This window comes from Syngnathus floridae, chromosome 1, assembly GCF_059516105.1.
Source record: "Syngnathus floridae isolate MCC-2025c chromosome 1, RoL_Sflo_1.0, whole genome shotgun sequence".
NCBI classification, from domain to species: domain Eukaryota; kingdom Metazoa; phylum Chordata; class Actinopteri; order Syngnathiformes; family Syngnathidae; genus Syngnathus; species Syngnathus floridae.
In genome coordinates, this window is record NC_142413.1 from 18,730,515 (window position 1) to 18,802,603 (window position 72,089).

The following is a 72,089-nucleotide window of genomic DNA, read 5'->3' on the forward strand; positions in this document are numbered from 1 at the left end:
TTTTGGCATGTGCCTTCCCTTGAATGATGGCCATTCAGTGGTGAACAAACAAGACATTTGTCTGCATCACCTAAGGGAAGACACAGTGGAAATATGCGTTTGGAGCTTATCCTTTGCAATTCTCATTTTACAAGTGACTCATACAATCCAAACTTTGTTGCAAGAATTTGAGCATGCTACATACACAAGAGAAATATTGGGCTACCTAAATACACCTACAGGAATAAAACAGTGAACACTTCACAATATTTGTAAGATTGAGTTTGTAATTTTCTGTGGTGTAAGATGTGTGTCAGAAAAGCTCCGGAATAGGCGTCACCCAAGATGTATTTTAATCCGAAGCAAAAATCTGAGTTTTCACCTTCAATGTAGGCCAACAATCAACAAGCATGTCTGCAAAGGGAGGCAGAAGTTGTCGCGCAACAGCTCATGGCTGCTTAACCAAGACAACCTGCGCGCTAAAAATGCCCTGAGCATCCGACAGTTCCTGGCCAAGAAGAGCAAGCTCCCGGGGTTCTGTATGATATTTTTATGCCTCTTTCCCATATGATCAAGAAAGTCATCAAGGGGACCGGTTTTGAAGACGTGGATGTCATCAAGATGGCCATGGATCCAGGAAATATCCTCCCTGGCGTGCAGGACCTTGTGGCATGGGGTGGCTGGATAAGTGTGTTATTTCAAAGGAGGAAATTTGTGGTTTGGGTATGAAATATGCCTTTTGTGATACCAGGCCTGGACTGACAACTGAACAATGTCGTATTCACTGCAGTCTATTTTAAGTTTTGATCAAATTTAAAGTTGAGCAATTCAACAAAATATAGAATAGTTTTGCTAATGTGAAAATTTGTTTCAACAAAGAAGTGTGGTCCCCCTAACGTAAAGATATAAAACAACTCAGCAAATAGTTTAGGAGTAAACAACATGCCTGCATTATTGTACTAACAAACATTGTTCCCATAAATGTCAAAAATTTACATTTTAAAGTCATTCTAATGCAAATGACTATTTTAACACCCCTCCCCCGAAAAAAAATAAAAGGTTTGCTTTTTAATTACTATATCTCGTGAGATTATTCAAGTCACCATGATGATCTCAGCAGACATGCAAGAATGTCATATTAAGTGAGAGTGGCAAAAGGCACAATTAACTTCATCAGTAAAAATGTGTCCTGGTTTTACCACAAAGGTACTGACATCCCAATTTGAGCAGCAGACACAGCTGCATTTCCATTGTATCGGTTTACAGTCATGGAGTTTCACAGCAGTGGCAAGTAGAGCAAAGACACATTGTACCAACAGATGTTGCAGACGCTCAACGGAGGTGCAGCGACCGTGCCACGAAAGCATGGAGCACATACAGATACAAGCGCTAGAGTCAGAATCTACATGCAAAGTAAAGTGTCGACAGTGCTGGAAAGTTCCCAATAAGGTTGTGTATTTGATGTTTTCTCTTGTGCTTTGGAATGCCTACTGGCAAACCTGGGGCAACTCCCACAGAGCTGCACTAAAACACTAAAAATCATATCTGTATTTATTGGATACACTAAAATGAGTGATTCTCAAAGTGTGGTATGCATACCATTAATATTATGTGGGTTCCTCCTACTGTGGTGATATGTGAAATAATTGCGGGATTAAATGTTCAAACTAAAAAAGCCAAATTAAAAAGCCGACAAGCGCCATATAAAAGACAAACAAACAGAGCCATGCCTGTAGCAGAATCCCAATCATGACATTTATTGTCGCTAGAGTTCCTAACCCTGCAAATTCAAACAACCATGAAAGAAAACTCATGAAAATTAAACATTTATTTGCAGGGATTAACAAATGCCATATGTTTAGGAATAAGGTTTCTCTGCAGCTATGACTGATGACGGACTCTCTGCAATCAATCTGACTTGTTTGTCACCCTTTGTTTTTTTTTCTATGTTTGTTTTTTATCTATTATATAGTATTGTTTGGCATTGTTTGGTTTCGCAATGAAAGGATCTCCATGACCTCTTTGAAAGACCTCTTAGATTGACCTTATTATACATTATCATAGAATGCTCCAAATGAACAATTATGACCCTTGAACCATATATAAGATTAACAACAAAAACAACAAAAAGAAAAATACATAATTTTAGTTAATTCAGGAAAAAAAATCACGATAACAAAATCTGCATTGAACTGTTGGATTTCTCTTGTACTTTTCAGCTACAAAAGATTTTAACTTAATATTCTATAGTTTGTTTTCAAACATTTATTTAAGTCCAATTTTTTTGTAAGTGTCTTGTTTGTGGAATACATTAAAATTGAGTCGTCATTTAATTATTTTTTTATATTACGCATGCACGCACACACACACACACACACACACACACATGCACACACACACATACACACACACACATGCACACAAACACACACACACAGAGTGACAGGATGTCTGTCAACTGTGTGCTCATAATGACATCCTATCCCCTCGTGTTCTCTGGCATCACAGTTGAGGGAGCGAAAAGAGCGATCCCTCCAAACGCTCTCTAAGATTAAGGCTTTGTGTTTTACATGTGTTATCGTGGCTTCCCTTCGTTATCCCCCTCACTTTTGTGTCAGCCTCCCCCCTCTAATTAGGATCGTGTCCCTTTCATTCCTTCGTCTCTGCCTTTCTTCCACCTGTGAGAGCGACAAGAAGAGGAGCGCGTGGAGAGAAGAAATGGGAGAGGAAGAAGAAGAAGGAAGTAACGGGTAGAGGAAAGATGAAAAGCCCGCCACACCGAGCTGGTGGCGGAGCGTTGGGGAATGCGGTGTCTGAGGAGACGATGAAGGCGCTTGTCACATCGCATCACAGGCGCACACACACACTGAGGCGCGCACAACCTGTGGTGCAGCAGAGCCACAGAGGCCCGCTGAGACCAGCTTTGAAACGAAGAAAGCACAAAGGGAATGAAAAAGAAGAAAGAAGAACAAGCAAAAAGCATCCGCTGTGTTGGATGCTTCATTTTGACCTATATTTGTCCTGACACATTAATCAAACAGTTGCTGAGGAGCCCAACAAATCTGTTACGGCAGGGCGTCGGAGAAAGTATCCAAACAGATCCCACCTAACAGCACAAGTGGTTGCGTGTGCTTCACTTCGGAATTGCAAATTTTCCAAACAGATAAAATAATTATTTAGGCTTTTTTTTTTTTTTTTTTTACTAGAAATGTGAATTGCTCGAACAACTCTCACCTCGTGCTCTCTTGGCCTCTTTCTTTCCTGGCTCCCAGCTTCACCCCCCTCCTTCCTCCCATGATGCCCGATGCCTGCAGCCAAGTTCAGAACTGGCTGTCCCCTGGCCCACAATGTGGCTTCCTTAGATGTGTATCTGAAAGGTGGGGGCAGGCTCGCGCTGCTTCTCTGAGTGCGGTCAAGTTGTGTTTACATCTGTCTGGCCCTGGAGCCTGGAACCTGGCGCTTTGCGCCAGTGCATCCTGGATAACACCCAGAAGACTGCAGAAGAACCTGGGGATCGACTCTTACTCATGGCACAAACTTACCTACGCATGAATAGCCCACAGTTTGACGCAGCCGTATGTCACTTTGCATAACCCTCTCCAGTATTGTGACTGTCTTAAATTAAACACAATGATAAATTTCCATAGGAAGTAACAGATGAAAAGAATCTATTCGAGGGCCAAAAAAATGCCATCATAAAACCTCTATTGTACATAAAGGCAAGATTAAATTATTATTTCAACATTCTTGACTGGCAGCGCTTGTTTTTTCTCAAAATCGTTCATAGGTGTGGATGTGAGATTGAATGCTTATTAGTCTTTTATGTCTGTCGGTTGACTGGCAACAAGTCGAGCGTGTAGACGTGTACGCTCAAAGTCATCTGAGATGGGCTCCAGCTCACCCGCAACTTTAATGAGGATAAGCGGTATAGAAAATCGATGGATGGATGGGCTTATCTGATCCTATTGTCAGTTTTTGACCTCCGGATTTTCTTTGCAAATCTCACACCACTTTGAAAAGCCACTTGTTTTTTTTTTCTTGTATTGGCCGAAACAACGCGCTCTTTCCCAGCCTTGCCAGTCTTCTCGTGTGAGGGCAACTAAGGAGATTTTCCTGCATGTTAGCAAAACTGCAGATTGTTTCTTTTTCTGATTGAATGCCTACAGTTGGGATTTATTTGTCTGAGATGTGTTAAACATTCACTAATCCACCAGAAGCAGCAAAGAGGAGAGAGAATTGAATCGCGGCGCTTGCTGTATATGACAAACAGTGTGATCTGCCTTTTGTTTTTAGGAACTGATGAATATGCATGTGGTCCCACGAGTGACAGAGTTTGGGGTGGGGGAGCTCAGAGGAGCATGTTAAACAATGGAGTTACATCTCTGACACACATCCACCGCAAGGCTGGGATTAAAGTCAGCACAGTGAGCCATGCGGAGAGGAAGAGGGGAAATGGATAGAGATGGAGAGCGGAGCGATAAGGAACGCATTGGCTGCTTATCTATTGAAGAACGGAAGCCTCGGGGAGGCGCGAGATGAGCAGGCAGGCAAGGGTGGCAAAAAGATGGGGAGGAGGGGGATATTCGTCAATCTGATGTATTTAATTTCTTTTGCTGTTAGTGAATCATCAAGGGGATGATCCAAGAGCGGATCAAAAGATGGAGTTGGGGAAGGAGCGAAAAGCAGATTAATGTATCGGAACAAAGGAGCAGTCCCTCCAAGATGATCGCGACGCTTCTCCCTGCACCCCCACCTCCTCACTCTATGCCTAGCGTATTTTTTTTCCCTCACTCTTTATATATCTTTAAGATGTACAGAAAGACAAACACCAGGCAAAATGTCCGCACTGCTGCGCCTTGTAAACAAATTCAGTGGGTACACGCTTGACTTGAGGGGACTGATTCTTTAGACAAATCCAAAATGTACCCGCATTTTTATGTGCTCCATCGCTGTTCTGTCATGCGGATCCCCACGGGACTGCAGGCAGACCACTTGTTTAGTCTGAACTAGCCCTTTTCACTGAATCCTCTGGAATTTTATATGAAAAGTTCCCACAGATCACAGCAATGGATGTGCAATGGACAGATTCAGCTGGAACTGACCAAACAAGTGGTACCCAACTCTGGACTGTTTAGTGTATAGCCATAGCATAGTTCCCCTTGAGTAGCACTGACATGCACCGCTGTCTGGTTTGTTTGGATTGACTATTGCTGTTGGCACACAGCTGTTCCTCGCAGAAGTTTTAGTGGCTACAAGTTGACCTCAGGTTCACTGTAAGGTCACCTCATCCTCACTGATTCCCTCCAGACGGAATCCGCTCCATATGTGCTTCACGTGTGTGTGTGTATGGGCAAATGTGTGATGATAGTGAGATTTTAATTTGTCCATGGCTTCCCTCCCCCGAGTTACACCAGAACCCGCAGAAGTCTGTAATGTCGTCCAAGCTCACGGGTGGTTGACAGTCAATATTGACATTGGTCTGAGTGTCTCTGTAGAATTGGGCAATAAACCTACCTACCTACCCTCTCTCTGTCTCTTTATTCATTTCACACACACGCACACGCGCACACACACGCACACACACACACACACACAACCACACACACACACTCTCACCAGCAGAGGCTTGACCGAAGTGACCCCTCTTTGGGTATTTTCTCATCCTCCTGCTGGTTAAGGAATCTGTTCCCAGTTCTGCAAGCCAACATGCAGTGATGGATAGATGTGAGATATTGTCACTGATACTTGAGTTTGAGGGTGCATCGTTAATCGCTCTTTGCCAGATGACTAGTGCGCATATACGTATCAAAGGTTCAATTCTGACAGTTTGCGCGTCTGGAAAGAGACAAAGAGCATCACATGTTTGTGCGTGTACCGGTCGATGCGTGCACCTCCGTGTAGTTGCCTTCGTGCGTTTGTCAGCACAAACACCTAGCATTGAAGGAGACAGGCTGCCTCCTGACAGTTATTCGCTAGTTTTAGTCCCTCTGCGCTCTGTCTATCTTTCTGCCCCTTTTCCTCTCCCCAAATTACCTCAAAATTTCTCAACCATTGAGGAAAGGCTTCCAAGCTTTTTCCTCGATTGTCTTTCGGATGGGTTTCTCTTTCTAAGATGTTAAAGTCCTGTGTTGTACGCTATTTTCTGTGCATTGGCGAGGGGAGTGAGGTAATATTCAAGCAGCATCATTAAATTCAAATACTACACCATACTGTATGGATGAAGAGAGGTTTCTGTGACTATATTGTTTGTAGACCTGATGCAGGGGTACATGAAAGGGAATTAACTGATCCTTATATTTTTGAAAATGTTCTCATGCAAAAAGAAGAATTAAATCTAGACGAGACATTATAAAAGTGGCAGCAATTCACTATCAATCTGTTAAGTCAGTGCTACTTTTTACACCAGCACATGGTATGGTCACAGGTTGATATGTTGTTGTTGTTTTCCAGCACGTAGTACGTACGTGTTATTATATTTTGAGTTAAAATTAAGATGTAAAAATAGTAATAAAAACAAAAGACCATTTTAAAACACAACAAAAACAACGGACATCCATCTGTTTCCATGTATTCTGTATTTTTTTCTTTCCCACTTTTCATACATGCCTTACTTATATAGTAGAGTGGGTCAACTTTATCAGATTGCTCTGTGAGATCATATCATCCTGTCGGGCATCATAATCCCAAAATCTAAATATACCCCTTGATCTCAAACGCTATTGTGGAGACAGCGGTGTCTCCAATGATCATAAATGATATGTAGGGGGCAGCATCGATTTTAATCACCGCTCTACAGTCTTCACAGACTGAACATTCAGTAAACATGCCAAATCCGCATGCAGCAGCTGCAAACAACAACCACAGCATTGGATGCCTATTTCAAGGAGCGCCAGTATTCCTTTCCATCGCTTTGCTTCTTTTTGGTTTCAAGAAGTCCCTATGTAGATCAAAGATTAAAAAGACAGTGTCCGTTTCTTGACAGGGATATGTGGACCAAATGCTGCATGTGACACATACTAATTTCAATTCTAAGATAAATTGCAATATAGATGGAAATGTGGGTTGTCTTTGTACGTGTGTACAAATGCAGAAACTATGGAAGGACGAAAAAGAGGGTGACTTTCAACCAAAATATCCATACATATACAGAGTATATGAACATGCACTTGCACAAAAAAAAAACCTAGTTAAAATTCTTACACAGGATGCAAAACAGTCGCATGTTTCTATTTGGGTCACAGTCTCGAGCCCTGCATTTACACTTCTAACAAGACAGTTATTCTTAAAAAAAAAAAATCAAAAAGCAAGAAGTTAGTTTATGTTGATGCAGTACAGCTAAAATATGAATTACAAATATAAATTTGACAGAGATTTTTTTAGTTTCTTTTTTTTCCCCAAGAACAGGACTAATCTCTTATTCATTCATTTCAACAAAAGATAAAAATGATGATGTTATACTTGAACATTATGAGCTCCAGGACAGTAACATAGACAGTAAGATGAAACATTTTACTTTTATTTGTTGTAAGATGAAACATTTTACTTTTTTTTGTTTACAAACAAACATCTTTGTTGGAAACATATCATTCTGCATTTGAGTCAGACAAACTAAATGCAGATGGAAAAGTGATGGTTGCATAAAACAAAGCTTAACTTTGGTCTGGAAAAAAAACTTGCCCACGCAGACTTTTGACGTCACATATGTTGAATGACTCGAAACGGAATCCCAGTTCCCGTGGGTGTAATGGGGTCAGAGTGTTTTTCTTTTTAGTCAATTGTGAGATAGATTAGTAATGCATGTGTTGTGTACAGGACAAATACATACACTAGCTTTTGCTGTTCACATTTTATAACTCCATCCCCATCTTACGCCAGACGCACCTGCACTCAATATGAGTCCTCTGCCCTCTCTACCACATCACTCACATGCAGGCAAACACACACACACAACCTACTCTTGTGTTCTTGAGCAGTCCTTTGCCAGAGCACCACTGTGTGTCATGCTTCCACCAGCAGGCATTACACATGAGCACCCCCTCCTACACCGAGTTTTTTCTCTTTCATTCAAGCAGGAGTTTCAATTACAACAGGATATCCTGTACATTTATGTTTCCCTCACTTGTGAAGCAGATGTGCTCAATTGGCTCAAAAAGTAAAGCTGAGGGCTGGAAATGCTGTCAGAGTAACACTGGAAAAGGGTACCAGATCTCATTACTGCACCTCACATCAGTTGTCAGTATCTTTGGTGAAAAGTCATACAAAAATATTCCAGGTAATTATATCAGCTTCAGCATCACAATTATTTTACCAGTCATATCAAATTTGGTCCAGATGTAGTATATAAGTATCTATAAATATTATCAGAGGTGGGCACCAAATTCTGCCGGTCCGTCCCTGTCCTCCATTTTTCATCCACAACTCAGGCACCCTTGTCCATCTTGTCCTCTCATGTTAAAATCACAGAAATCCGCCATCCATCATCAGTCCGTGTAACTAAGGAAAAAAGAAATTGACTTTTACGTTTTGATCCTGTCCCTTGAGTTAAAGATAATGGTAATCAATCCTGCTCAATTTAAAGACTCTAATGTGAGAAAGTATGATGTACAAAATGCTGCTGAACAATTTGTTTTTGTTCCTGCAGCAATGAGAGAAGTCCATTATTTTTGCATTCAAGCTTCATGGAACCAAAAGCACTCACTGTATAGAAAAAGAATGCAACTAATGATAGAGCCTTTTGCCATTCACCTTTCATCAATTAATCCTAATTGTGTTGATTTGTCTCCTGTTGACTTTTTAAATTTGCCATTTGCCAACAGTTTAGAATTCTCTCATCTGATACAAAGGGAAATAAAGATGTTGAATTATTATTATGAATTCAGCAAATAATATCTGATTTAGTGGCTGTTTACACCTGACTCCACTGTCCTTACCAAGTAATCCTGTTCGATGAGCTGGCTTTTTTTCATCTGTCTGTCGACACTGATCCAAGTCTTTATATTTCCTCTTTTCGCTTCGTGTTAACTCCCATGTCTCTTCGCTTCCGCTCTGCTGCATCTCCAAGGTGACGGCTGGCTTGGCCTACTGTGAGTGATGCCTGAAGGCTAGCGGACTTATGGGTCCGCTGTCCTCAGAGGTTTGCGGCCAGAGGTTGTCCTTCCATATTGATTCTGACCAAACCAAGACTTTGTGTTTTTTTCATGAGTTCTGTCTGGATAAGTTAGCCTGTGGTGACTTGCTCTCCATTCCGATCAGAAATCCCCAAAGCCAAGAAAGGAGGACACAAACACAGCTGTTCATAGAAAGAGAACTTCTAAGGCATTCCTGGGGAATAAAATCAAAACCTGTCTCACACAGTGTAACCCCAAATATCACAAACAGTATGCGAACAGACACCCCACCTACTGAACAGTTCAAATATGCTGGAATGTGCCGGAAAAGCACCCAGTAAGCCCTAGTGTGTTTGTAACCCTATAAATAAAGGTGGTGGTGGGACATGTGGCTGGCCATAATTATACAGGGCCTGTTCAAGCCTGGGGGCGCTGTCTGTGCTGTGTGTGTTGTCCAATGCAATTCCAAAAACATACTAAGCTGGGATGGGGTCAGGAACATTTGACGTTACAAGCTGTTACGTAACTAAATAGTATGTGTGTTTGATGCAGATCCGAACTTCTACTAGATCCAGTGAAAAACTGCAATTTCAAAAGATCATATTGAGCTATTACTCAAGCAGACGTGTAAATGTAGAAGATGCTCGCCGTCAGACCTGATCAATGTACTGGCTCTGTTTTTAGTCCCTTTCGCTATGTGTATTTTGATCGCTGTGGAGTGCGTGTTCACATGCTAAATCTCCATCTGGCTACTGCGAAATGAAGTTCACAGCATTGGAGTTGAGATGTAAACACACATTCACACAGTGTTCTCTTTCTCGCTAAGCTGCGGAGACAGACATTTACCAAACTGTGCTGTATGTCGCATGTCTGTACCAGCCAAGAATGGTTCAATGGTGTGTGTCTGTGTGTACGTGCCGGTGTGTGTATGTTTGCGGGCATGTGTGTTCGTGCGAGCATAGCCAAGATTTTCTTTCTTACACATGAGGCATAACTGCTCTAAGCAGCCAAAATAACGCTGCAAATTCTATACTCAGCCGCATGGCACAATTTGTTCCGAAAGCTGCTGCCTTGCTGCACATATACCAGCCAGACAGACAACTCAAAGCAGCTCATCCTATTAGCGTCAGTAGGCCAACTGCCATAAGAAGAAACACATCGGAGTTTTAATACCTTGTTTTCACACAAGCAAGTATTTTGTTCCAATTTATGAAAGCCAAATGGCAAAAGCATGTTTGAGACAGACAACCTTTTTGGTGTAAACACAAGTCTTCAAGTCGGTGTTATTGCAACCATCATCGCTGGTCCCCCACCCTTCTCGTTCGTCCTCCCCGTGTGGATTGGCATAGGCGGCCAGGGGTCAGTGCAGTGTAACCCGTAACATACACAGACTTTTTAGAATTGCTTTCTGGATTCTTCAAAGTGTTCAAACACAACTTTTTTTTCATCATGCCAAAAACTACTTGTACAGTAAAACCTCTGAGGACAATGGTAGATTGCTAAAATTCGGACAACATTCACAATAGAGAATAATGAATATGAAAATCATCCGTTGCAAGGTCAAAAGGTTGCTCAGTAGATGTTGCATAAGTGAACTTTCGTTATTCGCCTGCTAGCCCAGTCCGTGATTCCGTCACTCCATTGAGACATTTCTTTTTTTCACGAAGGTCAGTGGTGTGCTGGAGTCTCTCCCAGATGACTTTGGGCACCCTGAACTGGTTGGCAGCCAGTTGAACCCACAACCTCTGCACTGTGAGGCGGACGTGCTAACTAGTCGATCGCCGTGCCGCACAATGCTCATGTTTAAAATGTAATCTACAGTAGACCTGCATACTGACTCCAGCAATTAAATCATTATTTAGATGTATTCAATGTGCACAACTTGAACCATCACCCTCCAGTTCCAAAGCCCAAGTCGTTACAGATGAGCAAAAGTCACCTTCTTGTAACACACCTCAGTCCTGTTGCACACTTGTGTTAGAATTTCTACTGGGCACAGGACATTTTATCTTAGAGGTACCCACTGCTTAACTGTGATCATGTATTTCAAGCCAACACGATAAAAGCTTGCCCGCTGCTGCTACATGTGCCACACTTACATCTCCATATTTTAAAATCTTTCTATGCACCACTGGGCCTCATTAAAAATTCAGGAGAAACAAATGAAACACTCTCTTACAAGCTTCAACCAATAGGCTTTTACAAGCTTCCCAGGCTGCATTCGATTAACAAGCTGGTCTAAAATGTTCCAGACAGGAGGTACTACAACTTTGAAAGAATGCTCAAGTTAAACACGTTCCCTATGCTGGTGTAGAATGCAAGATACTGTATATACTCATTTAGTTTATTGCTTGTAGAAATTGAATTGGTGCCACAGATGTAATCATATTCAGAATTTAAGAAGGCTGCATGGCCATGGAGACAGATGAGTGACGGATGAGGATTGTGTGGCGCTTTTGATGAACAGCGGGTCTTCATCACATGCTGGAGGTGTCTCCAACAGTTAGCATCATCTCCACTTACTCCAACCAAGGGACACTGGCTCTCGTCATCTGGGAAATGTGGAAAGATATGAGCCTCATTCTTGGTATCGCTTTGTGAATTACATAACAGCATGATATCAAGAGTTGTGACTTGTTTATCCATGTCGATCCTTATGATTCAGGATGACAACCTCTAGGTGTCACTAGAGATGTTCATAGACCAGCTTGGTTCTTCAGGAAGTGCAATGTTTTTGCTCAAGTGACAAGTGGTCTCCCGAGCTGCACGGTTGCCGTGGAGATATTTCCCAGGTGCACCGGTCACATTCACACACTTGTGTCTCTCGGGCGTCAACTCCGTTTGTTCACATGCCTAGATACTGGCATGTGCTCACCGCTCCCCACTAAACAGCTCAACCACCAAAATATAGCTTAGACAACCATCATTAGCACCAGGTCTCCATGCAGCGCAGGTGTCAGTCCCCACGCTGCACAAAGCACACCCAGCACTTCCACAGGTGTTCCGCCACTGCATCTTCCTCCCACCCACAGTGCGTCCGCTAATGAGAGTGAAAATGAGAACAATGGGGAGAGAAGCTCATGTGGGCTTCGTTGATCTTGTTAATTGCGTCCATGGACGCACTCGGCTCCCTTTGAAGTGTGTCTGAAGAGGCTGACAATTAAAGCACATCATGTACGTGCTGCAAGGCAAGCAGCCATCGGAGAGAAGTCAAGCTACTGTAGCCTGTGTCTATATGTGCGTGTGTACGATGATGATGCCAAGGTCTTGTAAGGTGGTTAAAAGCATGACAAGCGTTGTCCTGCCGATGACACAAAAAATGCCTCAACAGCTGTGCAGAGGTGGTGAAGGTACTCACACTCTGCACTCAAGAAGAAATACAGATACTTGTGTTGATAAAGAATCTCTGTTTTTCTCTCTCTCTCTCTCTCTCTCTCTCTCTCTCTCTCTCTCTCTCTCTCTCTCTCTCTCTCTCTCTCTCTCTCTCTCTCTCTCTCTCTCTCTCTTTATATATATATATATATATATATACATATATGTATATTTCCATCTATCTATCTATCTATCTATCTATCTATCTATCTATCTATCTATCTATCTATCTATCTATCTATCTATCTATCTATCTATCTATCTATCTATCTATCTATCTATCTATCTATCTATCTATCTATCTATCTATCTATCTATCTATCTATCTATCTATCTATCTATCTATCTATCTATCTATCTATCTATCTCTCTTTGTGTATATAAATCCAGTGCCAGCATTGTTTTTCTGCGGGTAGAGTAAAGCCCTCCATTGTGGGCTTCCAGTTCATTTTTTATACAGTTTTTAACTCTACCTTGTTCTACCTCTTGTTGATTTTAGGTGTAATTCCACTTTAAACTACTAGATGGTGGCACACTAATTTGTTTGACACTAAATTTGACTAAAGAAGAATGAAAACAAGGGATTTTTCAGCTCATGCTTGTTTTAGCAGGGGTTTAATAGTTTTCTTTTTAATCCTGCTTTTTATACATACAGTCTGTCTGTCTGTCTGTCTGTCTGTCTGTCTGTCTGTCTGTCTGTCTGTCTCATTCAAGCACCCAGACATCAAACCACTCATCCTTTATCTCATCAATGTATTCAATTTTCAATGAATATTGACACAGTAGGATACTGTATGTATTGTATTTAGTTTTCTTTACACGTACAAAGCTGTACCTGCTCTGAAAAGCAAAACCTTTCATTAGTCCCCCGTTCTTTTGGGGGGGGGGTATAAATCAGATAATGTTACAGTAGCAGGCAGCTGTGCTTTGTGACAGACACATATACAGCAAGAGAAGCCCGCACATCCCACTCCCACGTCTGAATACAACTGAGTGGCAGAGATGAAATGCACCACTCGGGGCTAACTACAGCTGTAAGATAAATACTGAACCGCATACTGCTTTGGTGGCAGACAGGGATTTGTCTGTGTGTGATAAAGTACAAGTATTCACACTTTCACACACTCGTCTTAAACTTAGAGTTATGACAAAGGATGTGACTGACGAGGGAACCATATAAGAGGCTGAACGCTCCCCTCACTGCTACATTTTCTCCTTTGTACCAATAAAACTGTGGCAGTCTGCCTGGCCAGTTTTTCAGTTGTTATTTACAATCAGCTAAACGAGACACTCAGTGGGAACATAAACTAAGAGGAATGCCATTCATAGCCAAGAAATAAACGCTGAAACCATCAATATATATAATCAACAAGTGGGCAGCACTTCAGTTAAATGTCCGTAAAATTATTCTTATGGCAAGCATATATAAACAACCGAAGCGCTAAAAAACATAATTGCTCCATCAACTCAGCAGGCGCTTGTGAGCCATTCTTTACTGTCTCACTGAAGGAAAAAGCAAAGTAGTGCAAGAGAACATAAATACCGTGGGAATGGCTGATATTATAATCGTAAAACAAATAAAAGCAGCAAAGTGTTAAACGGTGCAAATGTGTGCAAACACACCTCGGAGGAGGTCACTGAACAAGAATGATTGCACTAAGGCATCTTGCCAAAGTGCAGACAAACGAGACAGACGCAGGAGGAGCAACAGGAGGCGGAAGAGGAGGAAGGAAAGTCCTTACATAGCCGACAGGAAGAGCTGTGTCAGGACAGGAAGCTCCTTGTTTGGGCATGAAGGTTTCCTGGCAGACTAGCAGACTGACATTTCCTCTGCTGCTTGGCTTCTGGAGAAGGGATCACATGAAGGCTTGAGGGAGGCTGCAGGGCGGTGAGCCCACAGTCGGGCCGGGCCCGCTCTCTGGTTTCAGCTCCCTCCCTCCCTACTTCTACACTTCTCTGTGTGTGTCTGTGAGTAGATGACTGCTGAAAAACACTTACCCGGCCAACATTCAAGATCTTCGCACTCCTTTACACACACATTGTTCTGACATGTGGATAAGTTCTGCTGCACTCAAAACAGTTCGGGGATTTATTCTGACTTCGGGGGGATTGGAATTATGGTTGTGTGTCTTTCTACTTTGGAATGAATTACCGGATGGTTTGCCACAGCATTTTGTCTAAACGATGAATACTTGAACTGATGCAGAATGATGGTTACTCTTCTTTGAAGTAAAAACTTGAAATGTTGGCTTGTTGGTACCCTACTATTATGAAAGCAATCCCCACAATTCTCAGATAAACAACTTAAAAAGGACACACGAAAGAAGAGTACCGCTTTGCTACGTCCGGCACATCTGTGCAGGCCCCAATGAAATCTCAAGACGACCAAGGCATTCTGGAACAAACTTTGGCCTATCTTTTGTATCCAAGACTGTTTCTAAAAATGTTCTGTTGCAGCACCAACAATTTTCATTAATTCATTTCAATCAATAATTTATCCATAGTTACTGTTTTTAGTTATTACAGGAACCAACGTGGTACAAAGATTAGCTCTGCTATTCAGATTTTCTTGTTTCTCTTGCTTTTTATGTTTGCTAAACTTATTCCTAAAGATGGATGAAACAATTCCGTGGCTTTGCGGGCATTTCATTGGTGTGTGGCCTGCCAACACGTGTGACAATGAGAGTGTGTTTGAAAGGTCATCAGGAAAAAAAATCCAACTGAAAAGAAGATGGAGCTTCATTTCTCATCACTGCCTTCATTTCATGCTGACAGTCTTGTGGTATGAATCTTTTAAGACTAGCAACGATCACACTCGCCGCTTTGTCATGCAGAGCTATCTCTTTTTGTATTCTGAGCCAGTGCAGAAATATGAAGATAGAGTTGTCTCGTTTAGCTAGACATTAAGCCCCTCCACAAAGATTCATCGTCCATTATATCGATGGAAACAGACCTCTCTGTAAACTGGCTGATTGGAAGACGACATGCCAACGACACGTGTTTAGTGATAGTCAACTTAACATCGAAGCGGAGTAGTAAATTCGACTAGTCTGTTGTATTCAACCCCCACAGATACATGTCTTTGCTAAAACATGTGAGTGTTCAAGCATGTTGAGACTCCCCAATGTAGAATAAATCGATTCCAAAGGGCCCTATGCACTAACTGGTGCTTGAGCAACAATAATTATCAGGTACATTGGGAGAAAACCAGCAAACCTAACTATATTCAATGGGGTAAAAAATTAATCTTCATTTTTTTTCTGCTGGAGAGAAAGCAAAAGACAATCAGCTCCCTTTCAACTGCAGCTTTTAGCCCAGTTTTCTGGCTAGAACATCAGCAAAAGGTTTAGGGTCATTACTCGAAATGGAGGACTCTATGAAGCAGCAGTGTACTATGCAAAATGTGTACGTACACACAGCAGCATGTTCACTCACACACTAGTGTTGTGTGAGGAACATTGTGTGTGTGCGTGCGTGAAAGCACATACGTAGGTCAAACATCTGGCCTTCAGTGTGTGAATTACACTTAACTGCAGTGCGATTTCAGTCACAAAAAAAAAAAAAACGCTCGCATGAGCTACATGCACTCTTTGCATTGTAACACCATTAATGGCAGCTTCACATACATTAGAGGATGAAAATGATTGGGAGGTAAGAGGTTGGGATCTCGCAAGGGTAATTTCACGGAGGTATTTATATCCAAACAATTGAGGCTTTGATAGCCCAGTGAGTTCACACAAGAACTGAATGGAAATGAATAGAGCAGTTTGCAATAGAGTTTGTTTTTGAATAACTTCAGCTTTTCTCATAGTACGAATAAAGAGGTACACGCTGATGTTTTTCTAAATTCTGGAGAGCTATTAAGCACCCACTCATGCTTACAGCATATTGTATGTGCATGGTAACAGACTCGTGAATTGGGATATGCTGAGATGTTATAGTATCTCACAAAAGTACACCCAGCACATTTTGTATGTATATATATATATATATATATATATATATATATATATATATATATATATATATATATATATATATATATATATATATATATATATATATATATATATACATATATACTATATATATACATATATACTATATAATTGTTTATATATACTATATAATTGTTTAATTTGAAGAAATTCAAATTGAAGAAATTACTCAATATAAACTAATGTAGTTTGTTTTTATCATGTACACCTACATGTCGATTTTGCTTGCTTCGATCCTACGTGACCTTTTGTCTAACTTGGTTTAGACGAAGTACGAAGCTAAATGACTAGCGCGTAAACCTTAGCGATACGGATTCAATGAATTTCCGTGACCAATTCAAAAGCGTTAGATAAGAAGTCGGGCTGTTTGATCTTTATGACTGCTTTATCACAGTGTTATGGATAGCTAAGATTGTAATTGATTCGGAAAGGGGGAAGTTGACGGTAGCACCTAATCCACACAGTCACTCACAAGTCAAAGAGCGTGGTCGGACACAGTAGTACAATAAGGGGCTGCTTTATTCTCGCTTGCATCCAATTTGCATCGCATCAAAATGATTTATTCAATCCGCCTGATATTGTCATCTGCGTATTGCTTCTCTTTTAATAAAATATCAACAGACTTCGATGTATGTGGGTGACGGACGGCAAACAGACCCCTTTGGCTGCACAACAATATGCTTGACCTAAATTAACATAACAATGGACCCTTTGCCTCTCTAAAAACATGCCTTCCTAAAAAAAACAAAAAAACAAGACTTTCTATACAACGCGCTTTCAGGGTTAACACAATTCCCAAATTCTGAACCCCTAAGCCTGCATTAGGTGTATAACTGTAAATTTACTGTCCCCTCAAAATAGCCATGCCTAAACCAACAACAACAAAAGTGAGTATACTTCTCACTGAACTTGGGCCCAATTATACATTTTCCAAAACTGATGTCACTTTTCTAGTTATTATTACAGGGTTGCAAATCTGAATAGCGTGCAGGTGTGTTAAAAAAGAAGCTTTATCACTCTCACACTCTCTCATACTTGTCGCTGCAAGTTCAATAGAGGACATTAAGTCATCTGAGAAAAAATGCTGCTCACTTTTGATTTAATAAGGTGAATGTTATATACAGTAGTTAATGAGTTAATGAATGTTGATAGTTAAGGATAGTGATTGACAGATAAGAATGTGATTGTTCCGGTATACTATCCACGGAAGAGCATAGCACATACTGCATCGAGTCAGTTGTGATACACGTTATGTTATGATGTGAAGTTTTAACCAGCATTTCTCAGTGCCTGATGCCTTTGCGGAAACTGAATTCAGCAGCATTTGCACTATTTCTGAAGAAAGTTAGTTTGGGGGTGGAGGGAAGAGGTTGGTCACTCAGCTAAAATGTCCCCCGCTCACAGTTGGGTTACAGCAGCGGTCAAGGCTCATGACTTCAGTGTGGCACTAATAACCCGTCAAGAGTTTCATATTAGCAAGCCTAAGAGTCTACATGCAATACACGCTGGGAAAAACCGACAGATGCTGACATGCCACTCCATGTGGTCGTGACGGCTAAATGAGGATGTGACAGGGATGTGGCTCAGTCCATGCACGTAGCTAACTGCTGACTAGCCAATTGGAAGGCATTACAACAGAAATAGATCGATTTGAAGTCTCACAACATGGAATTCAGATCACTCTCCTGTGAGGTTATGAGTGTTATATGTGTGTGTGTCATGCGCTGGAAAAGTAGTTTCAACTATGGTCACACTACCACAAAATTATCAAGCCAACTTGGGTTGCCTATGACACATTTGATGATACAGGAGGTCCTTAGTTTACTATGGAGTTTCACTCCAATGACAGCAATATAACCCAAACTTGCATGACATTTGGTAATTCTATCAACACCAACATATCCTATAGTAAAATTAGTTTAAGTAAATATTTGCATGTATATTTACTTTTACAAATATTAATTTTATGTTGGTACCATGAAAAAGAGGAGCCCCTGTAAAAAAAATAACTATAAAAATACAATAAAAACATTTCATACACAATTACAAACAATAAATATAAAATACGCATGTACGTATGTCATATTTTACTTTATTCGTATATATGTATGATTTCTCTGTTCTTGTGGTGTGTTTTGCCAAAACTAGAACTTAGAACTAGAAACTTTTTGTCTCAATAGTCTTCATTACATCTTCACTGCTGCGTGCACTGTCAGACATATTGTATAGACTGGCCAGTGACCACATCTGCTGTCTTTTCAGTCAGCATTCACACAGTCCTTGAGCAATGTTGTTTAAATGAGTATGTTAAATGGTGTGAGTACACTGGATTGACTCTGGGTTGTCTGGAGCAAAACCTCCCATGATAAATGTAACTGGTAATGATAATGAAAACAACAGGTTTTTTTAACATCCAAAAAGAGAAAATGTCCCAGCAAAAGAGGATATGGTATCCCTACAATGCTGAAAAGACACAAGCAGTTCTTAGCGGGGGCCCACTTGCTCCCGAGGTGCAGCACACTGATGACATCAGCTGGTGTGAAAGTAGCCATTAGTTCCACCTCATCACTGTGGGACAAATATAGAAGCAGACATGGAAGACATCTGTACTAAGGAGGCGGATGAGGAAACCTGGCCAGATGATAATACACATTTACAGTTTCCCTCCTTCTCCCTCATTCTCACATCTCCCACTCGCTGGCGAGCCTACTGTCACCCTTGAGACTGGTGGCACCATATGGCTGCAGCATATTGGCACGTGTGACATACATGGTGCATCCACACGCACATGTATACCAAAACGTGGCCCTCTATCCGCATGGCAATTTCCCACTTTTTTCTGTGCCTCCATCTTTTAATGAGGCTAAGCAGCCGCTGGATGACAAGCTGCTCTTTTGTAAAACCTCAAGTTTCAATATGAAAGCGCATCAGCACCAGCACACGGCGCACACGCTCTCATTGAAATCCCAAACTATAAAACACTGACACAAAGGATTATTCTTCCTACCTCTGTTGTCCCCATTCTGTTATCTTTGGCCCAGAACCGACGATATTGTATTTTGTTTCCAGCTGTGTGACTGAACCTTCTTTTCATGGCAGAATATATTTCATTTTTAGTATTAGTGCACTTTATGTGATATTGCATGGACATAAAACGTGAAGAACAATATGGATATACTTTAATGGTGCTGATCATCTGGCCGGTCAATGCAGGGCACATATGTATGTTAGTGGAGTGTGTGGACCGTGTGTCCAAACTACTGCTTGAGGGCTGTCTGTGGCCCACTGTACACATTATATGTCAGATAGTTTATTCTAATTGTACCATGTTTATTTCGCAGAGTAAGAGCTAGATTCAGACCAGGTCTTGTGTGCCCTTGTTTCACCGTGCACAGGAGCTGCTTTGAGCGGAGACAAGGAGGCTTTCCTCCGACAGTACCAAAAACATTTGACCATCAATCTGGTGTCTGATGTTTGTGTTATTACTTTTGGCTACAAAATGTTATCTTGATTGATAGTTTAAAAGTTCTAAACAAGTCAATCCACACACCAGGTAGGCCAACTTCTTTGCTCAGTCCCGGTAGCTATTAGAAGCTGGCTGTGGTGTTTACCTGTTGCTTCTACAGAAAGTAATGATATTGTCCCACATTGTAACATTGGAAGCGTACTGTCACATACACTCAGATCGCATTCTTAAACACAGTAACACGAAGCAGTTCTAGTTTGTTTTTTGTTTTTTTTGCTGTTTATTGTTTGGTATTTTCGTCTCACACACATGCACACCGTCATATGAGGGAATTGAACTCAAGGTGCCTGCACACAAGACAGAAAAAGTATTTATTAGATTATTTAGATGTGTATAGATTATTTAGATCGATATATATATTTTAAAGCTTCATAAATACACTGTGCACCAACAAAGAGTACATGCACGTGAGGTCCACTTTTATTTTTGTCCACTTGGGTGTCTTTAACTTTAGTGATGTAATTATATGAAAATTACCCATATATAGTATTGCTGCATATAAACTATAATTGCTCAGCATGTTTTATCTACACTTGTTTATGCAATTGTTTTTAGTTTTTTATTATAAATAAATTAAAGTGAAGAATGTCAGTGGCCCTTGCATCCTTTCATTTTTCTCTAAGAGCACCTTGGAATAAAATGTTTGGACACAGCGGATGTAGACAACAAACAGGTCTCTGTCACATCTTGATGTAACACAGTTAGACAGTGAGGTGGTTCGTCATCAGTTTAATTTTAATGTGAAGTAATTGCACTCCAGCCTTTTTAATTTCTCTACATCAGTAGCAATACATGTAATGATAAGCAAAGTTCCTAAAACACACACACGCACACACACGCACGCACACATACACGCACCCATGCACACATGCATGCACACACACACACACACACACACACGCAAACACACACACACACACACACACACACACACGATGTGCTGTACTACTATGACAACTAGCACCACTGCTTTACTCACAGTCCTGTTATATTCACCTCCGTGTAGTTTTGACAGGAAATATACTGTAGTTTTATTCCATGTAGACTGTAGGTTTTTTACTTTTATTTAAATAATGAATGAAAAATATACAGTAAAGAGTAGGCTTGTACTGTATATATGTATGAATACAAATTTACTTGCGTGGAATTGATTTGAACTTTTTACATGATCAAATATGGTTCTTTGTCCTCTAAAGGCCTACTTGTGTAACTGAATCAGCATTATAGGTAAAGCTACTTTTTTCACCCAACCAGATTAGCTGTGGCATGAGCGAACTTTCACCCCTGTCTTATATCAGTTGTCAGTTCCTGAATTCAGGGTACCTAATGGTGTGTCTATGCGAACACCCCCAGAGGGCTTTGCAGGTACTCTATAACAGTCAGACTTCCAGGGAGAAAGAGAAACAACTTGAGCCCTCTTACTAGCCTCGACACATAAAGTCTCATGAATGCTTGTTTGCATTTCATAGCGACCCAGGTGCTTTTTGAAAAGCTGTAGTGCACTTGATGGCGTGTTGAAAGGGTGTCATATTTGGAGGTACTTAAGCATGCAGTGTTTTGTTGTCTGTTCAAAGTCATGTACTTCAAATAAGCATAGCTTATTAAGTCGAGCTAAAGTTGCCAGGACACCTGTAGATGGTTGTGGATGTGATATGTCAAACGTCTCTTTTGTGTGCCACAAATAATATCAAAGAATCTCAGTCAATTGTGGCACACTCTCATCCCTAGTGTTTTTTTTAACATGCAAATGTAAACGCTTCACACATTTTAACTCTGTGGGTTGTGCAAATTCATTTTCTGGGTGTATTTCTGGACGTGAAAGTGGAGCATCTGTTGTTTCAGGTCAGTGATGCTGAATTTAATTGACAACATGAAGATTGCATATACATTTGTTGGTACATTTGCTGGGAGCTGAACTGTCATTGAACTGCTACGGTTGAGCTCATATTTATAGAACCATCTCAATAAATTACAATTTTGTGAAAAACCGTCATTAAGTTAACCTTCATTGTCATGCATTTAGCTAGCTGTTACTGTTGGCTACATGCTTTTTAAGCCTTCTGCTGCTGAAATGACTTTTGATATTTAATTAATTGTATTGCTCAAACAGCCAGACAGGTTCCATGCCACAAGAACATCAATGTCCTGTTCGATGGCGACTAACACATTTTTCCTATTTTCCACGACTGACATTCTTTGGTGGTGGTGGTGGTATCACTAAAAGCTTAAGAAAAAGCAAAACACACTTGGACTGAAAGATCACGTGAGTCACAGTTTTGTGTGACATACTATAATTTGCTCGGCTACATTTACACACAGTGAACAGGTAAATGTTGCAATCTTCCTAAAATGTGACTGAAGGGGATAGTAATCAAGTATTTTAAATATAACCTACTTCTCCCAAATGGAACAACAGGTGTCGGATTTAAGAGGCAGAACAGGAGAAAGCGCAAGACGCCTGTCTTGACATTCCCTACTGGCAAGAAAATAAATGAAACATCCATTGAGGAAGTGCAAGGCTCATGACACGAGGCCAACAAAGCATATTGAAAAAAGATTACAGAGTCGTCCTTGAGATAAAACAGGATTGCAGCGTCCCACTGTACAGCACCTTGTCTCTGTAAAAGCGACCTGCCCATGTTTCAACTCCACGCAGGGGCCCAAGACAATGTTAGTGTCAGGGCCGTTCCAGCTAACCTCGCTCCCCGATGGCCCGAGATATGTCAAAGAGGGCCGGCAGAAGAGAACGGATGGCCGCTGGCCCCTGAGCCCCTCACTCACTCTCTAACTTGCTCACATTAAAGCGCGCTCTAATCACTGCGGGGACTTGGCCAATGATGTGCTTATCAAACGGCATATTTCAAAAAGGCATCTTAAAAGGCCTGAGGGCCAAGAGGCAATAAGAGCACATTTGTATGTGGATGAAAGGGAAAAGTGTAGACAGACCTTGCATCAGAATATGGAGAAGGGGGGATCATTAGCATCTTATGCGCTAGCAGGGAGGAGGAGTGGAAAAGAAGAGGGAGAGGGGTGTTACTGGGATGGGATAGGATGGGACGGCTAAGAGAGAGACTGATACTTTTACTCCCCACTCTTCCTTTTTTTGTATTACACAGTTCCCAAAAAGAATAAAAGAACAAATACATTTTTGAACAAAGGCATCGCTCTTGATGTGGAAGCCCATCGGGGCGCGAGGTGGCTCCGCTGTGGCTTACAAAAACGAACTGATCCACGACGCAACTTTCTCCCCGAATAGAACAGGCTCAGCGTGAGGAAGAGCCACCAATCGGGACGATCACAATGATGGCCAACACGCTTCTCTCACATACTTGATGTATTGGCCGTCCATCCTCCGAGGGGTTCACTAATGGACCGTGACACATCAGGCCCCCGGCTGCAACGCGTACCAGTTGAAATGTTTGTCTCTTCACATGAAAAAGGCTGAAAGGAAACTCTGCCTGTTGTTTCCACAAAGAACGGCCCACTGCTAAAGCGCGGCAGAATGGCGAGGACCAAAATAATTCCACAATGAAGGAAGCGACACATTTCTGCATTTTAAGCAAATCACATAATGACGATTCAGATCTGTTTATGAATGCTGCATCCTATCAAAGGGCCAATCAGATATAGACTCAAACACATTGTGTATCATCTTCTATCAGGCAACACATATCTACTCAAATTAGTGATATGATATTTATGTTATTTTGTTCCTGTGTGCATCGATCCCTCTCAAGTTGAAGCATAACTGACGTTTGACCAATATTTCAGGGAAGATATGCACTTTTGACTTGCTGTAACCTTACAAATGTTGACCCCGCCACAATTCGACGACCGTGATGTGAGGCCGACAAGGACTGCTTGCCATTTGCCGAGGGTAGTATTATGGTGACCCCAAACAGTCAAAAGGCTCATTACAAAGCGCAAAAATCCTAACAGTCTAAATGTGTGTGTCTGGGTCTCAATAATGTACACACTAAAAAGACACACACATGCTGATACAAACCCACGGAACATTTCAGATCCAAGATTAAGAGACGAATTATTGTAATTGTTTTCTATTTACATCAACAGTGTCATCAACTTATGTTCCTGCTAGGAATTTGGTTGTGTTTGCATTTGTGACTAGTTTAGGTTGATGTCACAACACGAAATTTCTCCAACGTATGAGATGAACAAAAGAGTAAGGTTCTCTTGTCCTTGGGTTTCCATTGAGGTAGACCAAGGGGAAATAGAAAAGAAGCGACGGGATGTAGCCAGCTCCATCCATGAGACAACAAAGACAGCCTGTGAAAATATAACATTTTCATTTTCATAGTCACTTTAAAATAACCTCATTTACAGCCTAAAATATTTTCTAACAGCATGAGGATTTTTGTTTTAAATTATATTGCTGGAGGGCGATACCGTGCAGAATGTATGCAACAATTTGGGGCCATCCAGTGTAATTCTTTGAAATCTTAAATGAAAAAGAGTTTTACATAGACTGAAGAATATCTTGGAGAGTAAGTTGGAGGAATCAAGATAAAATTCTCAGTGTTTATAACCACGGGAGTCATGCATTAGTCTTATCGCTGATTGGGGACCAGAGAACTGTGATCATGCTGAGCAAATGTATCCTTTGATTCAAGCAACATAATCCCATGCTGTGTGCGTAAAATACTAAATGAATGTAATGCAACTTGGACATGTTTGGAAAACAAATAGGTGAAATGAATAAATCACTGAACGAATAAATGTATATATATATATATATATATATTCACATTTTTATTTATATTTAAATTCTGGGATATCTTTTACACCAAATATCCCATTGGCAGTTAAGCGCATTCATTGTGTTCAGAAGCCAGGAACAGTCACTTGTTTCAACAAACACAAATACAAAATAAAGAAAACCACAAAATAATGAACTGCATGTATCGAACATACAAAAGAATCCCATGCCTACTCAGTAGGTAACGTCAACATTCCGGCTCTTGAAGATGTGGATATTTACACTTATAAAAATAGACTTTAAAATGTTCTCTTTTTTTTTGCTTACATTCTAATTAAATGAAGCAGTGCCCTCATCCCCTTTTCTTCCCTTCGAGTGTGACTTACATTCTGTAAAAAAAATATTCCCTCAGTCCTTAAGGCGAGAATCAGCGCATCCTCTCTCGCACACGCAGCCGATTCACAACATCAGCAAGGCTTCGCAAAAGGCACCAAATGACAGGAGCGTTTGTCCTTTTCGTTGTGGGGTTTTTTCTGGGGGTGAGACGAAATGCTCTTTTCTTTTTCTTTTCTCTACTCAACGATATGTCACACGTGAGAAAGATAGAAAAGGAGTACCAGTGGATGATATTTACAAACAGAAACTAACATCACTTCTACTCATGCTTGAATATGTGTTTTTTTTTTGTATACTTTTCCAAATAAAACATATCACAGCAGCATCACTACATAATAGAGAAAAATATGTAGAAAATGTGGCCCTGCTCACTTGAAATAATACAATGCAAATATGCAAATCGTTGTTCACATCAATAATATCAAAGAATGATAAGAACAAAACATGACACATGTACAATATACATATGGTAGCTTATGTATATCAGTCATTGTCTCTTGTAACTGTAAGCATGCCTACGAGGGCAGACGTGTTTGAGCACCTCAGCTGCTGGCAATCTTCCCTTTTTCTCTGTTTTGTTTTGTGTGTACCTGATAGTAAAGAGCCAACAATGCTGGAGCTCACTCCTTTTTTTCCAGTCCTTTATGCATTTGAAGTGCTGCATTTGTCTGGCAGAGAGGGGGAAAAGCCTTGCCCAGTCCTTGAGATGTGTCCTTTTCACTCATATAAACCTCTTGTATAAACTTCAGGATGGACCCGACCCAAGACCGCACAAAGAGCAGTCACAAAAGTGCTTCCTTTCTTATTTTGATTTGGGGGTAACAACAGTCTCTGTAGTCTTTCGAGTGTCCCTTCAAATGATTTAATGCAAGGCGACCTTAGCAGATCTCGATTGTCCTCGGGGAGAGAGTGGTCTGCAGGTCCGATAATGGGGTTGGCACAGGGGAGCTGTAGAGGTTGGAGGCGACTGAAGAAGGGAAGGGAGAAGCTACCTGGGACTGGAAGGTGCTGGACATGGACACTGAAGGGTAGGTGGTGGCGATAGAGGGAGACGGGTAGGATGTGTGAGCTGGAGAGGAGTAGCAGGAGGTGACGGGGGACGGGTAAGAAGACACAGGGGAGGGGTATGAAGCGATGGGCGAAGGGTAGCTCGAGGCAGGCGAGGCGGCTGACACAGGGGCTGGCACCGGCACCGCCCCGGCTTTTTCTGCCTTCTTGTCCTTCTGCCGCAGGTGGATCTTTGTGTGCCTCTTCCTCTCGTCGCTGCGAGCAAACTTGCGTCCGCAGATATCGCAGGCGAAGGGCTTCTCGCCCGTGTGCGTGCGGATGTGCGTCGTCAGGTGGTCGCTGCGGCTGAAGTTGCGCATGCAGATGCGGCACTGGAAGGGCTTCTGGCCAGTGTGGATGCGAATGTGACGCGTCAGCTCGTCAGAGCGAGAAAAGCGTCTGTCGCAGGTCTCCACCGGGCAGGCGTAGGGCCTCTCGTGCGGAGGGGTCTTGCTTGGGCGGGTGGGGTACTTGCGCATGCGGCTGGGCTTGATCAGCTGAGACTGGTAGACACTCTTTAGATCTTGGGAGCCCGTCTGGGTGGCAAAAGCTTTGATGGTAGACAGAGGCGTGAGAGAGGGCTGGCTTGATTGACTCTGAAATGGCTTTTGGTCAGGGGGCACCAGGCTGATTTCTCCCTGCTGTTGTGGGAACAGGTAGTCGGGAATCATGGGCACGGGAAAGCTGGTGCTGCAGCTTTTACTATTCGGGTATGCAGGGGGAGGGTACTGCGCGCCTCCGTTGGAACTGGGGAAGGCTTGGCCCTGGTCCGGAAAGATGTCGGAGCTGGGATTGGAATAGGTTGGGGCGGCCGAATAGATGGGGTTAGGCTCGTTGTGGTGGACGGATGACGTGAGGCTGGAGCTCTGCGAGGAGGACGAGGTAGAAGAAGGTGAAGAGGAAGAAGTTGCGGCAGATGAAGATGAGGAGGATGAGTTTTGCGAGTTGGCAGACGAAGCGCTCGAGCTCGCAGGAATGTTGCCCATCAGACCAGTGAACAGGCCCAAAATAGGCTCCGCCCAGAGGCTGTTGCTGCAGGTTGTGGCAGTTTCAAGAGTGAAGCGACCCGTGTAGGAGATGGGGGGCAGTCTTGGGGTGGGGTACGTCTGCTCCCCTACTGTCTTCTCACAGTTGAAGTGGATGTCAGGGAGTGTATCTGCCAAGAGAAGAAGAACATTGCTCAGTGTCAGAGGCAACAAGTCAAAGGTGTAACCACCAGTATTTAAAGATCACCCTCACAGACACCCTTAACTTCCAACATCTTTCCTTTCACTACTTTCCTTCACTCTGCCACTGCAAATCCAACTGTCTAAATTGTGGACTTCCTATTTGACACGAATGACACACGTGCACACACACAGGCACACGTGTACACAAAGGCACAATTTTTTGACGCCAATCGAAGCCCGAGGCTGATTAATTACAGTAGCTCTAGTTCAACTGGTTTTGGGAATGCAATTTTAATGGGGCAATTAAAGTGTTTGGAGAAGCAAGCCGTGACGTAGAAGTGAACTTGCAATATGGCATTAAGTCGCATACTTTGTGACTTGATGGGTCTGACAGTTCTATTATAAAGTAATGACAAAAAAATTTAATCTAAAGCAACTGATGTATGTTAAGTGCAAAAATCATATATTCTTAATGTAATTATAATTAGGACAAAGTTGATCAAACTAATTTTTTAACGCTGAGAAAAAGATAAAGAGTACACTTCCAGTTTACTAGCTCAGCCACCTCAGGATATTATGTTTAAACAAACACACGCTTACCCCCAGCAAGGTGGTCGTACTGCTCCCCTGGCTCCCCGGAGCCAAAGCCGGCACCTTCAGGCGCGGAAGCTGTGAGGAAGGGTGTCCCCGCAGAGCTGAGCATCATCACCTCCTCCAGCTTGGGGTAGTTATCCATGGGCGAGTGAGGGAAGTTCAGAGGCTCCGAGATCTGCAGGGCTGGCAGGAGCATCTCGGTCTTGGCTGCAGCCATCCTCTTCTGGTACCGCTGGAGCTGTTGCAGCGCTGACGCTGGTGCCGGGAGCCCGCTGGCCGGAGAAGCGTGCAGTGCGGCTGACTGCTGCACGCTGGCTGAGCGCAGGGAAGAAGCCACAGAAGATGCTGTGTTCAGCCTCGTTCCTTGCCTTTCGTGCTCCACTTGTCCTTTTGTTTTCCTTCTCTCTCAAAGATGAGTAAAAGATCCACTTGTCTTTTTTTGTTGTTTTTAGAGAAAATCCAAAGTCTCCTTTTTACTCATTTATAAAAAGGAATAAACAATGCGTTTGTTTGTTTTTAATATATATAGAATATTAATAAAGTAGAATTTCCAGTCAGGTATTAACCCTCTTGGATTTAATGTTGTTTGTTGACTTTTGTACTTTTACTGCGATATGTTCTCAGTTTGGGAGTTCTATGTGTGTCTGCTCTACTGCTTGCTCTTGTGGGCTCTCAGGGCTGTCTCTGAGCGGAAAGGTTTCCCGCAGCATATAAACCCTCTTCTTCGTGACGTAGATGTCCATATTTGGAAAGAAGGAAGCCCATATTTAGTCACTGCGGTGGAGGACACATGACGCCCGGGAGGGAAAAGAAACGCGCGCAGAGGCTTGCTCCGCTGGTAAATTGCAAAGACAACGCGGCTCTTCGTTCAATCTTGGCTATCTTCATCTTGTAAAAGCTCAGGAAAACAGCAGTTTAACTCTCGCTTTTTTGCCGGATGCTTTAGATTTAGTTTGAATTTCCCATCTGTGCGCCAGGCTGCGCAGCTGCCGGAAAGCGCCGCTCCTCCGTGCCTTATAAGGTCATGACCACATAAGGACTGGCTCCGGTGGGGTTCCATTTGCCTGCCCTTATTTGGGATTTCCTGAGGCGGCGCTGTTTTGGCACTGGGGGAAGCTGGAGAGTAAAATTATGGCCAGACCGCTCAATAAGTCATGTCAGCAGCACAGTCCCGACTACTCTGATTTATTTTCATTTAAAGCTCCACTTATTGAGGACGACTAATTCACTTTGTGTGAATACGAGGGATGAAATCCAACATCTAAATGTAGTAAATAGTGTACACAATAAATAGAAAGACACATAGAAACAACATACATTACATACATGTGTACATAAACACAAATCTTGAGGAAATTTCCTGTTGACTATACACTGCTCTACTTTAAGGGCTTCATCATCTCTACTCTCTGAAGAAGAGGGTTCGCCGGACAGTTGCGTGTCCCCTGCTCAACATTGGGGCCATCTGTCTGCCACTCAGCAGCCTAATGTGCCTTGTCAACAACGCAGCGCTGAGCTCCGAGGACGCCTGTGGGAAGCCATGCTCCTCCTCTAGCTGCAGCTCCGCTGTTGGGCAGTAGAGCAACATCCATGATGGGGAAATCAGTGTTTGCTGACGACTGGCTTCATTTTATATGGAGGCATGATGGAAGAATGCTGTGTGAATTTTCATTCAAGAATACGCACACGCTTCACATATAGGTCTCTTTCGTCCTTCCCATGTTGGTAGGGGCAGTGGATAAAAATATCTGCACACACCCATTCAAATCCCAGGGTTTTCCGATCTAAAAAAATTAGACCAAGATAGAGCATTTCAAAACCTTTTGAACCATTAATGTGACACAACCTGCACAACTCGATTGGGTAACAAAAAAGAAGAAATAATTTACAGAGCAGAGTGAAATATATATAAATGAGACAAAGTGGTTGCGGTGTGCACACTGTTTTATAACTGGGAATGTAGTTGTTTTCAGAATTAACTAATCACATTCAGATTCATGTTAAATGAAAGTCAGCAAACACGTGCAACCATTAAGTGCCTCCGCTTGACCGCCAAAGAAGTTCAGCTGTTAGAGAAGACTTTTCTTGACAATTTTGTCATCACATCAGCAGCACAAGCAAAGGGTCTGCACAGGGCTGTAGTGGTAGCTAGAATAGAGGTACAAAAGAATTTCCAAGGTGATAAATATTTACATCAATGAATACAGTGAAGCCTGTCATCATCAAATGGAGGAAAGTATAGTTAACGGTAGCATTACCAAGATTTGAATATCCTTCCAAAATTCATGAAAGCACAAAAAGAAAACTGGTCAGGGAGGCTGCTAATTAGGTGAGTGGCAGCAACACTGAAGGAGCTTCAGTAACTAATGGCAATTACTGGATAATTAGTAAGTATGTATATGACAAAAAAATGTTGGTCCTCTTCATGTCTGGACTATGGGATAGGGTGGCAAAAAGGAAAAGGATTATTATTACAATCTGGTCTTGTGGCTTGTCAGGCACACTTTAAATGGTCGCATTTGACTGCTGACTACCATTTAACGTGTGTTTGATGAATTTTGAACACGCTTATACAACCACATTGTCTCATTAGTTTATTTTGACTTATTTACTACTTGATCAGTTGTAAAGGTTAGAGGTCACATTAATGGTAAAAATTGTTTTAAAAGAAACACATTTTTTATCTCTGTCTCTTTTTTTAATGTGGTTTAAATAGGGGTGTGTAGACTTTTTATATCTATTGCAGGTTGGCAGGCAGGTGGATAGATCTTATTAATCTAGTGAGGGAAATATATTTATCAATGTTAAACATTATTTTCTTTGTTGTAGCATATTTTATATTATATATCTTAAAATTACTCAGATTTTCCATAACATATTTTAAGGACTGCATTGTCTCTCACGGAATTTTCCCTGTGTTTACTTCTGCCACGCACAGTGTCAATGATGATTTTGAGTAGAGACGCACCAAATCCCAAATAAGCCCAAAGTCGATGGTGCCGCTGGTAATGTTGTTTATTTGTGTGCTGACTTTCTGTTGATGGTGCTGAGAGCATAGTTAAAACCGGAGTCCAGTTTTTATTTTTCCGTAAGAGGAATGACATATCTCTTCAAGGGAAAATGCACAAGTCAGGACACGGTGATGGCAAGTTACACAACACACCGCCTTTTGCGTAGGTGAGGTGATGACACCAAACCCAAATTCTTGCCTGCATCCTCTGATGCGTTTGGCCGTAAGGTACTGAAGTCATTATATTTGTGGCACAGCGAAGAGGATGGAGTGCCGAGAGCAGATGAAAGAAGTCATCATTTGATGACACTGTAATAAAATCAAGTTGGGGGGAAACTGTGGGAAAAGCAATAAAGTAATAAAGATGATAAACAGTTGACAGTGCTTGTCTGAGCGTCCCTTTACTCTGATGCATGAAGGTGAAGCGAATGCTGAGGGCATAGTAGAGGAAATCAGTATGTGCCATGATAGTCATGCTCATTGTAATTTTGCACAATTGCGTGTGGATTCCAGACAGCCGTTTCATACCTGCCTATGTGCTCCAATTTTTGCCCACACAATTAGTTCTCGTTTGATGAAACTAGACAGTCTCTCCCATTACAGTAGCCTTAAGCCACGCCCCTCATTACATACGTACACAAACAACTCACACAAGCACACTTTAATAGTTAATCACATGCTATGTTGCAGTATATAGAGGAACTTTTGAATGTAATGGAAAGCCAATAAAATTGTCCTCTTCCTACTTTTGGCATACTTTTCACATTCAGCCTGGATTGTTAGAAGAAAAATGTGAGAATAATATAGTTTACAAATTACATGTTGTACACACTGACTCAGGTGGGGGGGGTTTCAAGTGCAGGATTTGACAAATGTTAATTAAAACATTGCCTGTACCGTTAATAAAGATGTTATGATGACAAATCTTTGAGAAGTTCCTTGTTATTTCCTCATTTTCCGACTTAAGGAGTGTCCATGTGTGGAAAAGAGAGAGGGAGAATCCCAGCACCGACATGGATTACGTGGCAGCGAATGTCTTTTTTGTGCTGTCAACCACAAGACAGACAGGCTGACAAAACTCCCAGTAATCCTCATCATATGTATCTCCTCGACTCTTGCTGCGCCTCCACACAAACCGAGGATGTAACCCTTCCATTTGCAAACAGGTGTGCCGTAGTTTTTTTGCCAAAATTAGACACTAACTGAAGTACATCAATCTTGAATGTTACATAACACCCGGAGTGAGGGATACAGAGAGACTAAAAGTGTCTGGACCTCGTTGTTGGGAGAACTGAATGGAGTTGTGGCCAAATTGGATGAAGAGTGGCGAAATATATGAGGATAAATGAAATAAAGATCCAGTGTCGGTGGTTGTGTGACGCACCGGGGGAGTCGATAATTAAATAGGAGAGACCGATTGTTTGGGGTTGAGTGATAGGCTGAAAATTAGCAGGAAAATGGAGCGCAGAGGTGCCGGGAACATTATCAAGATGTAAGTTCTCAGTCTGCTTTTAAATGATGCCTGCAGGGCTGTGCTGTCCGACCTTTTTCCATGGTGAACTTAGCATTAGCCAAACAGAGGCAGTTATCTCGTCATTGTCAAGAAATTGCCGGCCATATCATATCAATCACTGAGCACACAAAGAGTATAACAGCTAAATGGTGTTTCCACATGTTGTTGTATAGCTTTTAGAGAGGTATTTAGCATTATCAAAGTTTATTTGATTTCTTCTTCTTTTTTTTTTAGCTTTTACTGTGCGTCGTTTGAAAAGAACAATTGAATGATAACATTGGTAACATTACTCAGAGGCATACAGTGTAACCTCTCTGTTTTCTGGGAACAACAAACACTTCTCTGCCTCATGGTCTTTTTCCTGCTATTCTTTTTATGCCAATATGGTACTACACCTGAGTTGCGCAAACTCAAAATTTGAAATTGCCCTTATACTGTAAAAAAAACCCATAATTGTTCCCTTACAAATTCCACGTGCAGAATATAGAATCCGTGTCCATGCCAAATCGACACCGCAGCTCACATTAAATCAGAAACACCATCGTTCAACTCCGCCCATTACATTACAATACAATGCCGAGTATAACAGCAACACCTGTTGCTTCCCTCAAGCAGACTTAACTGCAAAATGTGGTCCAAAACTGAGCCACCATGTGATTATACTTTGAAAGATCAGAAGGTTTTACTGCAGGAGTTGACCCAGTCAGTGCTTCAGGCCTCAGTGATGTTTGAAAAACGATCTGCTCGCACTTCACAGCCACTACAGGCCTCCTGCTCCCCCAAGGTTGTGGAGGTGGACCGGTGTCAGCGTATCATACAACAACACAACTTTGGCATCAAATAGCTTCTCTATCTGCTTATCAGTCAGTTGATGCGTCCCCGAGGTGGTAGGTGACAGAGAAACAATCTCGAAGCGGAGCACAAAGCCCACACAAAAGTAGCAGAGCGCATCCCCAAAGATCGGTGACTCACCGAGCTAACGGCCTGTTTGTTGGACATTTGTGACAAAAGAGCTGACCCCTGACCTTTTCAGTTCTCCATGACTCACTGGTAGTGCACTTAAAACCCGGGGCTTCCCTATATGGTGTGTGGTGCAGTCACTGCACGGCAACAGGAAACAGTTTGTTTGCTCTCTTTAAACAAACAGGTCAACTACATATTCTTCATCATGTGACATTGTGTGCATTTCATTTTTTCATTTATAGCAACATTGTGATATAAATATTGACATAAAGAGTTTTGATTAAAAATGCATAACAAAGGATGCCGTTACATTGACTCAAGAATAATAGCAACTCACGCAGTGGTACTTTGATTTAAGAATGTCCCCCCCACTTGGGAGTTTTTGTTGCTGTTCTGTTAGACTAACAGTCACCTATTATATACTAGTGTTTAACTAACAAGATATGATTGCATGGAACAAGTTGAGAGTGAACGTCATTTTTGTATGCGACAAACCAACAGTCCTGCCTCTTTTTTTTTGTTTGATGTGTCTGCTCAGAAATAAAGTTACAGTTGCTCAATAGCCCGGTTTCACATCCTCATTGGATCTCCTTAATCATTGTTTGTCTTATTTGTTCTTTAATGCTATTCTAACTGGCATTCAGGCATCAGCCTGCATTCTTAAAATCACATTTTCCTGCTAGGATCACTTGCTGTTTTCTGGCATGTTGATGTCCTTGTACGCTTAGACCGTATTTTTTTTTTTTTGTCTAACAATTTCTCTTTGTTTGTTTCGTACAAATGTGTGTTATTCTCAACTTTATCCTCAGTTTGACTCACTCTAACATGTTTTATCGTTGGCCAATCAGACAGCTCGCTTGTGCAGCCTCTTCAGCTAATTGCTCATCAGCCTCTTCAGACAAGAGGACATGCATTTTCCCCTGCCACTTTTTTGTTGTTGTTAAATAGAAGTGTGGACCACTTTTCTCACTGCTGATGACTTTATGTGTGTATTCAAGGCTTCATTCTAACTTTTGTATTGAGTGACATGTGAATGAAGTAACAATGACTTTTAAAAGTGTGAAGTGCAATTAACAATCAAGCCACTTAGATACATACAAATAAACAGCACTAAACATACATTTGTTGAGAAAATACAAACTCTAACATAAACACAATGCCCTTTAAGGAGACAAAATATTGCAAATGATAAAAAAACAAATGGAAATACTTTCAAATTGAACTTACTTTTACTTACTTTTTCACTGAATCAGTGTTTGCAGCTTTCTTTTTATTTGCCTGTATTTGACCTCGATGTTTTTGGTTGTCTTGTTTAGTTTGTCTCAGTATTCTGTACTACGGGTTAGTTGATGTCTTAGGAGCACAACAAAAGTCATTGTCAGATAACATACAGTATATCAAACTGGACCAAACTATTCAATCTAGTGTAAACGTGTAGGTGACGCTTCTTGGTCATGGTGTGCACATATATTTGCTGGGTCTGCTTGACTTTGAATTCAAAGCAAAAGTCTCCTTTGGTCCAGCAGCCACAACTGATGAGGAAAGTTTGCTTTGAGATGAGCGTGATAGTTGGAAGTGCGCGTGAGGTAGACTGTGCAATGCATGGGAGGAAAAGCAGGCACGGTTGATAAATGGATGAAGAGGCATGCAGAGGCAAGAAGAAATAACGGCAAAGAGATTTCAACAGACTGAAAGCAAAAGTGACTTTTGCCGGCTTGTTGACAGGTGGCCCTCAGGGCAGCTACGACAGCTCGATTGAGGTAAGCCTCTCTTCCAGCCTCTCCGCCCTCTTTTACCCCTGCACCTTCGCACTTCCCCCTTCCGCAGCTGGAAACTGTGGCAGTGGGATAGCCTACAGGGCTAAGGTGACAGGTCTCCATCAGAAATCTCCAGAAGCCTTAACTATCATATGATAATCATTTAAGCAAGAATGCCGTGTGTCAGCAACCGTGACAGCTGACGAGGCGCACAGACAAAATGACAGACTAGACAACACAAACAGGGTGGAGGAAACACAAGCAATGGAGGCAGGAATATGTGAATATCTGCCACATGACAGATCATTTCTTGTTAGCATTCGGAGCTTGAGTTTCTCTTTCATACATGAAACTTTTATTGTTTTTTACTTTTGTTGCTTGTAGGTTTTCCTATATGGATATTCCAATTGCCACATGTTGACAGTCAACAATTCAAATTGTAACACAAAAAAAAAGTTTTTGCACTTCGAAAAAATCTTCACATTCAAAACTATGGGCAATTTATGGTCTTCTGATAAAGTTAACATGCATGTAAGACAGGGGCAGTGATCCTGTTCCATTGCGAAGTTTATGCTCCAGACCACCCCTGCATTAAGTGACAAAGATGACCCGATTGAATTTATTCACTTCCACCCCAGATAAAATTGATCTATCAGAGATCAATAGATAGATAGATAGATGGATATTAGATAGATAGATAGATAGATAGATAGATAGATAGATAGATAGACAGACAGACAGACAGACAGACAGACAGACAGACAGACAGACAGACAGACAGATAGATAGATAGATAGATAGATAGATAGATAGATAGATAGATAGATAGATAGATAGATAGATAGATAGATAGATAGATAGATAGATAGATAGATAGATAGATAGATAGATAGATAGATAGATAGATAGATAGATAGATAGATAGATAGATAGATAGATAGATAGATAGATAGATAGATAGATAGATAGATAGATAGATAGATAGATAGATAGATAGATAGATAGATAGATAGATAGATAGATAGATAGATAGATAGATAGATAGATAGATAGATAGATAGATAGATAGATGGATGGATAGAATCAGCTGTCCTTTTTGGAATCTTAATAACCAAGTGGAAAAGTTCATGAAACCGTTTACGCAGTGAAAATGGATGTTTTTCCCCTTGCAAATGTTCCGCATGGTGCATAGGGATAAAGGAGACTACAAGATTCAAATAAAATGTGGGCATTCGCCTTAATGGGGGAAACGTGACAGGTGATCAGTGTTTACATTAAAGCAGGGTGAGAGTTCAGATAAGCCAGGGGAATAGTTTTCTGCCTACGCTGGCGGCAGACGGACTAATGAATTTCAGTGAAGTGCGCCGCAAATAAAACTAAAGACACACAGAGGAGGTTTGCGTGCTGATGATTGTTGGGTGATGCTGACAAGTACAAAAGAGTTTGGACGGCGTTGAGACTTGCAGTAGTGTACACTTTGTAAAAGACAGTTGCAGTACCTCAACTAGAAGGCTGTGTGGTAGTTTAATTGAAAAAGTTAAGATCAATGTAAATTTTTAATCTTGATGAGTGCTTGCTCTAAATTCCAAGCTTCTTCAACGTAGAGAATGATATGGCAGTAAAATGAAAATTATTTGGGATTTTAGAATTCCTAGTGTAAACGTAGTGTCAATATTTCCCTATCAACATCACAAAGCTCTGTTAACTCCTAGTACACTCATTGGGGTCATGGGTGAGCTGAATGATTTAAAAAATGCTCTCCAGAATCATACCAAAATGTTCCTTCAGTAGGGAATATTATTTCGAATTTAGAGCTAATTTAGATAGAGCTTGATTATTGTCTGCTTACTCATCTACTTCCTGCTTTGTTTCTCAATCATATAGCAGTTATCTACTTTCATCGTCTATTATAGATCAGCCTTGGTGGAGTTCTGCACTCTATTTCAAGTGCTCTAGTGTTTGGAAGACCACAATGGAAATAAGTCCTCGCTTTATTATGTTTTTATCCTTGGTGATGCTTGACTCAGTGACAGGAAGTTTTATTATGCTTTCTTTTGTGCTAACACCAAATAAATTCAATCACCCAACCAACCAATCAATCAATCCATCCATCCAAGTGATTCCGGTGCTGTTTTTGATGTGTAATCAAGCATGAAAACTAATTTTTTGTCCTGAACACTTCAAATATATCCTCAGGCAACTTTCTAGGAGAACGCACACCCACAAGGAAAAGTACATTGAGCCCATCACAATATTTGCCTTTTCTTACTAATCAAATAAGCATACACGTGACATATCGGACTAAGACGCAATTGATTCCGAGAGCACGTGTATCCACAAGTGTGCGGACATCACACACCCAGCATACAGTCCCTTGGCTCTAATGCGCCACACAATTAAAATAAATCCCCTGCTAAGGCCACATGCTGCTGCTTTTTCTCACTGCCAAACAGCTCCATAGTAACAGCAGACAAATGATTTCATGAGAATATTTGAATATGTTTGGGAATATGAACAGGCGTAGTATAATACTTCAGCATTGAGGAGGAACAGGCTCAAGGAGTTGGGGAAAGAAATAGACTTGAGTTGAAAAGTCGTGAACCTCTTTTTTTTTCCCTGGCTGTGGGATTGTGAACAGTGTGTGTTCTCATTACGGGCGCACAGACAGCCCTCCGTGGCTCTCACTCGCGCTTTCCATCTATCTCTGCATTCCCAGACAGCTTTAGCAGTTCAAACCCTTGCACTGCGCCATTGTCACACACCATACTGGTTGCCATGGAGAAATAGTCCTCCGGTCTCCAAGGTATCCGAGTCTATTGTATTTGGTTTCTTTATTTAGATGAAAACATGCTTTGTTGGAAGCGAGCTACTTGTTTTTTGTGTTTTTTTTTTTACACGCTGTTTCGTTTTCTTTCTTCTTCCTCATGCATCAGTGCAAAGTTGCATGGTGTGTATTGTTTCGTTCTTATCCTTTCCAGGAGTTTGAGTGCACTCATGTGTGTGTCACGCTCGTCAGATGTTTTGTAGCAATTAATTTCAGGGTGTCTGCATGTCATCATCTCAGGAGGGGGCTGTATAAAAGTTTTCCCCCCGCATTGCCACAACCCTCACTCGGGCTTATAATTGCCTTCTATTACCAGGGCCGGGTGTCACTGTCACCAGGAGGCTCTCAACTAGCGACAGATGATGAATAAAAACTCTTTCTTGCGCTTCTCATTTGGCAGAATACAGGTTACATATGTGCAGAGTGACTATGGTAATTAAAAAAAAGGACATTGCCTTCCAGCTCAGTGACCTTCCTTGTTGTACTACAACAAAATTATGATGTTTTTTTCTCCATGCGAATGGCTTATGACCAACCACAAACTGAAAGTGAGACGACACGTATAAAAGTTACAAAAAAGCAGTGCAGTCCTGAACTCTTCCGTGCTATGACCTTCAACCCTGTTTATTTGCCTCTTCCAGCGGCTCCTCCCAGCTGTCAGCAGGCTGCTACCTCCGCAAACCACTGGCGGAGAAAACCAAACAGGAAGTGACATCACATCCTCTGCTCCGTGACGTCGCCAGTCTGAGTGCAAGCATAGATAGACAGGAAGGAAGAAAAACAAGGCGCTGTCTCGTTCTGGGTTCAACTCTCAGAGACTTGTGGGCCGGACAAACGAATAAAGAAAAACAATTGAAACTACTTTGAGTATGTATTCAGTTAGACAGACATGAGTTTTTACCCACCACTGGCGAGATGACTGTCTCACAGAACATTTCTTTGCACGTTCTAGCTGAAGTCTGACATTTGCTCTCTTGGTTCATACATTTGCTACAAGTTTCTCACACTCTGTGTTGCTTTGAAACAAGTGGCTCTTTATCCACTGTCACAAATTTCCATGTCCAGGAATCAAACAATAAAAAGAGACACAGTTCCCTTTTTGTGTCACCTAAAGGCAGCAATTATTCCAGCGTACGTCTGACGTGTTTCATCATACACACGTATATAATTGGATACAAAAGTAGAAGGAGAGGCTTTGGAAAGTGTGACGCTGCGCTTTGTCAGCTGTGGAAGCGGGGTAGGGTGAGTTAGTGCTGTGTGCACAAACGTGCTGCGGCGTGATCTCCTGGCACCGAGGCCAAAAGCCTGAATGGAAGTGGGCGCTGCAAAACGTGCCAGAACAGGCACTCGTCGTAATTATGTTGACATGTTTCTCTGTGGTCCACCTATATTTTCCTCAGTTTCTGCCATCATTCAGCTGCTGAGTCGTCTGTCTCGCCGGGGTCTGTCGTTTTGTGGATGGCCTTCTTATGACAACTGAAAACAAATAGAATAAAAGTATATAAATACACGTAACGCGTCTGAATCATGATTGTATGTGTTGAAAGTATAATTGAAGTAATCTTTGGAAGAGTGCTTTTGCAGTGAAATGTTTCCCCACACGTTTCTCACAGCATGTGTGGCTGTGATGACGATTGGGAACTACGCGTGAGAATTGCAGACATTACACAATGTTATTGCAATAATGAAAATAACCATGATATTATGCAGCATTGATTATCTGATAAACAATATAATATGAAAGATAGGAAAATTATTTTTTAAAAGTAAAAAGAAATCCTGACACAGTTATGATGCTGCTGCCAATTTCAACCAGAAATTGATTATTGAAATTTCCACAATTTCCAATCTGAAAAATTTCCATTATTTATTTATTTATTTATTTATTTATTTGCTTGTTCATTCATTCATTCATTCATTCATTCATTCATTCATTCATTCATTCATTCATTCATTCATTCATTCATTCACTCAGGAAAGGCAGCTGAGAACATATTTTTGTTTGCAATGCCTGGCTGCAGTTGGCAGAAGAAAACAAAGTAAAATAAAAATGAATAAAAATATAAATAAAAATATACATATTAAATACTTACATTACATTAGAGGCCAGGGCACATACATTATTCCTGACTGACTTTTTAAACGATTATATTACGATGAATGAGATTTTACTTGTTACACCGTGTCCCATTCTGGCAGAAAATTGAAAAGCTCAAACAAAAGTATTGCACACTTTGGGAACGAGGTTAATAAAAGGCTGAGGACAGTGCAGGTTGTGGTATGCTTGGTGAGCAGAGTGCACAAATAGGGTTGGGGTCTTTCAAATGTTTTTTTTTTTCTTTTTAATTGATAAACATGGAACAGTGAATTTGTTTGCAAAAGTACGGAGAGGGCCAATTAACAAATGAGTACAGTTCACAGTGGAGTGCCCAAAAGAGAGCACTGGTGACACATCAGATCTATACAGTACATCGCTGTTAATCAAGCACTACATTTTGATACACTGCAAAAAAAAAATATGTCTTGACAATGATGATGATTTTCAATGGGTTTGGTAAGAGTCACAAATAGACACAGAAGTTGTTTTGTCTTCATATGCCGTGTCAAGAATAGGGAAACAGATAAAAGGAATCACAGTACATGGTGATCCCAAATCAGTTGAAAGAAGAAGGAAGTGTGATATCAGAAATTGTAAAGGGAGTTAGAAAAGAGATGTTGTTAACAACCAAGCCGGCTGCCACACTCTACTGTGTGTGAGTGCTGGGAATATAGCCATCCACACACAAACCTTTAACACTCCGGGGAAGGACTGGAGAGAAAGGGAAGCATGTGGGGTGGAGAGGAGGGGAGGCCCGTGCACAAGCGACTGGAGGGGAGAGGCGAAGCCTGGAGTCGATCCAGGGGAACTCCAGACTGCTGTTACCCAACAATGTTGTCTCTCTGCAGGGGCTGGGAGGCTGACCGAGCGCTGGTGTCTTGACATCCACACACACTTAGACTCACACTGTGCGGTAACTTGTGTCACTATAGTAACACACTGACCCAGGTGTAAATTAAAGCTGCTGAGCTCCACTCTGAGTTGTTGAGTGAAGTAAACTTGCCTATTTTTAGAAGGTCCCTTTTCTACAAGAGACAACCAGAGATAATCTGCCTTTTACTGACATGAGCCCTGTCTGCTTTGATTTAACCAATCTGCTGGTCTTTGGCAGTCAGGAGGGATTGGTCTAGCAAGGTTCCTGCAATAAATAAATAAATAAATAAATAAATAAATAAATAAATAAATAAATAAATAAATAAATAAGAAGGGATCATTACCAAATGCAAAAACAAAATAATAATTTCAATGCAATGTGACTGGAATTCCATCCATTTTTTGTACTGCTTTGTCCCCATGGGGGTCGCGGGCGTGTTGGAGTCTATCCCGGCTGTTATCGGGCAGTAGGCGGGGGACACCCTGAACCGGTTGGCAGCCAATCGCAGGACACACAGAGACGAACAACCATCCGCACTTGCACTCAAACTTAGGAGTAATTTGGAGTGCTCAATCAGCCTACCAAGCATGTTTTTGGGATGTGGAAGGAAACCAGAGTGCCTGGAGAAAACCCACGCGGACACGGGGAGAACATGCAAATTCCACACAGGGAGGGCCGGAGGTGGAATCGAACCCGCACCTTTCTAACTGTGAGGCTACCGGTTACTGGACTTTTAATATATAATTAGATGATATATATGGTCGAATTTTAAGTTTACACATGTATAGATAGATTTTTACAAGTACACAGGCTAGTCCAAATTCAGAGTTGCACACCTTCAGTGTAGTAGTGCTGAAGTCATCTAGTGTAATTAACAGCAAGAGAAAGAGGCAGAGAAGCCCCCAACTATGCTCCAGTAATGGTCTTTATAATGTTTTAACGCATAAATACAATTTGCCTGTAAATGTTGTAAAATTTCAGTGTATTTGTTGGTGCTCTGTATTAAAGTGGCAGTTGTTTGAAGATTTATGATTCTCTAATGGTAATTTATGTTAGCCTGTCTCTACATTCACTAATGAGGACAAATGCTACATAAAATGAACTGATGGATTAATTAGAATATATACAAAGTTATGGAACTGACCCATTAAGACTTGTTCTGGATAGAATATCATGTTTTGGAATTTCCCATATGCTTGATGCAGAAATTATTGACCGTGGTCATGCCATGGTTATGATCCCACTATTTTGTTCTGCTCCCGCTTAGAATGAATTACTGAGTCCAGTTGAGCCGTAGCCCTGAAGTTCAGCTGGAAGAATTCCAAGTGTTTCCCTGGAAGAAAGCCAAGTTCACTAACCTCTTTCTCAGTAACCCCCATCTGGACTGGATTGAAGTCAACATGTGAAGTCAGTGGAGGCCTCATAATACACTGAGTGGGGCTCGGAACTGCTCAGGATAAAGGATCTGATACGGATACTGCCATTTCCTTGCAGATGAATTCCCGGACATGGAGGTGTTCAACATGGCTGCATAGCTTTACTTTAGATCTTTACAAAGTGTGATTGATATGATTTATTTTACAATCATTTCTCTGTGTGTGATCTTTGGTTGGAATTTTCACCAGATGACCGTCTTACAAAGTAGCCCTGTTCTAAATAGACATATGAATATTATTTTTGTTTGACTGTTGCACCTTAGCACAAATCGCAGCATTATTCAGCCATTATGCATCCTTTCTCTTTTAGCCCACGTCGGAGTAAATGACTAACCCTATAGGTTGACAACGAGTGTGTCTACATCAGAACTACTGTATGCTCGGTCACATCAACACATGCTCAGTTGGTGAATGTTGCAACTTGAGTTACTGCTTGCTGTAATTGGCTTGGGCTTTCTTTTGTGGCCATCTGCGTCACACAGCTAAGTAAACCTCAGCAGAGACATAAGCACATTAAGACAGTGGAGTAAAAATAACTCAGAGTAGTGAAATAAAACCAAAATGTATGTGGAAGTAAGTATTTCGGGGCACCTGTGATCTTATTATGGCTGTTAAATTTAGCTCTGTGGTCCTCAGTGATGAGTGGAAACAGTGACAAGGACCTGTTGTGCCACAACACGTTTCCTGTTTGCAATGACTAGTGAGAGAAAACCGCAATCCTGTGACGCAACATTCGGAAGAATAAAAAGAGAGAACAAGATAAACAATGAGGCGTGGAAAATCAGCAATGAGGAAGTGGCTTCATCTGAAAGGAAAATTGTTGACTGAGCTGGATACTGTACACTGCTGTCACATTTCTTGTGAATGTGGACTTTCCTCTAGTAGATAACTAGCTGATTAAATGTCTCAATGTTAATAAATGCTTTGACAGAGTCTAATAGAAATGAACTACAGTAACCGTTGTGGTGGAGGAACACTTATTACTTCCTCACATATGCACATACAATATGTCCACATATAGTATCCTATATATATCTATCTATATATATATATATATATAGATAGATAGATATGCAAAAGACCATTATTAAATGTGCTTGATAATAAGGTCATTATTATTGCTCTTATCATAAATAGTACTATGAGCACTGCTACCACTACTACCAGTAGTAGTTCCAAATTCACAAAACCACAAACAAGATACATCACCAGAAATGCTGATTGATAAATGTATAAAACTATATATATATGTGTGTGTGTGTGTGTCTGGGTGTGTGTCTGCTCATGAGTGTTGGAAAGAGACACATTCCTAGTGTGAAGTTTGTCTCTTAAACAACACTGAAACTCATGAATCATCTCTGCTGCTTCGATGTACCCACAGGAAGTAACCATAGAAGCGTTTCTCTTTCGCTTACACACAAACACACACACATACACTTACATAGTCACATACTTAGTCTGCATACCCAGTTCATAAAAGAATACACTGTCAAAAAAGCATTGAAACAAACAAGAACATCACAGGCTATAAAGTGTAAATATCTCAAGAGTATAAAGCTGTAAAGTTTCTTTCCAGGGATTTCTCATCGATTACGAGTCTCAACAATTCACATGGTGATTTTTCTTTGAAAGCGCCACCAAATCTTGGATCAATAAAGTTTGGCTGAGTCCATATCACAACACTGCGGCCATTTACTCCAGAAAGACAAGGTTACCATGGTGACACCTTGCACACAAGGGATATATGTAGCAAGTGGAAGTAAGTGGAAATAAAGAATGTGTGAATCTATGTGTGTGTGTGTGCGTGTGTGCGTGTGTGTGCGTGTGTGTGTGTGTGTGTGTGTGTGTGCACGTGTGTGTGTGTGTCTTACGGTACATGCAAAGAGCAAGTCGGCGCTCAGCTCTGACCTCCTGAGTCCTTCCTTTGTAAACTGTGTTTGGTTTTCTGCGACAGAGCGAATATCGCTCATTATTCCTGTTGTATGAGCCTCTGGTCCTGAGGGTGACAGCCATAATGAAAGAGTCCTCTCCCTGACCAGAGAGGGAAAAAAGCATTCATACAGCGACAAACTGGAAAAGAGAAAGATTCTCAAGGCTGGAAGAAATCCCTTTTAAAAAGGTACAAGTGCTTTGATAGCTTGATGGTACACTGACATGTCAAAATGAAAAATTTGTTCTAAATCATCACTATGGCAACCAAGCATTCAGGGTTGCCGTCAGGCGTTTGTGGCCCGTTAAAATAAATAAATAAATAAAAATATCACTTTTGGTCCCACCACTTCAGTGCTGTAAATTGAAACTACTGTTTTCTAAGGCCCTGGTCAATCGCTGTCATCAACCCTGCATACATCATCAGACAAATGCAGCATCAGTGACTTAATATTATGCTATTATTCTGGGAAAAAAAAATTCTCTAGGGGGAAAATGTGGGAAAATCCGAAAACCAAGGTTATTTTGCCCATAATTCCAAAAGATATAATTAGCACAAACACAACACAGCTCATCACCAAAAGATCGCATATCTTCAGACTAAAGAAGTATGATGATGGCAGCAACCCCGCTTTGGGGCTCCTCTTCAGCTGGAGTGGAAGCCTTAGTCAAGGTGGAGATAGTTATGAACAGTTTAGTTAGTACAAAACTATCAAGCTTCTGCTAGAAAAACAACACTGCTTTTGTATATTTTAGTACGTATTTGCGGTACAGCCTGGACACCTCTCATATACATGAAAAGTTTGAATGAATCACACTTTAGCATATTGTGCATATGGTGCGCATGCGGAAGCCAAGAAGCTCGCCCTCTCGTGTTCTAGTACTTGTTGCCAGGTGCTGCCAGTCCTCTTCAGCCTCAGACATGGCCGCAGGGATGGCACGCTTGGTTGTCCAGGTGATGGTGAACATGGGGACAGAGGGCTTGACCGGTCCTGGCTCACTCCGTTGGCACCTGTGCCAACTTAGCGTCAACTCGCCGCTAAACAGCTCTGACACGTAAGCCACCTCGCTGGCACAAGTTCCTGCACCCGAGGAAACATAAATGCAAGTAATATTAAAAATCGGGGTACCAGAGTTTCAGATTCGCCAGTCTCCAATATTATATTAGCGGCTGAAATATTGGAGGAGGCATGAGCGGTGTAGAGAGGTGATGCTGTAGCTGGTGGGCTGCGAGCAATGCAGAGAAGAGATTTGCAGAGACAGCCCATAACAGCTCCCTTGGAGCCAATGACTCAGATATGCAGATGTGTTTACTTCCCTTCTGTTTCCCACCTCATCCAGCAGACAAAAAGCAAAGCGCAATGAAAGTCTCTGATAATGTCTTTAAGTGTTTCATTTATATATTTATTTCCCGCTAGAAAGAACTCATTTCTGACTAAAACTTAGACAGCCACTTCAAATGGCCTCGTTGCCTGTATTCCTTCCCTCCTGTCTGAGGTTATTCATCTTTTGTTCAGCGTGCCGCCATGCTTTCTCTTACTTTCTTTCTGACACCGTGCCAGCAGTCTTCTTTAAAAAAAAAAAAAAAAAAAAGAGTCTGGGGTGCGCCTGGAAGTATTAAAAGCCATCAACAACTCCCCTTTAACACAGAGGGAAAGTATGCTGAAAAAAATCCAGACAAATAAATAAATAAATATATCAATAGAGGTTGGGGGAGAGAAAGAAAACTCCAGACACTTTTGAGAAAACTTGCCGACAGAGAATGCAGATTGTCACCTGACCCTGAGGCAAGGCAGCCCTAAATATAATAAAGAGAAGCTAACAGACGAAGACGAGGAGAAGCAACACGAGTAATGTGTTTTCTCTGCTGGTGTCGTCTGGCAGATCTGCCATGATTGAGTGCTGATGCCTGCCCGGGCTGCTTCGCCTACCCCCCCCCCCCCCCCCCCCCCCCCCCCACCACCACCACCACCCATCCCTTCAGCTCCCGCATGCACGAAGCACACTTACACTTGGCTGAGGGAATATTTCAAGGTAAGCCTTTGGTAAGTGTGAGCGCGTGTGTGTGTGCGCGACCCCTATCAGAGAGGATGTACAGTACAATATAAGTACTGTAATTTGCGGACTAAAAGTCGCTCCGGAATATAGGTCGCATTAGCCATAAAATGCACAATAACCATCTGTGTCACTCCAATTCATTAAATCCATCGATCGTTTGTCAACAATGGATGCGCGCCGCTGACGGCGCTTGCACTTCAAAATATTCCACAGGCCCATATAACGATATATAAATTAGATAACTATTATATTAGCAATAATATTATCAAACCATCTGTGCACTCTAAATCATGAAATCCATCGATCAAATTCCTCGTCCTTTGTCAACAACAACAACTTTGTTAACAAAGTACAAGGAAAGACGTGGGTTTGGTAAACGGCTCTTTATTTAACAAAACAAACTTCCAGGCGTGTGGCGGCGTGGACTTCCAGCCACGGAGGTGGAAGAGAGATCCATAGAATAGGACCGGGCGTGCGTAAAAGCCATGACCGAGCCCCATCCACCGTCCCCGGACAGCCATCCGGCCGAGCGCCAGCCCCCGACTTCTATCCACGGAGGTGAAAGAGAGCTCCGTAGAGTAGGACCGGGCGTGCGTAAAAGCCATAATAGTTTTTCAAACCTTCTGTGTCACTCCAAATCCTTAAATCCTTCAAACTCTTCATCCAACGTGTCACTTAGAAACAAAGCCGCTAATAATGCCGGTAGTACATGGGGCCCTTCGTCATCTTCGTCATCCCGTGATCAATCTTTGTCCTTTTTGTAAACAACCGCCGCGCCGCGCCACGTTGCGCTGCTGACGTCACTTGCTACATCGTGGTTCGTTTATCACGGTTTCACTTTTTTTTTAGAAAATTTTTGAAAAAATTCACATTTAAGTCGCTCCTCATTATAAGTCGCCCCCCCACCCAAACTATGAAAAACAACGCGACTTATAGTCTGAAAATTACGGTATGTGGATGCACATCAATGCACTTTATTTCACTGTAATCTTACCATTAAAGTTACATGTTCAAGTGTGATCCAATCATTAATTTCACAATGATTTTTCATGGTCTTTGTAATTTCCACTGCACTAGTCTACACTTCACATACAACGGCCACAATAGTAAAGGAATACCAATACCTGTCCAACAACGTCAATCAATCAGAGCTGAGCATTCTTGTGCGTGAATGTATTTGGTGTACCTTACACTGTGAATGTGTACCTGTTTTGTTTTTGCTATTTAAGTATCTGCTGTATATGTGCAGTATATGTCCATAATGACTTCCCTCTGTAGGCAGTAGCAGATCCATACACAGTCACCCAGGTGCAGGCAGCGGAGAAAGTTGATTGGCGTGATTCCACGATTATTTTCCCGAGGCTCCCACACCCCTACAGCTGTCCCCCACAACGAGAACCATGTGTGTGTACTTGTTTGCGCCGCAAGCTTATGACACATTCATTCCTCGTGGCTCGCCAGTTAGCAATACAATGATCTTCACTGTCAGAATGAAGGAGCCAATAATTTTTTTCAAGGGTGTTATTAGCAGTCACTGTTTGATGGCAAATACCTGATTTGTTTACGTGAGAAGGCAACAAAGTTTAAGCGAGCCTGAACTGCTTGAGAAATCTTCAAACAAAGTCACGCAACAGATTTTAGGCTGCTTTGCATGGCAAAATGTTTTGAAGTGCGAGGTGACAGCTCTACTTTGACTCGCCTCGCTTTTTTCAGCCTCTCCACTTGGAAGCTGCACATCAGATAAAGAAGCACAAGGAACGAAGATGAAAAAAAAGTGAAGACACTGCTCTGATGCTCCTCAGGTCCTCTTCGCAGAGGGGGGCAATATTGAGATTTCTGCAACCCATGACCTAAATTTAAAGACACACCTCTTTACAACTGTGTTGTTTTGGAAAGATGGACGGACAAGCAATGATGTGGCCTCATTCTTTTTTTCACAGTCATCCATTTTGCTATACCGCTCGTTCTCATTAGGGTTGAGAGTGAGCTAGAGTTGATCCCTCATTGACTCTGGAGAAATATTTTCAGGTATCTCAACTTTCCTTGAGTAGCTATTTTTATGAAAACATTTTCTTCTACTCTGCATTTGAAAACAGATCTTTGTATTCCTTACCTTGTCAAAGAAACACATTCCACTTTACAACCACCACAGATAACAGTTGAAGCCCAAAAACAGAAAAGGTAAAGTCAACCATGATTGAGATCTTTATTCATTGAGCGTTTTGAGTCTTTGAGTATAAACTGGAATATTACAGTTGTGATATCGAGGAACGTGAAGCAGAGCGCATTACTGATGATGGCAAGAGATTCAGAGAAGCAAGATTTTCTCCATCTATGAAAATTGCTACAGGAATGAGTCAGCAAATGCATTGTGTCCTGTGCCAGTCTTAAAAATACACCCCAAATTTTTCTTTCTCAACTGAAAAACACTCAAGGTGCTTCAAATTAAAAATAATTCATTCAGAACTTGTGCGCAAGCCCACACAAGCACAAGGAGGACATGAAAACTCCAGAAGGAAAAGCCAGCTATTTATTACAGAGTATAGATTATATCTCATTTAAATTGGACCAGTAAAGGTAACGAATGAAGGTAAAGCTTATGAATGGATAAAATGAAATTTTGTGTTTGTCCTTGATATGTCTCACGTTAATGTGCAAAAGAGGAAAAAAGTCCAACAAGGCCAAATTATTAATTAGAAAAGCCACGGTAAATAATATTTCAATCCAATCTTGTGAAGTTTTTTTGATTGATTGATTGATTGATTGATTGATTGATTGATTGATTGATTGATTGATTGATTGATTGATTGATCTATTTCGAACATATTTAAAACATTAAGTGGAAAAAAATAAAATTAATAACACTTTAAAGTGTCATATTTCAGTCACAGAAACAAAAAAAACAAAAAAAAACGAGAAAAAAACAACAAAGAATGCTCAAAAAGGAGTAGGAGGAAGGAGAGCTTTTTAGATTCCTACCCCTTACTCACGTAATCCATTAAACTAATAATTCAACATATAAATCAATAAAACAGAACACAAGTAGACACACTTTCAGACTTATTTTTCTGTTTCCTTTTTGCCAGTGTGTAGTCAGTTTGGCTATTTCTTTTTTTTCTCATAAATGTTGAGACCATTTCTTTGAACAGTTTTATGTGTGCTCATTTATTTTTGTGCTCATTTTTTAGACCATTCTACAATTTCACCTCACAGACAGTTATATACCTACTTTTCATAGTTGTTCTGACTTTTACTCTCTTAAAATTCAGTTCCCCTCTCAGATTATACTCTTTTCATAAACAAATTTTGTATCCCGCTTGGAAGTAGGTTATATCTTGCTCTGTACATAATTTGAGCTGTCTTGTGTTTGATCAGATACTTGAATTTCAAAGTGTGTGTTATTAGGAACAGTGCGTTTGTATGCTCCCAATATCCCTTGTTATTGTTTATTCTTATTGCTCGTTTTTGTAACATGCTCAATGGCTGTAGGTTGGATTTATAGGTGTTAAAGAAGTCAGATACATGATCTCCAATTTTTACAAATTGCTGCCTGTTGCTTAAGTAGCTCCTCACCCAGTCCAGACCAACTACTCTGATGCCATATCTCTCCAATTTGTTGTATAGAATCCCATGATTTATTGTGGCAAATGCTTTCTTTCGATCTATGAAAATCCCCAAACCTTGTTTTTTATTATCTATGCCATTTGTGATGTTCTCTACCCATTCTTTATCCATTAGTGCCATTTGATGTTGATCTGTTACCTTCCGGAATTTATATTGACTGTCAGCTAAAAGTATGGTTGTTTTTCTTTAATGAAGTTGTCTAGTTTTTATGTGAACAGTTTTTCAAGGATCTTTGAAAACTGAGAGAGTAGAGATACTGGCCTTTAATTCGTGTATCCCCACATTTATATAGAGGTACAGCATTAGCTATTTTCATTTTTTTAAAAGTATATTACAAATTGGTATTCAATTGTCAAGGGAATTGATTAGGCAATTTTTGAAACACACACAACCCCCCCAAAAGTTAGCTCTCACCCAACTCCAGTATCTGACGTCATTCACTCGGCCTTACCCATTAACGGCATCACACAAATCAATCAAGTGCTAGCTGTGGAGAATGCAGCATATAATGGATTTTCATGAAAGCCGTGGGCTATCTACTTCACTCTAGTTTAGCTTGTACATATTTATATTTGGGACCTTCATGTGATGGGTTATCATACAGACAAGATAATCCCCGTCCTAGTTCAAATAAGATCATGTGAGTGAGTCACTCAAAATGTCAATCTGAAATTGATCTGTTTGATGAGCTGCTGCTACTTCTGCAAGTATCCTTCTGTTTCACAAGTTCTTCACCTCAACCACTGAGTCGGAATCTGCCCTCATGCGCCTTATCACAGCCGCACGATACGCATGATATCCACACTCATAACTGTGTAAATTCACCAAATGAACGTTATCAGCTTTGAGACGGGAGCAGTCCTCCTCTCTTGTTCTCCTAGATTAAACATTTGTGATGGTTAAACCAAAGAAAGATGCTGACACCAAGGAAAAAAAAAATCAATTAGCAGTGACTGTGTGGAGGGGCAACGACTCAAAGGACATGACATTAGGTACAACTGCACAAAAAATATATTCTTAGAGGGATATAAATTGAATTGTGGAGATGTTGCTATTATAGCAACTGTTGTTGCTATAATAGAAGCTGTTGTCTAAATGAGCAGGCCAAAATATTAGAAACACACCTGAATGTGTCAGGTCTACACGTATACAGCACCGGATCTCATTAGAGTGCAGGTGTACTTCATGTTATGCCCTGCGGGTACATGTGATAAACAGCAGAAGAGAAGAATGTATGTAGCAATGACCTACTTCATTTACCAGTAGGTATGTGGGCTAAGTTTTAGTAGTCGCTTACTGGTGAGCAATTAGGCAGCACAACCTGAAGAAGTCAGGAAGCAGCGCCCCTTGTTGGGCAATAAAAGTACACATTTGGAGGGGCAGACTCACTTCCATGAATCCCCATCTGTCAACTGTCTTTTGGGTGTAGTGATTTGTGGGACAACATAAGACCCTCTATCCATAATGTCATTAAAATGATCATACCTCACAAAACATTACATAAAGAGGATGAGAACGTCTGAGATTACTTTTCCGTTGTTCCTGTGTGGGGATATCAGTGACGGAATACATGCAAACAAACAGTCAGTCGTGCACTTTAATTAGAAAATTAATGGCAGAGTCCTTTCTTAGTGTTGGCCCACTGAGTTTTCTTCATTCCATGTAAGCCTTTAATTTACATTAATGGAGCTTTTCCTCGGAGGGAAATTGCAGCTCGTCCCAGAAATACAGATTGTTTCATCTATTTGGTGATTATTAAACTAGCCAAACATCTTCCAACATCTCTAAGAGGTTTGACAGCAGATGCGATGATCGCTTCTACTATCTGGCTCCATATTTAACAGGTCAAATGAATGCTAAAGGCCCTTTACGAGGCCAGTTAATGTTTCTAGTTCCCTCATTCCATGTCTGTCAAATCTCTCTGGACATACTGCAGGTCCTGATTGGTTGCCTTGGAAACCAGTATATGACTATTCTGAGCACCACAGTAGTGAGGAAGAGATTCACTCAAGGACCATCTCTGGTCAAGCTGATGAACTGTGATGAACATCGACTGATTCAGGGGTCTGAAAAACGCTGTCACACTTCATCTACAAACATGTCCAACCACTTGATTGTTTTCTTTTTATTATTATTTGTGCTCTTACCAACCAGACATTGCACATTTTGCCGTTCGCCCACCTGCAAGCGACTGCACGATCATCACTTTAATCTGTCTGAAGCATGAGCTGCTGTAGGAATATGCATGAGTCCAGCAGCAGGTTGTTCTTTATTCATGTTGTCTGAGGACACCGTCAGGACTAATTACGACAATGCGGCTCTCATCAGCCTGATTGGACGACCTCTGCCTTTGTAGCACACATTATCTATGTGGACGGATTTACAGCTGTGTGCTGCTTTGTATGTGACTCAATGCACGTACGTACTGTAGTGGGAAAACTCAGCAGAGATCTTACTTTTATTAAGTTTGTTTTGTGTTTTGAAACTTTGACGTCTCAAAAAGCAGAAACTTCTTGTGAGGAAATGAAAAGAATAATTACCTCTCTACCTATGTTTTCAGCGTGGGTTTATTTGTTTTGCAGACAGTTTTTGATGTGTGAACCTGGATTTTTATTCCTATTATTATGAATGGAAAGGTATTCTACAAAATTGTTAACCATAATGAGAATCCTCAAATTCCTATCATTTCTTGTAAAATAAACCTTATATTAATTACAAATCGAAAGCCAATTTGAACCTGATTTGTCATGTGTACTCATGGACAGAATTTGTACTGATGAAACAAGTTCGATGTAACTTTGATCCAATTTAAATATCATGTAGAAAATACAAGTGAACATCTTAGAATACCTGTGCAGTAGCTCTGACATATCATTTAATCAGGTCATATTATATTTTGCTGTCTTATGTGGAGTTTCATTGATCCCGCCTTAGAAAAGACCTTCACTCATAGATATTTACAATAAATGTACATACAATTTAAAATTGACCTATTTGTAATCAACTCAAGCATGTTGGCAGTAATAGCATTTCTTTGCACTGGAAGTATGCGTCAAGCAAACAAGCAAACAGGTGGACAAACAAACACAAACATGATGGAGAGTAAGTTTGTTCCTTTTCTTTGAGCTACAGTAGTTTTAAAATGCTTATTTCATATTGACCATCCTCACCAACAGGTGTACTGAGTTAATGAAGGTTTTAAAAATGAGACGAGTGAGGCACTTCCGCAATGCAAATCATCTTTGTCATTCATTACTAAAGAGTAGAGTGATTCTTTTTACTGTTTTCACATGTTGTCACATGTTTATTATTTACATCAATAAATACAATTGCTATAAACATTTGACACACAGCTCTGGTCAAATAACCAGGTAAATAATTTCTAAACTCAGTCCACTGCTAATGTGACCTAAAACCTCTACAACTCAATTTAAAGGGTTTATTTGAAGTATGAACAAAAATGTAACTGGGAAAATGTAGCTGCCCAAGTGTTCATATTCTTTGATAACTGGAAATGTACCTGTGTTCAGAATTAAACATTCACATTGATGTTAAATGAAGATCAGCACACACCTGCAATTATTCAAAGAGCCCCTGATGAGCCCAAAATTGATTTTCAGTAATTATCGAAACCTTTCGCTTTTGCTTCGAGTAGAGGACGAAAAGTTTTGTGCCAACACTCACTGCGTTTTGGAACTGTTCTTTCCTTCTAATTCCTTCCACATAGTCTAAGCACCTTCTACGAGGTGAAGTAAAACAGCTTTAAAGCATTGTGCTGTAAATAATTTGACTTGTAGATGATGTGGCAGTAGCTCACATTAATATGGTTGTAGAGAAAAGATTGTAGAGAAAAAGCATCAGAAGACAAATGACACTCCATCATTACACAAACAAACACCAATACCGTGTATGTTGCCATGAGGACAGAGGTTGTCTTTTTCTTCTGTGATCCGGGCTGAAAGGGCGAGTGAGCACGGAGTGTGATAGCTGAGAAAGTGGCCTGAGCATCACTGAGTGGAGATGGAGAGTCTGACAGTGATGGCTAAGTAGTCACACAGGAGCCCACAGAACCACACCAGAAGTCTTAATTCAATCATAGGAAAAGCGTGACAGAGTGCCACAGTTTGGGGGAAGAGTTGGAGCCAAAGGAGAACTGAGACGATACGGGTGTGAGTGGACAGAATCAGATTATTGTGTTCTTTCAGGGGCGGGGGTGGGGGGTAAGGGGATGCAGACGGTGACACTCATCCGACCTGATTTAAACGACAGAAGCGTAAGGAATGAAGTCCTCGCTGACTTCGCCAAGGAGCAGCGAGTGTGCAAGACTAGAAAAATCGGTCATGCTTGGAATGAGATGCTGCCTAATGGTCCAGAGTCCTGCACTGAATAACTGTGACTGCCCTGCAAGGGGATGTCTGAGAGGCTAAAAAGTCATAATATGTCTTTATTTGGGGGGGGGGGGGGTTCTGTCGTTGTTTTCAAGCAGTAGTAGTAGTGTAGTAGTGATGAGGCCATTTGTGGTTCACATTGAACAAATTGCAATTGCTTTAAGAATTGAAGAAAAAAGAATGCTGTCATTTTGCAGAATATATTGCCATGAATCACAGCATATCACAGCAATCCAAAGATATCATGCAAATATGCCCCCTAGTGGCTGACGGCAGATTTTCTAGCAATCTGGCTCAACGTATCCATCCACTATTCAAATCCAGGTGCGTGTAGTTAAAAGTATTTTTAATACAAGTAGCGCAATACAGATAAACAATGATGGACACAAATGCTTTGTATTCAATTTGTAAAACACAAGCAGCTTCAAGCCATACCATATTAATCAATTTTATTTTTTGTTCAATGTTTATGACTTAAGCAAGCAAGTGCTTGAAGAGTGAAAACTATAGTTAATTTGACTTAATGAGTGAACGACTAATATGGGCCCCTATATAAAAATCCCTCAATGGTGATTAAGTGAATGATTCAGAACACAGTTCATGCTTTGTAGTAATTGCTATGATCTTCCAATGCACCACAACTTTTCAGAAAGTGCCGAGAACCCCAGAAGTTGATTTAGACTTTGATCAAAATCATCTATAAGATCACACATCTAAAGCCGAGCATAAAATCTTGACTCTGAACTGTCATCACACTTAATGTCATACGTCTCTCAGCAGAATCAAATTCAGCCACCCGCTTACTGTAAGATTGCTGTTTGCTTTTTTTTTTTATCTTATGGAGACGCAGCTTTCAGAGAACATAACAAAAGTATGCAGACTCACATTCAATATGAATTTAATAGTCCCAAATTTGATTGTTTTCAACAGTGGAGGTTTCATTGTCCTTTAAACGGTGTTTAAACATGATTGACAAAAGCAATGTTACCCAAAACTTGTCATTTTTATCAACATGGGTTTGAATGATTCACTTGTTCAGCTTTCACACAATACAATACTGCACTGTGAGATATTTTCCTGTCACCTGTCCATCATAACCAAGGCGAGGTGTCAAAAAGTACATTTGTCTTCCTCACAAAGAAGCACTCGATTGTTAAAGCCATGAATTCTTTCCTGCTCATACCTATGTCTTTGTGTGCCTCTGCATGATTGTGGACTATTGATCTGACCATCCCACAGCAGACATTAAATGAGAGGAGTGAGGCCAACAGACAGAGGGATTGATGGCATGAAGACAGTAGTGGAAAATTCAGCGGGGGGAAAAAAAAGAAAGACAAAAAGGAAAGTGCTATGTCACCTACAAGCAGGAACAAGCAGTGACCCCATTCATTGTGTTCTATACCGTATGAAACATTTTGAATGTAGTTTCCCTCCTCTGACTCATTTTAAGAATAGTTGAACTTATTAAAACACACATGTATTTATTAAAATAAACTTCTTGCACCTGCTCTCACTTTCTCATTTGCACATCTCCAAATAAGGTAAATTGTGTTTGCTTTAAGCTGTTGGTGGCTCCTAATTGAAGATTATTGTAAAACTGACACATTAAACAAATGAGAATTAATTTTTGCAAACTCAATTTAAAATAGCAGCAAACTCAACAAGCGGCAATTTGGAAGCGAGTGAACAATTCTTTAATAAAAAGGCTTTGAATTGTGTTTTGCTCCTACTCATTGTGGTTTGCTGTCAAACTAGCCATAAAACAAGAAGAATTAAACATGTATTTAAAACTACCACACAACTTTGCCTCAGGAATAGCATTGAATTGTGTTCTAATCCTTTAAGTAACATATTTTAACACCAACGGTGCAGCAACGCCACACAATATAACAACAGACACAGCGTATGTTTGTTTTTATTGTCTGTGAAAAATAAATCTCTAATAAACTACTGTAGCAAAACTCTTCATTGTGTAACTGGATCTAGTTTGTATGTGACCAACCCACACACCAGGAGCACACAAGTTTTAACAGATTAATGGCAGTTACAAACATTACAATGGGGAAGGGTAATTTGGGAAGAGTATTTTAAGTTACGAGCATGCTCATACAACATCAAGGTATTACTGTCATGCAAGCTGAAATTTATGCTTAACGCCAAAAAAATCCTTAGGTGTAACAGTATTTACGAACGCTTCGATCATTGCTACTTTTACACATGAGCATAACAAGTGATTGCAATTTAATATGTGCTAATTGTATTCAAGGTCCTTTTTTTTTTCCAAGGTTTTTTTTCTAACAAACACAAGTACTGTGATGTCAATTTGAATTTCTCTCACAATACCTCAGTGATGCCTGACATGCAGTGAATCACGGAAAAAGCATATAAAGAAATTGAGGTGTTTTTAAACTTGGTTACAACTGGTTATTGCTGTCTGTGCTCAAATTGTCACTAAGGGAGAGAAATAGGTTACATTTGGAGTACAGATTCAACGATGCATCTGAGCACTCACTGAAGAGGCATCCACACACACCTGGTAAGTGTGCATTTATAGAGCTATACATTTCTCCCATACTCAATCTGACAATGGCAATCAAAATGACCTTGTGGAGTTAAAGCTGTGTGCCTCTGCTTGATGTCTTTGGACTTGGACAAAAACTGTTCTCTGCTTCTCCCTTCATTAGTTTGGTCTTCCACTCTCACCACATTATTTGAGTCACAGAAGGACACACACATTCACACAAATGGATGTATGCACTCCGCACTGCCACTATATCGGCACAATGATGTCTTATTAACCTATGGTATCTAGTGTGTTTGTGTGTAAGCGTAGACTCTTTTAGAGGATACTGCGGTTTCCTGCCATCCAAGTGAAGGCGAAGTGAATGTACTTTGTGAGTGTATGTGTGCACATGTACATGTATGTTCACATGCTGACAGAGACAGGAGCATTTACAGGTCAGGAACACCATCTGTACACGTTCAATACTTAATTAGCCACTGAATTATATATCTGTGGACCACAAATAGATTGGAGGTTGGGCATACCTGAGATTCTTCTCACTCATCACGATATTTTTTTTTACTTGCACAATACTGACATCTCGAAACAATCACACATGAAATTGCTTGTGAGGTTTTCCTTGCCACCGAAACAATGTTCCTTGATAGTAGTGTTGTATGAATCAAGGTATGTAAACTTGAACAGCAAAAAAGCATTCATAATTATGTGATAACGAATGGCATCACATCCATACACACAATAAAAAAAAAAACTTTCTGCATAATAGTTTTTATATTCCAAACGATTTCACAAAGTCTGGCTGGGTATTAAAACTTGTAAGTACAATTTGTGCCCTCCGATTGGCTGTGACAAATTCGCCGTATGCCCAAAGAGAGCTGTGATAGGCTCAAGCACAATTAACACGATCAAAATTTTGGAGCCAATCACTGATCAACAAGTTAAAAAAAAAAAAAAAAGAAGACCGTTACGATAAAAAGTAGGGTAGTGGAGGTACCGTCATCACCCGCTACTCACGGGCGATTGGGACTGTCCTGGCCCACAAATAGCCAAAACTTGCATAGAAGGTTTTCATGCCCATTGAAATGCATGAAAAATGATAACAAATACCCTTCATAAATTCTCCCCAAAAAAACTTGATAAATATTTACTATATGGAGAACAAAGTGGAGGATGAGCGACCCAACCAAAACAAAAAAATAGAATAAATAAAACCTTTTGGATAAAAATGAAAAACAAATCCAGATGAATATGCTAAGAATTTTGTATTATTAACGATGGCAGCAGAGAAGGTTCCAGGAGTAAACAAGATTGTGCTTGCTGTAATGTCTTGCGTATCCAATTAATGACCGATCACTGATTTTGTATTAAAAAATACCAAATATCCGCTGATCAACCAATTAGATCTGAGTAAAGTGTATTAGAAAGTACAAGTAGATGGATGGATGCTATGCCAAAGCATCAGAAAGAAAGATTAACAGACAAAAGTTAATTTTTAAGGCTTTAACAAATTTAACAGCATTCTCAATAAGGTCAAAGCACGTTGCTGAATAAAAGCGGTGGTTATGTCTAAATGTTGTCAGCCTTGTGCGTATGTTCCGACGACACAGAAAACATCGGCAGGCTGAGCTGAAAACATACACTGTGCCAAGAAGCAAAATGGAAGAGCTTTGTGATGCAAACGCATCTCCACGCTGTCAACTCTTGACATGCTCACAAAGCGCTAGGCCTCATTTTAAGCCAAACAGGAAATAGCCGCCACAATCCGGAGGAACAAACAGGAGAGGACAGCGGTGCGATTTAATTGGGCCGTGAACGTTCGCCGTCGTTCCAAAGCGCCACTGTAAGCTCCATCGATTATCAAAGGGCTCCCAGCTCAGACGGGGAGTCTACTGATCTTTCCCGAGCTCAGACATGAAAAGCCTCCAGTGACAGCTCATAGCCTGGGATAGATCATGGCGCTGTGCTTTGGGGGGGGCTTCAGTGGCGCTTGCTCCATAGGCCTGGTTTTGTTTTCTTGTTTTCGCACTTTTAACGCAGCGCTCCGTCAGGGACACGACAAGGATATGTTTTTATTTGAACCGGGGGCCAGCGACGGCTCGTGTGAGACACTTGGTAAAACAATGGCAGACAAGCTTTTATTACGGCGATGCCTCATTACCTTTTAACCGGCGGAATAGTAAGCATTGCACCTCATGCATTATTCACAGGTGATCACGCGTTGCAAAATGACAGCAGAGCCTGCCAAGTGCAAAAACAAGCACAAAAATAGGAGAATCGAGGCACGTGTGGAAAAAGTAATACGACTTTCCATTAACCTTTAGGCATTCATTGTTGTTAGGTTACAGCACTTACAACGCCGAGTTGCTTTCATCCTGAGTGTTGCCTTCAACCTAATTAAACCAATTTGACAAGATGCACCAGGCGTGCGCATCTTCTTTTCATCATAAATATTTGGTGGAAGATTGGTATATTTAAATAGAACACCGTGTTGCTAAATAGAGGTCAAGCACTAAGTGGTGAGATTCTGTTAATTAGCGATGCCTGCTATGCAAGACATGTTTAATTAGATTTCATAGCAACTGATGATGTGTTTGTGTCTCATACAGTTTCCCTATGTAATGATCAGAGATTGCAAAAGTAAGCTGCATTCAAGTACAAATACAGATACTAAGAAGAAGTAAGAAGTATGGCACAAAATAGAAGACGGGCGCACAGATGTTTGGCATATGTTGCATCTTCATTTTTGTGCCTGGGCAAGTGAAATTTCTCATGTTCAGAAATTTGGTAGACCACGTTGCGTCTTGTTGGTCATTGTTGCAGACCAATGGCGTTTTTGATTACATACCCCGGTGCACCTAACAATTTTGTAACAGAAACTAAATAGAATTTAGACTAGCTAAAAGCAGGTCTAAGTTGTGACCCAGGTGGTGTAATGTGTTTTTGATTGACTTGACCGAGGCGCAGGCATGTGTGGTGGATGGCATGGTATTTCAGCCAAATTTATGACTGCTGTCGAACTAATGACTTTTATTATCTTAAAAGTAATTTTTGAGAACCCGGCCCCCCTCCCAAGTCCAGCACAAGAAGGGTGGGGGAGGTTTGTAACACATGGCTACACGATCGAGCCCTTCTGCAGGGTAGACCACGTGCCTCTCCCTGCGCTGAATTTAAAAGCAATGGAGAGCTGCTTCTATTGAATGGCCGGCTGTGTTCCCTCCCACAACGGCACAAACACCCCCTTCTACCTGCGCCCATTTAGGGAAAGACCACATGAAAGAAAATGCCTTCCTTGCTCACAGTTAGACTGTGCTTTGAACTACACTTGCACAGGGCACAAAAATAGGGCCCCACAAGTCTTGCTAGACTGCATTTGCAGGAAGTCTCCCAGTACCACCACACACCCTGAAGCTGCACAGCTTCATAAGCTAACATCAATCAATTAGGCACTATTAAAAAAAAAATGTGTTAATGAGATGTCTAATGAATTCACAGCCATATTTTCTCTGTGAGGTATGGCAGTGTTACTTAGGCTGCCTCCCTTTGGCAGAAAGTCAGGGGTAAAACTCTGACTGACTGTGTCTACGTATGTCTTGTCAACATATCTGTTTCGAGTGCAAAATTATATTCTCCTCAAGTAAAGTCAAAGTTGACAAAGCAACTGTAAAAACATAACAGCTGAAGCCACTATCTGTTCCCATAACAACCAGTTGTCCAGCAGATATAGTGTTCAGATTTACTTAACTGATGCTCTATTTAACAAAACCGTCATACTGTATCAGCTTTGGCTGAATGATAATTTTATTCATGTACTGTTCGTACTGTATTCGTTTACTCAAGTTTTACCTTGTTTATAGTTACATACGCAAGTGCTGAAGGATTAATATTTCATTCATCTACGTATGATAAGATATGTTTTCACTAATTGAGCATTCTTATTTTGTTGTAGCTTTGTTCTTTTTATGTAATTCCTATAACTATACTATTTTTTGTTAGGACCCAGAGGTTAGAGTTTGAGTGGCTCATAATATATCCTATCGAAGAGTGAGAGAGAGAGAAAAAAAGAGCCCAACATAAGTAGTGCAAAAAAAGAAAAAAAGCTACTGAGTGAATGCCTGTTTGATAGAAACCTCTAACTGAACTAGGAAAGTAAAGTTACCCAAACAAAGAATGTAGATGTGTCTTCCCTTTTGAGGGTGCAACACAATGTTTTTGCTGACACACCGATGGATCTCAACTTTGTCATTTGTTTCACAATATATTTGTTTCAAACAATCCTATACAGAATTTGTCTGTTCTCCCCGTGCTCTTGTTGAACAGATGCCTAACATAAATTAGCACAGATTTTAGTCATCATAAGCCTACAAACAACTACAGCTACGTTAACACACACAGAGCACCAAAACATACAAACAGAGCGTTTAACAAAAGAGAATTAAGTATTTGAAACACCAAGATGCATACAAATAGCATGAAACAATACCCCCAGGCATATAGCATGTTCTTTCTGCTCTGTGGGAATAATGACGATTTAGTCGGGGAGTTTCTTTGTCTGTCTAAACTCATTTATATTCATGTAAAGACTTACATACGATCGCTTACCAATCCGCGGTGTAGCCAGGGCCAAATGATGAACCATAGTACAGCAGGGTTTGCTGCAATTTTCCACACTTGGGGCATGAATAATAATTGTGACATCAGCTCCTGGCCAGCTGAGGCCTAATCAGAATTTAACAAAACTAGAGTGCAACCCCAATGCCCTTCCTCTTTAGACGTGTAAGAAAATCAAATTAAAGGTGAGTTTGAAAACCTCCATTGCAGCCATGCTTTTTTCCTTTTTTTTCCTGCACTCCATCACTCAGTGTGTGAGTCAACCGCCTACTTTCCGAGGCTTTCAGCCACCAAGCACTGAGTGAATCATGACGTGAATCATTAGATTTGGCCAAACTTTGTTGAAGAAGTTGGAAATGCTAATACTATGTGGAAAGAGAGAAGCGAGACAAGACGGAGATGACCCACTTAGTGCAATTATCTCTAACGAAGAGACAGAAGAGTCGTGAGCTGGGGAAAACACACAATCCTAAATGTGTTAAATTAATCCAGATAATTCAATAGGCGATGATAAAACGCCACAATCAAGCCCCCTCTGGCTGTGGCGTTTGACTGATAGTGCACAGGGCTGGTTTATGCAAACACTTCCTCTGCACAAGATTCCCGCTCTCCGTCGGCCGGCGTCGGTACCGCTAGGTTGTGTTTGTTCGGGCAAAGTGAAGCACATAACACATTTGCATGCTCACATTAATACACGCACACACACATACATCCACGCGGCCATCTATTGTCACCCTCGGACATTTCCCCAGCTTCATGTGAGATTCATACGGTGCGCTCAACCGTGGTTTCCCCCCTCCGGGCGTGTGCGAGTGCAGTGTCTGTGGTTTAGTAACAAGATCATTAAAATAATCAAATTATGATAAGAGCGAGTCAGTGGCGCTGAAAGGAGTTGTTTTGAGTCCATCAGAGGCGATGCTGTTTGTGTGCAGGGCGACGACTGAGCGAGGAGCATCATCAACATTAGCTGGCAGCATGGGAACAAGCCTGCGGTGGATCTGAGCGATAATAACATTAGCGGCGCACTTTCTCACAATAACAACAGCGGAGTAAGTTCCTCTTGTTGTGTGAGTTAAGCCCCGTACTTTGAAGCCTCAAAGCAAAAAGAATCCGCACGCATATCAGATTGTCGTGATATGCTGTCAGGGAGGACGTGGAGCTGGCTCACCTCCTGTTAACATCAGCAACGTGTGCAAGTGGGGGCCTTCCAAAGCAGCTCCTTTTAGTCACTCCCAGACAAAGAGCGAGGGCGCCAAAGAGACCCACGAGTATTTTCGGAGTGAATATCAGCACTTTTATCTCTTTGCTAAATATTTGTTTAAGGAGAAAAATACGACTCCACCTTTAATTACAATTGTGTCTCTCGCCTCCCATTTGCTTACAAACATCCCCGCCGAGGCTCCGTTTTATTACGATTGCAGTTTAATCTGAAAAGGAATTAAAGCTACAGTAATTAGTTTATAGGGCAGTCTAATTGTCTTATTGTGCGTTTAAAAACATTGCTTCGGGAACTTTGAAAGTTGTGCAGTGTCTCCCCCTCGCTCATCATCTTCTCTCCTCTGGCTTGGCTGTACAACAAAGCTATTCATTTAAAACAATAATCTCAAAGTCATTATCGCCTGTGAAAAAGCCTGCAAATCAATTGTGTTTACGACATGACTGTTCATTAGATATGTAAATTTGCACATCAGTTCTGAGAACTCAGCAATTTAATTACAGTTGATGTATTTTCATTTACAAAGTAATTAAGCAAGCGTTTCATGTTCTCCCCTTCTCTTGCCTTTGACATGGTCTGTTTTGGATTACGATCAATCCGAGTTTTAATGTGAGTGAAAACTTAACCCGAGCCTTCATCTTTTCTGACTGACACAGTTTAGCGGAGGAAGATTAGAGACCGACATATCTTCATTTGTCAAATATCAAACTGTCTCACTTGAACGATTTCAGAATGAAATGTCGCTAATCGGTGCTGACGAATGCACGCTGCTTGTCGAGAAGATAATGAGTCTGCCAGAGTGGAGTGGAGAAACAAACAGCTGAGGCAAAAGCGGGGAGCAACATTAAGACCTGACAACGTGCAGACACTCCAAGTACAACTGCGGTGGCTCGACTGTAGAGACAAAGACATTATCCTCGGATTTTTCTTTCTTGGGGAAGTCAAATATTTTTTGGGGTCCGTACCAACAGAGTCAACAACATCTGATGTTGTGAGGTTCACCAGTCACAAGTGAGAATTACACGAAAATATACAAGAAGGGTGAAACATGTACAATACTTGCGCACACTGTCACCCGAGACCGGACTTCAAGCATCTCAAAAATTAACAGCACTTGTTTTTCTTTTCCTTTGTCTGGCTTGTGATAGATATTCCAAATGACACCACTGAAACGTAGAACTTCATTGAAACGTGTTATTGTGCAGAATGTTTTTTGTTTTTGTTTTTTTCAATTCAAGCAGACTTCTCAAAGCCACATTAAAAGGATATTTTGTAATGTACATATGTTCGATTTGGTCCAACTGAAGCCAACTGAAGAAAAACAGCTTTGAAGCAGCTTCAGTGGTTGGACTATTTTACATTCAAATGCTTTTTGTACTGCGGGAATCTTTTACTATGTCGCCATTAAAGCGGCGGAAAGAAAAAAAGAATGAGCATTCATTAGCAGGATAACGGGTGTCTTTTTTTCCAGGTTAGAGTTGAGAATGAAAGACAGCCAGGGGTAAGACACAGCCAGTGAAAAGATGAGAAAGATTGAACGAGGAAGGCAGAAAGGCGAAGTAAAAGTTTGAAGAAGAAACCCTCCTCAGTGTGTCCAACTTTGGAACCATGCTGAGGCCAAAATCAAGTATGTCTCACTTGGGATGATGTGTTTAATTGCAAAGCTCTAAAACCTGATTGATACCTTCCCAACACACACACACACACACACACACACACACACACACACACACACACACACACACACACACGTGTATTCAAGAATTATAGACATTTGGAATGCACCTGTGTGTTTTGCCCGCCTCCACTTTCGACCCAAAATGTCATGAGGGCATATAAACACACACACACAGGTGCGGCTGGGTGGACCGTGGGGGGAGACGTAAGAGCACTCTCGCTCCACTGAGTGGAAAACTCAATCTTCTTATCTCAGCAACTTTGGATGGACAGACTCAGTGGAGGTGTGTGCGTGTTTCTGTGTGTCTGCATGGAAGGGCTAGCCAGACACAACATCCCAAAAAGCAGGGCAGAGTTTTAGAGACACTTGCTTCATGAATGTGGTCAAAGGCAACATTTGGGGATTGACAGGTGTCTCGTTGTTCCTACCTAATCGATTGACTCCTTGTCTGCCATCTCTCCTGCCAGTAGGCCTGACAAGCAACAGATTTACATCACGAGTTGGGTCACTATAAAAAGCAGCCATTACCGCTGGTGCGTGAGGACCACCCACTATCATCATTAGCATCTGAAAGCGCACCGGTTGTGTGGATTATCGCAGCCACGCTATTATCATAACGGTTAAGATAGCAATGCCTGCATTGAAAAGATAATCAGCAAGGTATTATACACTGGGATAATAGCACTGTGTAAATACTAGAGATGCACTCGCAGCTAACATGCATCAACCTCTCTACCAATTATTGTGAGCAGAGTTCACGCTGCGTTCCATTTGAGCTGCGTGCCGCCGCAGATCTGATTACGATAACCGCGGTGTGTCTTATGAGAATGATTATTTCGACAATTGCCATAATGATGGGGGTATCCGCCCCTTCTTTTATTCAGGTTCGAGCATACCTTGTTCTAGGTGTGTGTGCGCATCTTCATCAGAATGAGGCGCTGACAGAGATCATTTGCAGCAGAATTTGTTCCCATCTATTTGAATCAATTTGTGTGTAACGTACTCCATCTGTCACATCTAATTGTAGAATCTTGGTCCAAACTGTGGAATAAAAGACTCCACTGGTAAAATAACATCAGCATGGCTGTTTCCCTAATCATTCTTTGCTGCTTGCCTTAGGAAAAGCAAGTTTAAAGAAGTGCAGCGGATGTGGCAGCAGCTCAATCCTTAGACCAGATTGGGGTTGGATGAAACCACAACAGGACAATATGGTATCAGAGAAATTCAGAAAACATCATTGACTATGTTTACATGCTGTACTAGAAACTGCAGCTCCGTTTCTAAGAATGTTTATTGTTGACTTTAGAACATTGAAAGATCTTTGTTCTCTTTGGTCATTCAATTGCGGGTTACTTTATGTTACTCAGCTATCATGTCTGAGCCGAATGTATCGCCTACATGTATATACCTCACAGTTGGAGGACAAGCCAGGTCAAGATTTACTGTTTCAAATCTTGAATGCTTGGTATAATCATACCAAGCTTTTCTGCTGCGGCCTCTTCCATCTTATTTGAAGAGGGAAACGTTTTTGTTAAGGGGTTAGGCCAATGGGGGCAAGAACATATTAAACTGATTGGGCCTCCACTTCACTCGATCTCACCGCCCTTCCGACAAGCTCCTGAGGGATAATCAGGACTCAGCATTAAGTGAGGTCAAGAGCCTAAATCAGAAGCTCCCTGCACACCCTCTTTATCACATTCACTTGTAGATCCTATAGTCCACTTCGCAATCTAGACTCAACATGTGAGGCCAAAACTGATGCAAGGAGAACAATATGGTGATTTAACAGAGGGGTAGATGAAGAACGGAGAGATTTACCCGTGATTTCCAAGAAATGACATCACTTAGCTCATGCCATCAGTCAAAGTCACATGGTGACAATCACCGCCCTGCCCCCATGTGTTTATGAGTGTTGCAATACCACATGAGTCAGATGCAGCTGGTCTGCTTGATGCCTACAGTACAGTTTGACCTTTAAGGTTTCACGGTTGAGGAATAGCAGACAAACTCCAAACAGAAAGGTCGGTAACAGTACAGATTCAGAAACAGAACATGCGTCGTGTAACGCCAAACAGAAACGTGAAAACGTCATTTTCTCATTGTGATAGATTCCTGTTGGAATTTTCTTTTTTTATCGGCCACAGTGAATGCCTTTTGACAGGTGCAGTTTTACACTGAGTAGGTGGGAGTCACAGACAGAGAATGAGTAGATGCTGTCACCTGATCCAGGTGTCACACAGAGATGTACAGCAGCTGATAGAAGAGGAAGAAGAAGTATGCTAGCTAGATAAAGGGAGGGTGTGTGTGTCCCATCAGTCACTCACAGAGAGGGACAACAGCAGACCACAATGGGGCCTTCAGTGTCTGACTGAAAGTTGTAATTTAGCATGAAGAGCCATTGAAGTGATGAGGCTAAATTTAGCTGCACGTATGCATTGTGTCTTGTAGAGAGGATAGCAATTAACAGCCAATTAACTGAACCACTGGGGTCAGCAGCAGCGGCAGAATAGCATTGGTGGGTGTGTTGCTACGCTGCCACAAAGAGACAAAGAAGGTTTGAGGAGAGAGAGGGCACAAATGTCTCTGTGTATCTTTTTTCTTTTGAGAAAGGCCGCATTATGAGATATGAAGGGGTCCAATTATGTGTGACCTGTGCATCAGCATGAGTCTGACATGTGACAATACTGCCAACTTGCAACATGTGCAGATCAGTCTTTGCCAACCTTTATCGAGCCAAGCAAGTCATTTGACTACATATTTTCCTATACATCAGAAAACACTCATGGTATTCCGCCAAATAAAATTTAAAAAAAAGAAAATAGAAAAAGAAATACTGAGATACTGTTGTCGATTCACTCACTAATTTGAAAGTGTCAAATTTGGCCCACAAAGCTGAGCGAGTGCAGGCAGTTCATGTTACATATTGTTTCAAGAAACATGAAAAATTGAAATGATAAAGGACACATTGGTTTGCATTCATTTGACTTATATAACAATTGCAATATGGAAGAAATAAAATTGCAATTAGATCATTTTTTGTAATCGTTCAGCCCTACATCTATTGGGAGACCATGTACTAGGTCTTGCCTGTCTCCATATGTCATTGGCATCAGTCGACAAAAAAGATAGATTAAATCAAATTGGATTAGGATCTCCAAAGCACGCTGGTTAGGAACCATTGGCTTGCAAAATTTCAATCAATTCAATCAATTTCGCTATGAAGAAAATTTTGTTTTTCCTTAGTTATTATATTATGATGTTATTTGTTGGGCACATCCCTTCCAAAACCCACATGTCTCTAATTTCCTCACAACCCAGACAGTCGAGGCAGATGGCCGCCCTGCCCTGCGTCTGGTTCTGTTTTTATCCCCATTTGAAGGGAGTTTTTTTTTTTTTAATATTGTGGCAAAGTGTGTGTTCATGGTACTTTTGGGGAAGTGCAGTGTTGCAATTCCAAGATGATGCAATTACAGTAGGCTCAAAAGAGTCAATCTTGGTCTCACAAAATTGCAACAAATTTTCTCACATGGTTCTGGGAGGCTGGATGTGGTCCTGGGAAAATTATAAGCAAATGGCTATCAATAATATTTGATAAGAGAGGTCTTGTATGCAAAATTAATATTAAATCGCATGCGCAGGTAATGCTCAGTTTTGGCATTGTCAGAGGTATTTGTGAGTGACATACAGTATGTTAAAATATACAATCATATTTTCTGATCATTATCATTAATATTTCTGACAGTATCAGTGAAAACTTGCAAATGTGTGTCTAATATTGTGACCAGCAAGTGTATTGCGGCACCATTGCTGTGTCTGCATGTCTGAGTGTGTGTCCCTGTTCTGTACTGTCATGTATTGATTGGCCAATATGTGAGAGCTTAGTAAGCCATAGCAGTAGATTGAGCCAGGCCCAACAAGTCCCCTTCTAATTACATCGCCTTTGAAAAGGCACCTCCTCACTTCAAAAAACAAGTCGCGTCATTAACGCTGCTCTGACAAACACCATGCCTCTAACCCCTCATCCCCCCCATATCACCCCTTCTCCGCCACAGCTGATAACACCTCGTTCAGAGTCCGTGATCAAGGCAGAGCCATCTCCTCCTCATCCTCATCTCCTCTGCAACTCCACCTGCGTAATTGCTGCACCTAACCTTTTCAGCGGTGCCTCCGTTGGGAGTCAGGCAGCCAGCCCAATTGGGCTGCGGTTATTAATAGAATCTCATTTCATGCCTCCATTGGATAAAACAAAGGTTGGGTTTCACTGAGCAAGTTTGATCTTATTAATGCTACTGTTGAGCCGACAGAGGCACGCTTTTGGGCAAAGTGTGCATGCGTGTGGCCACGGTTGTTGAAAAAGAGGCTGTGAAGGGATTATATGGTCAATTTGATCAGTGTGGGGGTTCATGACCTTTCAGTGCTGCTGTTAAATGAAAGACTATAGGGCCTACATAGTCAGTGATGATGAATTTCTGGGTGGAGGCTTTTTTTTTTCTCAGCCTCATAGCCTCCTCCTATTGATTTCCTTAAATCAGCCAGTATGAAATGCTGAACCTTCTCATGACTCATATGTAACAAAAACAGAAACCCCGATTCCACCGAAGTTAGGATACTGTGGGCATTAAATAAGATCAAAATTGCACTGTCCACCCTGTCCGAGACTACACTGAGTAAAAATGCCTTCGATTCCGAGATAAGACCGTGACTTTTAAAAATTGGTCTCGAGACTAGAACCAAGCTCAAGCACTACAACGTGAGACAGAACCATGAATTCTATCTTTGCCAGAAAATCCTGAGCGAAAATGTTTGTCCATCAGTTTGCGACATCAATCTGAAAAGTATTTGAGATTGAAAAGGCATCAGCATGATTGTCAAGTTCTGAATGGCTTGAAAAAAACATGAATGTTTAGAGTGGCCTTGTCCAGGACTTGAATCTAAGAGAAATATGATGGCATGACCTTTAAAAGGCCATTCATGCTTGAAAATCCTCCAGTGTTGCTGAGTTAAAGCCACCAAGGAGCGTGGCCCAAAATATCATCACAGAGATGCGAAAGAGAGATTTCCAGTTATAGAAAACACTTGATTTCGGTTGGTGCTGGCGTTAGTGGCCCAATAGTTATTTGCTTTAGGGGGCAAGTAATTTTTCACACCAGGTATGTTAGGAACTGCACGTCATCTTTTTTATGTTATCTATGACTAATATTTCAATTTCTTTGATGATAGCATTCATTTAAGTCGGGCAAACATCCAAATAAATAAGATCTCACCAAAGGAGCAAAAACTCTTCACACTACTGTGACTGACTGGTGACCAGTTCAGGGCATATATTTTTTGTAAGACGCCATGATTCTATGTAGAACTCTTCAAAGAAATTTTAAAACTCTGGACCCTTAATCGTATGGTGAGGGAGAGCATCTCGGGGAATCTTTTTTCAAGAAGGACAACATCAATAGCAAGCATTTCATAACAGCGACATCACTGACAGTCTGCTAAGTGCATACACGGCCGCAATGACATTAAAGTTGCTATCCTTCTCATTGGTGGTCTTTTTGCTTCATGACCGACGTTAGCCGGCTGTTCTTTTGAGACTTAGCGGTAATGGCCCTTGGATTCTGATGTTGATGTGACGGGCGCATCTTTGTTTAGGGATTCCCCAGTGCGACACAAATTGATGGAGATCAATGAGAACCTCTGCACTGATGATAGAGCCAGACAGTGTTAGGTGCGGGTGGGGAGCTCACACAAGAGCAAGTTGACAGGCCCAGCAGGTCACCCAAGACCAGCCACCAATTCTCATTTAGAGAACCTTCTAGTAAAAGGTTGGCTTTCATCTGCCGTCGGGAAAAGCAACAGTGAAACGGTCATTATAATGTACAACCTGCACCCCCACCCCCTGCCCATCATACATACACACATTAAAGCATATAGTATTTCTCGAACACACACACACACACACATACACACACACACACACACACACACACTGTTGAGCAACTCTGCTAGCCCTAGCTAAACCCTGTGTACAATGAGGTGTGTGGGTTGTACTGTTGTCTTAATTGGGACTTAATGAGGGAGCCAGGGCCATGGGAGTGAGGAGAGGGGAGGGGATTACCTTGCAACAATATGATGAATGGGAGGGACTCGAAAAAACCCCATGCCCCATACCCTCTGCCCAAACACACACACACACACACACACACATTTTTTTTATCTCTGGTGCAGCGATTTCATTAGAAACACCAATACACAGATGTATGTAGGTTACATGTTAACTACGCATTGAGTGACAGCAGCAAATCTTTGGAATGAATCCCCTTTGTCAGAATGGCACAGTTTTTGTGTTTGACAAAGTGACAAAAATATGCTACCATGTAATATTCCTTCTTTACTTAATTGTCTAAGTTCTTCCTTCTATTTCCTCTTCAGAAAAGATAATAAAGCAAGGAGGGTACTCACACATTCATTTTTTGGATCGTTTGTTTTTTCTACCATACCGTGTATGTTTTTGGAATGCAGGAGGACACCGGAACACCCAGAGAAAACCCACGCAGACACGGGGAGAACATTCTACACAGGAAGGACGGAGCCAGAATTGAACCTACATCGTCCGTCCGCACGGAGGTAGACATTCTAACCACTGCTCCATCCTTGCTTCCTTGCTTCCTTCATTCCTTCCTCTCTCTCTCTCGCTCTCTCTCTCTCTCGCTCTCTCTCCCTCCCTCCCTTCCTCCTTCCCCATTGCTTCTTCCAGTTCTAGTCTTTCCTTCTTTCCTTTTCTTCTTGTGTCTACCCTTTGCCAACAATGTCAGCCAGCTCATGTCGCTCATCTATATTTATGTACTCTATAACGAAAAGTGTGTTCAGAAGCGAAGCTGTGCAGGGCCCCTCACTGCAATTACTGATTAATTACAGAGAATTAAAGCAATTAGAGCTGCAAAGATGTACAATTAAGGAGCACGTGCTTTCATGACGCCACACACTAGATTGCAATGCAAATACTTTTCTCTTTTAATCTGTCACACTGTTTTTCTTTCATTTTTCTCCACAGCACTTCCAAATACTACTGCGCACGCACACGCGCGCACACACACACACACACACACACACACACACACACACACACGCACCCACACACACACACACACACACACACACACACACACACACACAGGGGCAGGTTTCCAGTTCATTAGATAGTATTTAATTTGAAAACACCTCGGTGCTAAGGGAGATGAAAGTCCCCCCAGGAGATGAAAGCTGATGCAGGAGTCGGCGATGAGAAAGGGATTCCTCCATCTGTCCCCTTTGGTACCACAGACTGGAGACAACAGACACCAATAATTTCAGAGCAACGTGGGAAAAGAGGGATTAAGATGGTTTCATTTTGTCCCTGATGATATTTGAAATAAGTAATTTACGATTTGTCATGAGACTAAAAGCACATGAGATTGCCCTCACAGCAGAGTTTCTGTCCTGTAGTATCATTGTGGGACACCTTTTCAGAGTTCATTGCCCTCTACATTGTCCCTAGATGTGGGTGCGAGTGCAAATGGTTGTTTGTCTCTGTGCCCTGCGATTGGCTGGCAACCGGTTCAGGGTGTCCCCCACCTACTGCCCGATGACGGCTGGGATAGGCTCCAGCACCCCCGTGGGGACTAAGCGGTTCAGAAAATGGATGGATGGATGG

General features: G+C 41.3%; 1 protein-coding gene and 1 long non-coding RNA gene across 2 annotated transcripts; one reads left to right on the plus strand and one right to left on the minus strand.

The window, feature by feature from the left end:
* Nucleotides 1-24,718: 24,718 nt before the first annotated feature.
* Nucleotides 24,719-28,578, minus strand: egr1 (early growth response 1). Its single transcript, XM_088388732.1, has 2 exons — nt 27,912-28,578; nt 24,719-27,298 (listed from the first exon to the last, which is right to left on the minus strand). The coding sequence occupies exons 1-2, from the start codon at nt 28,120-28,122 to the stop codon at nt 25,974-25,976; spliced, it is 1,536 nt and encodes a 511-aa protein (XP_088244858.1). The 5' UTR covers nt 28,123-28,578; the 3' UTR covers nt 24,719-25,973.
* Nucleotides 28,579-28,686: 108 nt separating this feature from the next.
* LOC148404423 (uncharacterized) lies at nt 28,687-29,601 on the plus strand. Its single transcript, XR_015860798.1, has 2 exons — nt 28,687-28,743; nt 29,295-29,601. It is a non-coding gene; the product is annotated as an uncharacterized LOC148404423 (long non-coding RNA).
* Nucleotides 29,602-72,089: the final 42,488 nt, after the last annotated feature.

What these genes read in the sequence shown, in the direction of transcription:
- egr1 (XM_088388732.1), bottom strand. Translation starts at nt 28,122, where the DNA reads ATGGCTGCAGCCAAGACCGAGATGCTCCTGCCAGCCCTGCAGATCTCG. An exon ending in GTACGACCACCTTGCTGGGG is followed by an intron (nt 27,299 to 27,911) that starts GTAAGCGTGTGT and finishes TTCTCTTGGCAG; the next exon opens with ATACACTCCCTGACATCCAC.